The sequence below is a fragment of the Arachis ipaensis genome, chromosome B6, assembly GCF_059453495.1.
Source record: "Arachis ipaensis isolate K30076 ecotype BB chromosome B6, ASM5945349v1, whole genome shotgun sequence".
Lineage (NCBI taxonomy): Eukaryota > Viridiplantae > Streptophyta > Magnoliopsida > Fabales > Fabaceae > Arachis > Arachis ipaensis.
Window position 1 is genome coordinate 42,180,386 of NC_142441.1, and position 72,089 is coordinate 42,252,474.

Here is a 72,089-nt window from a genome sequence, read left to right on the forward strand (position 1 = left end):
ATGCATAAATTATATATATTCATTTATTCAATGATATGGTACCATTGAACTGATCACTTAAAAATGCAATAATACCTTAACTGAATCTTGTACTGCCCTTGGATATGGGGTTAAATCATCCTTGGCAGCAATGAGGAGGCATGAAATTCTATAGCTAGTGAGTTCTCCTTGTCTTGCAACCTACTCAAGCATATCTCTGGATTTCTTCCATGAATGTTCATTTGAGCTGGAAATCATAAAGAAAAGAGCAAAACATATGAAGAATAAATAAAGATGATATCCTCTGCATAATGCTGCATAGTGATGTCATAGTTACCATTTACTACACTGGTATGGCAGAAGAGATTGGTGGTAATGGCTCCCGGATGAAGAAAATTTGCAGTAATGTTAGCTCCATCTTCCTGACAACGAAGAAACAAGGAATATTATAGATTATTGCAGACAGTTAACATGGCAAAAGAATAGCACAATTGGAGTCACATTACAGAGAAAGAAAGGTTCTAAAATGAGAAGTAAAGAAAAAAATGAGAAAGAAAGCAAATAAAATGATTACAAAAATAGGCTCCAGAAAAGATGTAAAGTTTGAGGCATTTTAATAAAAAAAATTGAGCATGATTTTTGATAAACCATTATTTTATGATTTATATTGTGTTTAATTGAGTGATTTTATCAAGTCTTTACCTACTTATTCATATAGATTACATGAATTTTATAATTCCTTCCTAGTATTGTTTATGGTTAAAAACTTGCTTCCTAGAAATCTTTAATTAGTACATTTTAACTCTCCTTTATCCCATTCGATGTCGTGATCCGTGTGCTAAGTGTTTCAGGCTTCATAGGGCAGGAATGGCTCGAAGAATGGAGAGGAAGCTTGCAAAATTGGAAGGAACACAAGAAACCAAGGAGATGACTAGCGAACACTGACGCGACCGCATGGCTCACGCGATCGCGCGAAATGAAGAAATCGCAGCGACGCGAATGTGTGCCTGACGCAAATGCGTGGATTGGAGTCTGCATGAATGACGCGAACGCATGGACGATGAGAACGCGTGACAAGAAAAATCGCTGAATGACGCGAACGCGTAGACGACGCGTACGCGTGACCTGCGCGATCTGCAAAAATAACAGAATACGCTGGGGGCAATTTCGGGCCGCGTTTTGACCTAGTTTTTGGCCCAGAAACACAGACTAAAGCTAGAGAACATGCAGAGACTCAATACACATCCACATACATTCAGATAGATTAATATTAGGATTATTTTTTTAGTTTTAGATCTGAATCTAGATTAGCTTTACATTGATAGTTTATGCTTTCGCTTTGGATTTTGGATGCTGAGGAGTCATTACCTCCGTGAAGACATCACTTTAGTTTGTTTCCATATTCCTTTACTCTTATTAGTTGCTCATTGACCCTATTCAAATAAGTATGTTGCATTTTGGATTTATTAATATATGGAGTTACTTTTACTTTTAATTAATTTCAATTCTCTATTTTATTTTATTTAATTTATTATATCTTCTTATATTCTTATGAGCATTAAATCCATGTCAATAGAGTAAATTTCCTACTTGACATGGGGGGTTGATTAAGAGGAGACACTTGAGTTGGAATGCTCAAATGCTTAGTTAAATGGACGTTGTTGGCTAATTCTGTACCTACTAATGCTAGTTGGCTAATTCTGTACCTACTAACACTAGACCTTCCCAAGGGAGATGACTAGGATTTGCGGGTAAGAGTTAGCTCAATCACTTGACTTTCCTTTATTTAGTAAGGGTTAACTAAGTGAAAACAACAACCTCTTTACACTACACTTGAGAAGATTCCAACAAGGATAGAACTTCCAATTAATCATTCCCCCCAGTCAAGGCCTTTTAATATTAATAATAATTCTTAGTTTTATTGCTTTAATTTACAATAATTTTAATTACTCATTATCCAACTCAAATCTTCTGGAAAATTTCTGATTAATAAATTAGCACTCTTTCCTGAAACTCGTTGGGAGACGACCTGGGACTCATACTCCCAGTATTTTTAATTCTAAAATTTGTGACAACCCTTTTTAAATTGAGAAGGCGGATTTTAGCTGGTTGAGAACTGTACTTGCAATGCATCTCGTTTATTAATTTCTTAACTGGTCAATTTCCGCCACCATCAATTTTCATTATATATATATGAAGCAAGTAAAGCAACTTTTTGTACATACAAAGAAGATAAATGAGTAACAATGAGTCATAGCCTCAGAGCTCGTGATAAAAATAATAAAGTTAATATATGACCCTTTTAAAAAATACTACAGTGAACAGACAAAATCAATGTAATAAGAAGTAAACTGAATGGAAACTGAACAGGCACTGATGAAAAGCTCAACCAATTCAACACTACTCAAAATATTTTGAGAGAAACTAGAGATAACCGTAGCCAGCTAAAGTGTTGCATTGTTCTTGTTCTTATTATTATTATTATTATTATTATTATTATTATTATTATTATTATTATTATTATGACTTTGTTAACTGTTTTTACCAAACAACATAAATTACATCACCGTATACAAGAAGCAGAAAAGTTTGCACCTTGAGACATCTTGCGAGTTCATTAGCATGTAACATGTTGGCTAGCTTTGATTGCCCATATGCATGCCAGCTGTTGTAACTATACACAAAAAGGCAGAAACAATTAAATAAACATAATTATCAAGTTGATCAAACTATAGGAATCATGTACTCATGTTTGATTCCACAAACATTTAAAGTGAGCTATCATCTTCACCATACACAAGGAAGCAAGCATATCACATGCATCAAAATTCTATCAGCAGGTCCTGTTTTCAGCACCATTGGAATGGAAAATGTATATGGTGGATACTTCAATGATGATGTCTTCATTGGAAACTATATTTTCTATCTTTATGCCACCAATATTTAGTATTATATAAATTTACTATTTCATAAAAAGGTATTATTGCTGAATTGCATACGGCAATGAGATTAAGTCTCCTGCATAATACTTCTCAATAAATTCCTCTTTCAGAAAACATAGAAAGAGACAGATAAAAAATGACTTGATATAATTTTAATTCAGGTTCTATATTATCTTGATTCGTCATTAATTTTGTCAAAACAAATTCTTTCAGAATATGAAAAACAGTGAGCCTCTGAGGAGTGATTAACAATTCTTCCTTCTTTCTTACTTTCACACGATGTCTTCTTCATAGTATCTAACAAAAGATTTGTCAATAGAAAGTGACCTGTGGAATAAAAAACAATGGATTAGTTTCATCTTACGAAAATATTAGCATGCCGAAAAATTTATATTTTTGGGGGAAGGTTGAAGTGATGTCACCAACTCACAGAGACATCAATTGAATTTCATTTAGAAGACTTCCTAGGGCTTTCAAACAAAAAACAGAGCAGTTCCAATTTTTCATATACCTAAGTGATTTGTGGCAAATTGCAGCTCAATGTTGTCCTTCGATAGCATGAAGGGGCATGCCATAATTTCTGCATTGTTTCTTAAAATCACAAGGAAAACAATCCAAAAGACATTACTACTGCATATTCTTGAATGATCAGGATTAAGAGAGACCAAATGGAGAACATACTAAATACTAAATACATTCGAAGAAGAGAGGAAGACTAACTACTAAATACATTCGAAGAAGAGAGGATGTCCTTTTTTCTTACATGAGGATGTTCAAAGGAAGACCAGAGGAATTAAACTCTGATGCAAATTTCTTGACAGACTCGAATGAACTGAGATCCAACTCCATGGCATCAACTTTAGCAAAGGGAATCTCTTTAAGAATTGATTCTTTTACATCTTTAGCAGCAGCCAAGTTTCCGATCCCCATAACTACGTGGACACCGCGCAGAGCAAGAACACGTGTAGTTTCAGCCCCAATTCCACTGGTTGCTCCTGTTATCATATAATAACAGTAGCGTGATCCAAGAATATTATACTTATCACATCAAATTTGTGAAATTCAAGTTAAAAGCTTGCAAATAAAACCTCAAGTCCATGCATGTCTGACACAATAATGGAGGTTATTAAAGTCGATTTAGGAATTTGCAAGCTAACTCGATAAAATGATAAAGTTAGATATAACAGCATAGGGAGAGGGTACCTGTGAGAGGCCAGAGGCATTGATGCCTTGGGTACCTGTGACGATGGTAGTAAGCCCGGTCATATTACACATGAAAGGAACAGGAGAATTCGTTAGAACTCACCAAATCATGAAGCAGCTTCTGATTGCGCGAAGGAAGCTGACGGCGAGCCTCGAAGCAAGAAGACGACGAGCCCCAGGACCCGCTGCTGGTGACGAAGAGCGCAACGGAGGCGCGCGACTGTGTGCAAGACAATGACGAGACAGAGAGCAACAACGACGACCAGTCTCGAAGACAAGAAAAGGGACGACGACCTTGATTACGAGACCGAAGACGAGAGAGAGCTTGAGTGCGACGCCATAGTGAGACATATGAGAGAGATCGAGCTTGAGAAGGGGAAGAACGATGAAAGAATAATTTTGATTTTTTTTCTCAGATATGTTTTTGTTTTGTTCTTTAAATTATTTGAAAATATAAAATTAGGATTAGTTAAATTCTGAAATTTGATTAATTTAAAAGGATATTTTTGTCTAATCGAATAGAGTAAGGATGTTTAAGATTTTTTATAAAATTAAATAAACAAATATTTTTTATTTTTATTTAATTTAAAGGGTATTTTAGTAAAAGTGATGATATAATATATATTTAAAAAAAATTAAATGCTGATGTAAAAAATAAATTTCATATGACTTATTATTATTGATCCATATTTTAAATGTATGGATACGTATAAATTTATCATCGTATCGAAGTAATCACCAATATTTATTGGTAACGTTTTAGCATTAATGTTTTGGTAATATATAATAGCCAAAAATTAAGATTGTGTTATGAAGCAGACTTGTGATGTCAAATAAAATAATATTGGAGCCTGGTGGAGCCTGCCCTAGAAATCGACGATTCCAATTGGAAGCTAATATCTAAGTGGTCCTTTACGTGTGTTGTAGTTGTAGTTCATGCTTTTATTTTCAAGTTGTTGAGACAAAGCTATATGTGCAAGCAAAGAGAGAACGAAATTGAAGTTCATGCTATTTGAACATTCAAAAATATATAGACACGTGACACATGTGAGTTTGTACAATAATAGACATAGACAATTCAAAAATGAAAAGAGAAATCAAATACCCAAAATTTAGTGTGTTATAAAATAAGATTGCAAGGTTGCATATGTAAACCAATTTAATTTGTCACCTACGTACTATAAGTAGTGTTATATACAGATTGTACGATGTTGTAAGGATTTGAAGCCGAGAATTGGTTACCAAGATGTCACTACTAAGCACATAGTTAGTGCATGTGAAAAGTATATAATGTTTTCAACGTTGATGGCAATTGAATGACAATATGTATCAGTGGCATTTTAAAAATGTTATTTATATGCCAAAATAAACCATTATATATTTTGGTATAAATATATATATAATTTAATTTATTTTTAATCTGTGTTCCTGAGTGATAAACCTGACTTATTGTATAGCTTATTCTGTTTAGAGTTGAGTATGGGATGGATACAGTATACATCGACTTTAAGAAGAATAGCCAGCAGCCATGGACATCTGTAAAGGCACTCCGATATTTAAGTTTTTTTTTTTCCAAAGATAATAGGTTATATTTCATTAATTATTAAAAAATGAAATACAAAGATGTCCAAAAGCAGGACAGCATAATAAAAGGTGGGGATTTCCCAAAAACACTACACTGAAGGTATTCATCCAACGGTGCGTGGTCGAAAAACGAAGAAAAATCTTAAAGAAGAAAGAATGATAAATCCAATTGAATGCAACTAAGAGCTTGCCTCATGGAGATGACGACCTAAACTGGGAGTTCTTTGGATTTCACGGAGCAACTTGACAGAGCTTGCTAGAATGGCAGACGGCATAGAAGTAGAACCTTCAAAAATCAACTGGTTGCGAGCTTTCCAGCAGTTCCAGCAAATGATGGCAAGCAATTGAGGATTACGGTCAGCATTCTTCAACGGGTTAAGTATCTCTGTTGATGCAGTCCACCATGTCCAAAAGTCGTTAGAACTCTGAGGGGGAAGACAGTCACCAAGATAACTCTGAGACCATACGTCTTTAATTCTAGAGCAATCGATCAAACAATGAGTGAATGTTTCCGTTGCTTTATGATAGCAGGGGCATATTGGTGATATAGATGGGATGCGGTGATGAATCTGAGCAAGCACCGAAAGTCGGCCATGGAGAGCTTTCCAGATAAATAGCTTAATTTTGTGAGGCAAATTCAACTTTCATAGATCAATCCACGGCTTTTTCTGCTGCATATAATTAGGGCAAAGCTCCAGAGGCGGATGGTAAAATAAATAGCCAATTCTGTAACCTGAAGCTGTATCATATTGCTTGGATTTGTTCAATTCCCATTGCAATTTGTCCCTACTCTGCTGAATTTTAACTGACAAAATCCTGTTTGCAACGTCATGGGGAAATAATTCTTGAATGAGATTCTGATTCCAATTCCTATCTTCAGTAATTAGATCTTTAACTCTTGGAACCAACTCAGAAATAGCCTGTCTATTTGGCATGTCAGAAATCATTAAAGGATACGGAGGAGGCAGCCAAGGATCCTCAAAGGTTCGGATATTCTCACCAGTACCCACAGCCCAATTAAGACCTTTTTCAACAATCTTTCGGCCTTCCAGTATGCTCCTCCATCCCCAAGAAGGTAAGACTCCAATTTCTGCCGTTATAGCATTACCATTGCTAAAGTATTTACCTCTTAGGATTTTTGATAATAAGGAAGTAGGCTGTGTTACAAGTCGCCAAAACTGTTTGCCTAAAAGCGCCAGATTTTGGATTCTGAGATCTTTAAATCCAAGGCCTCCTTCTTTTCGTAGGCGAGTCATAGTGTCCCAGCTAATCCAAGCCATCCGCCTTTCAGAACCTTTTTGTCCCCACCAGAATTGAGAAAGTAGAGAGTGAATTTCTGAAATTAAACCATCAGGCAACTTGAAGCAAGACAATGTATAAATAGGAATAGCTTCTCCCACTGCCTTAAGCAATACGTGTCTACCACCTGACGAAAGAAGATTGCGCTTCCACCCTTGGATTCTTTTCCGAACCTTTTCTTTAATCATACTAAAAGAAGTCTTTTTCGATTTAGAGACTGTAGAAGGCAAACCAAGGTATTTATCCTGAGCCCCAATATGATTAATATTCATAGAGTTAGCCAGTAGTGTACGAGTAGTGGAGGGAGTATTGTGGCTAAAGAATACAACAGATTTATTAAGATTTACCCTCTGGCCACTGATGCTTTCATAAGAATTCAATAAATGCAAGATATTTGAACATGCTTCAGGATTAGCCTTACAGAATAAGATGAAATCATCAGCAAATAGGAGGTGGTTGACCTTGGGACATCGCCTATGTATCTGAAGACCCTGAATTAGTCTATTTTGTTCTGCCTTGTGTAGCAAGAAGGAGAGACCTTCTGCACAGAAAAGAAAAAGATAGGGGGATAGAGGATCTCCTTGTCGAATACCTCTATTTGGTTTGAAGAAACCATAAGGTTGTCCTTCCACAATAACAGAATAAGAAACAGTTGTCACTAATTCTCGAATCCACATGATCCACCGGGAGTCAAAACCAAACTTCTCTAATATAAACCAAAGAAAGTGCCATTCCACCCTATCATATGCCTTACTCATATCTAATTTTAGCGCCATTTCATTTTCGAGACCCCTTTTTTTGTTCTTCAAGTAATGCATACACTCGTGAGCAATTAGGATATTATCAAAGATTAATCTGCCTTTAATAAAAGCACTCTGCGTAGGGCTAATTAGTCTATTCATCATACCCTGAAGCCTATGTACAAATACTTTGGAGATAATCTTGTAAAAGACTGAGGATAGGCTTATTGGTCTTACCTGAGTCATATCTTTAGCATCAGAAATCTTGGGAATAAGACAGATCTGAGTGTGGTTAAAACCTTTCAAGATTCTGCCCCCAGAAAAGAAGCTCTTAACTGCTCGAAACACATCACCACTAAGTATGTTCCAAAAGCTTTGAAAAAATTTTGCTGTCATACCATCATCTCCTGGAGCACTTTGAGGATGAATGCTAAATGTTGCGCATTTCACTTCCTCCATAGTCACTGGTCTTTGAAGCCTACGGTTCATGTGAGCTGTAACCTTAGGTTCAAAATCAGTAAACAGAGGTTCAGGGTTCTCATGACAAGTGGAGGAAAAGATATCCTTGAAATAAGATTCAGCCACAGAAGCAATACCAGCATTTGAAGTAGCCACTTCACCATCACTGCTAGTTAGTTGCCAAATTCTATTCCTTCGGGTTCGATTTCTAAATTTCTGATGGAAGAAAGCTATATTCTGATCACCAGATTTGAGCCATTTGACTCTAGACTTATCTTTCCAATGAGATTCCTCATTTTGCAATGTTTTTTCAAGTTTGTCCTCTATTTCTGAAATGATGTCGCCTCCATGAATTCCTGCTAAACGAAGTTCCTCTAATTCTGACTGTAGTAAATCAATCTCCACCTTCGAATTAGATCTGTGTTCTTGCTGCCATCTGAAAATCTTATGCCGACAACGCTTTATTTTTGAGCTAGGATATACATGGCTGAACCATCAATCTGTTCATGCCAAACCTCTCTAACAATTTGCCTTATTTCATCATTGGAACACCATCTTTCTTGGAATTTGAATCGGCGTTTAGATATCTCAGTTCTCGGATTAGAGTCTAAGAGAAGAGAGGCGTGATCCGAGCCTGATTCTGACAGTCTAAGAATCGTTGCATTGGGATAGAGTTGCTGCCAATCAACTCCTACCAGGAATCGGTCCAGTCTTTCCTGTATCAATTCATCACCCCTCCGTCTATTTGACCAAGTGAATGGTCTTCCGACCATATTAATATCAATCATGGAATTATCATCAATAAAACTATTAAAGGTTTCAATAGAAGAAGGAGATTTAGCACCCCCACCTTCTTTCTCCAATTGATTAGAAATGGCATTAAAATCTCCCATTAACACAACCTTACCATCGAACTGTTGGGTGACTGAAGTTAATTCAGCAAATTGAGCCATTCTATGTTGATCATTTGAACTGAGATAAACACCTAGAACACCATAGGGATCATTAGAACCAGCTGTCAGAACTGATGCCGCAATGAAAAATCTACCATGCTGTAAAATCTGAACAGTGCAACCATCCCTCCATGCCATTGCCAAACCCCCTGATAATCCATCCGGATCCACAATAAACCATTCCTTGAAACCACAAGATCTTAGTTTTCCTTTAACTTGTCGAGATTGATTTTTTGTTTCACAGATAAAACCAATCTCGGGGGAGTAGGATTTGCATATCCCTTTAAGATTGTGGATTGTCAGGGGTCTCCCCAAACCCCGATAATTCTACGAGAGCAGTTTCATATTTCTTTGGGTGCCATTTGAAGGCTGATACCCTCCACCGTCATAGCAATTATATGAGGGTTCTGAATCTCTGATTTGTTGCTCATGGTGTAGAGAAAATCAGAATTGGTATTCAATGATTCCAAAGAGAAATAAGATATATGGAATGAGTGAATTAGAAAACGGAAATAAATTAAAAGAGTAATGAATTGGGAGAGAAAACGAAAATTAGGGAGCTAAGTGGAAAAGAAATTAAGAAAAGAAAGTAGAAGAAGATGGAAAAGAGTTTGACGAAGAAAAGGCAAAGAAAGGTGTAACCATGGAGGCGGCGCAGTGAAACCCTAGCAGAGCGTCGAGCGCTAGATGAGGAGTACGTACTCCCGCTATGCTAAGATACTCCGACATTTAAGTTAGTAACGATAAAAAATAGATATGATATTATTCAAAGTAAATAGTGTATCTTTTACGTATTTATGATGATTTTGTATTTATCGAGAATTACCTTTTCGGAGTAGTTGAGATATTTCCTAATATTTTGGTAACAACTCTCAATCTATTTATACTGTTACAGCATAAATTTTCTCTAACTAAAATAGGTCACGTTCTATTTATTTATTCAGATTTTAATTTATAGGTATAACTGTGTTAGGTTATAATTTTTTTGAGCCGAATTATAGATTTTATTGGCTGAGTTATAAAAAATGAATCAAAATTTGTTTAAGTAATAGGTGACTGTTATCGAGTAACACGGAATAAAATAGATTATAACGATTGAATTATTGATCTAACGACTTGATAATTTGATTTATTAAATTTCTAACATTCTTTTGACTTAATTTCGGAATTATAGAATTATAGTGATTATCTCAATCTTTATTTTATATTTCAATCATTTTGATAATTTTAAATGAATCGATATATATATATACAAAAATAGTATTGGTTGCAACCGGGAGTATTGTCATTTGGATTATCCAATTTACGCATGCACTGTACTTAAAGAGCATCACTTGAGAGAAAAAAAATAATTCAACTAAAAAAACAGAATTTTTTGGCTTTTTTTTTACATAAATTAAAAAAAATTAATTGCAACACATATATAAATTTAAAATAAAAAAAAAACTAAAAAAAGCACTTTGTTTAAAATTAAATTCAAATATAAAAATATTAGAATCAAATCTAAAAAAAAAAAAAGTCTTAAATCTTAAATCTCAAATTCTAAAACCATAAATTGTAAAATATTAAACCCCTAAATTCTAAATTCTAAAATTCTAAATTTTAAATCCTAAAATTATAAACCATAAAATTTTAAAATCTTAAATTTTAAATTCTAAACCTTAAAATTTTAAATTATAAATTCTAATAAATTCTAAAATTATAAAATTCTAAATCCTAAATTAATCTCTTAATAAGAAATTGACATAATTATCAAAGTAGGAAGAAAATTAAAAAAACCTAACAAATTGAGAAAGTGAAGAGGAAGTTACAAAAGCGATAAAAAAATCTTTATTATTAAATTTAAATTAGATTTAACTGGATATAATTTTCTTAAAGTAGGAAAATGTGTGGTTAAAAAATTATTAAAATTAAATTATTATTAGATACAAAGGTCGAATAAAGGCTAATACATTAAAGGATAAATAATTTTTCTAAAAAAAATTGAAAAAAAAAAAGCCGTAACATACAACTGAACTTGAAATAGTTATTATGAGAAGTTGAATGATGTGAGTGATGTATAGATAGTCAAATAGGGATTTGGAATAACAAGATAAAGAATTTGGAATTAATGATTAGTTTATATTTAAGTAATTCTCTTAAGCTTTTCTAAAATTTAATTTTTAAAAATTAATGAAAAGAGACAAAATTAACTCACATTATTGACACTAGCTAGATAGTGTACTAATGAACGCTCATGCAAGTTTGTGTTATATCTTGATCTATAACTAGTGAGAAGTTTGCGATGATCTATAACACCACAAATCACATGTTCTTACTTTACCTACTATTTCTTTTATCCTTACATTTTACATGAATCAACCACCTCATAAATATATGGCAGCTACTTCTATGAAGATGCCAAAAATATTTTTTTATGATGATTCTTGTTTAAAAAGTGTAACTTATTTATTTTGCAACACTTTAAATAAAGGTAACACTTTTACTTCAAATAAAATCAAGTCCTACAATCTATCATCCAATGATCAAAATGATATATTTTCACATGATGACAATCATTAAATCTTCATTGGAGTAGCCACCTAAATATATTACATATTATGCCTTTGCACTATAATAAAAATATAAAGATGAACAAAATAATTAAATCTTATCTTTAAATATAAATATTATTGAATTTATTTATTTAACTACTTAATATATTAAAATTGGGGTTTTACCCAATTTATGAAAGTGAGGTGTCAATTTCTTATAAATCCATTTTTCTACTAAAATGAATGCATTATTTTCTCTTCTAAGTTTATTTTATAAAAATATTTTTATTATAATTATACTATAATTAGTATTTAAGTAATAATGCATAATTATACTAATTTAGAAAAATATCTTTATTATAGTTATATAAAATTAATATTTAATACATTATTAAACTACTTATCAATTATCAATCAAAAATAATAATAATAATAATAATAATAATAATAATAATAATAATAATAATAATAATAATAATAATAATAATAATAATAATAATAATAATAATATGATAATGGCACCGGTTATTAATAACCAATTTATATTTTTCTAAATAAATTTATTTTAAAAAAATATTTTTATTATAATTATATTACAATATTACAATTAATATTTAATGAATAATGCATAATTATACTAATTTAAGAAAATATCTTTATTATCTATCTATTCTATTTATTCTATTATATAACAATCGGATTTTTTACTCAATAATGGATCTGATGTGGCATGTTCTTGAGGTGTTTTCTTATTTATTTCATTTAATTCGTTAAAGCAAATCAATTATAATTAATTAATTATATCAATTAATTAATTTGATTAGACATTCAAATCTCACCATTTATTATAATTTATATGAATTGATTAATTATAATTAATTATATCAATTAATTAATTATTTAATTTGATTGGAATAAATATCAAATTATTTAATAAATAATAAATATGATAACGAAATATATGAATTAATTTACTTAGTTTATTTTTTTCAATACCATCTATTTATACAAGATCAAATATTTTTTACTCATTCGCTCTCTTTTCTCTCTCTCTCCCTCCCTCCCTCTCTTCCTCTCTTTCTCTCTCTCATGTTTAAGGTACAATTTTTATAATTTATTTAATTTTTGTTTTTTTATCTTTATTTATACATTTCATTTTTTTTATTTTTGTTTATTTTAATTGCTTATTATTAGGTGCATACTTTTTTTTCTTTTAACTTCTTATTAATAAAAAAATGTGTCATCTTTACGTTGTTTTTAAATAATCTTACTATAATTTTGTTTTGTAATATTCTATTTTGTCATGTGTACTTCAATATATATATATATATATATATATATATATATTCTTTTTTTTATGATTCACAATTTGATTTATATGTTAATGCTTTTATTGATTCTCTTTTTTATTATTTTTGTGTGTGTCTCTTTGTTGCTCTTTATTTTATTTATATTTATTGATTTCTCTGTATTGATGCTTTTTTTATTTGAATTATCGTGACAATTTAAATTGTATGTTGTGATCCATGTGATATTCGTTAATTTGGTGTATCTTTTTAGATGGTTTATGTTATAATGTGTTTAAGGAGTTGATTTAAAATTATAATATGATATATAAATTTATAATATAATTTATAATATGCTAAATTTTGTTAAGGGTATTATTATTTTATTTAAAGATAATTTAATTTTTTGTAATATTTTTATAAAAGTTGATTAATAGGTTCTTCTTTAAAATATTTTTTTTTGAAAATTGTTTAATAAGATTATATTTTGATTTTTCTCTTTCATCTTTTGTATTAATTAATTATATTAATCTTCTATCGTAATACATTTTTTATCTATTCCACACATTATTTTTTCTATTTTCTTTTACTTTTTTTAATTGCTATTTTTACTTTATTTTTAATTATTTATTTTACTTTTACTTCTCATATATAGATTTATTATAATTCATCACATACTTTTATTTTGTTTAGTGTGTTTTTTTAGTCTGTGTTTAATATAATAATCTATAAATATCTATTTTATTATATAAAAATTAAATTTCTGCACTTAATGATAAAATTGTCGTGGCATGTTTCTGATGGTGTTTTTCGATTTATTTCTTTTAACTCATTAAATTCAATTTATTATAATTTCTATCAATCAATTAATTGTAATTCAAATTGAATGATTATTTTGTTACGAAATTATTATTTCCTAATCTATTCATTGGTAATACATATATTAATTATAATCGCAAATTTAAATTGAGTTATTTTACATTAAATGACTTATATAATGGCCATCTCATTTATTTTCATAAATGCTGAATTAAATAAGTCATTATTACTTTTGATTTAGAATTAATTGAGAATAAAACTAGAGATACTATTTTATTTGGCTTTAGGATTTAATGGGCGTCACACTCAAATATAAATAATGACTTTCGAATTTTGGTCTCCAACACATCAAAGCCACATCCGTAACTCTTTTTTCATAAAAGAAATTGCGATTCAACTTTATCAGAAATACAGAAGGTTTTCAAAGAACAGGAGAATGGTCTGAATTTGCATGAATTCTAAATATTCGAACTTACGATATTGTTTCACTTGATTGTCGTTACGAGAATGACTCTAATCTATATGTGTCTAAGGAATAGAATAGATTAAATATTATTTAAGTAATTTATTTCTAATATTGGTATTTGATTAAATTAGTTTTAGAGAAATTTAAATTGTTGACACAATTTATATATTACGACTATTCTTTTTGAATATATTATTTTTATATTTTTTAATATAATTTTTTTCTAATTTTTAAGTTTATTTTCTTTTTTGGATATATGTATCATCTTTTTTTTCTCATTTTATATTTTAGATTAGTAATGTAATTATTAAGAAAAATATATTTAAAAAAACAGAAATATTAAAACATCACTATTTAAAAAAAGAAAAGATACGTGAAAAAAAGAAAAACAAAAAATTAAAGCATCACTATTAGAAAAAACAATGGAGCCGAGATTGAGAAATATATATGAATATAAAAAATAAAAAATTATTGCACGATTGTTGAATAAAAAATAATCATATATATAAAACAAAATAATTATAATAAAAAAATAATTAATATATGTGATTTAAATATTTTTAATAACCGGTAACATGGAGTTTAATAAAATATAGTTTATATATTTTTTATTTATGTATATATATATAATTATTTATGTATATATTAAGAAAAACTTCCGTAATATATATATATATTTAACAAAATTAATATATACGTATACATAAATAAAAAAATTATTATAATTTTTAAAAATTATACATGAACTCTTTTTTTTTTCTTAAATAAATGTATTCTAATTATATTACAATTAGTTCATAAATAATGCATGATTATATTAATTTAAAAAAATATCTTCATTATAATTATATCAAATCAATATTTAATGCGTTATTAAACTACTTATCAATCATCGATATTTTTAATCATTTTAATTATATCAATCAGTATAGTTCTAATTCTCATTCAAGTGCAATAATTTTATTAGGAGATAATTAATGCACACATTAATAGTGACCCAATAAATTTGATAATAATAATAATAATAATAATAATAATAATAATAATAATAATAATAATAATAATAATAATAAAGGTCTACACGGTACATGCATTATATTTTAAAAAGGTAAAATATATTTAAAAAAAATTAGGGTATCAATAATCAATTGTGATTAATATCAATATCAATAATTAATTTTTATAATTATTTTTGTACTACTAAAAACTACATATAGTGTTTTTTATTGTAGAATAAAAAAGGTTGTGATTCATAACATTTTCGTAAATTTATCGTATAGATACAAAATTAATTAGATAACAAATTGAATTTTAATTAATATGTTTTATTTTCTGCTCATATTTTTTCATTAATTATTTTACTTTTTATATTTACAGTAAATATTGAATGTAAAAAAGAAAAAAATAATACTAAATGTTATCTATTTTATTTATTTAGAGTCATAATTAAATTTGATATAATTATAGCAAGTATCTAGAATTAATAATAACATAATACTATAATTTTAAGTTGTATAATATAATAAGAAAAATGTAGCAATTTATGTATGCTTCCTATATAGCAATAATATTATATATATTTATATATCTCCTCTTTTAGCTCTTTTCTAAAAATATTGGCATATAACTAATGTCGATAACATATATATTGAATAAGTATCTCTATTGAATTAATCATAAATTTTGTGTGTGTGTTACAATTATTTATCATCTAAAAATTCGTACTTCAGATACAGATCTAAGGGCTACTAACTACGATTCTATCAACAGTATTACTTATGGTAGATTATGTAATAAAAAAGTTTGAAAAATAAAGGAAAAAATTATAAGGTCATGGAAAGTCTCATCTAAATTCGACAAGAACAAGACGACTTACATAGAAATGATTCTCATAGATGATAAGGTAAGTTGATTATTTTCCATGATTCTTTCAAGTGATGCTAGGTCCATTTTATAAATATTTTTTGTTCATATTTTAAGTTTATTTGATAAGTAAATCCTTACACGAATCAAAGACAGTGTAATTTTATAAATTTATAAATACTAATAGCCTTTATATTTAATTTGTTTTATAGTGTGATAATAGCCAATATATTTATTGATGGATTTAACTATTATTATATTATTTATGATCACATTCAGTATATATATTTGATTTATTAAAAAAAATAAATTATTAAAATTAATTAATAACTATTTTAGAGTTAATCTAATTAACACTAGATTAAAAAAAAAAAATCAAACAATACATAATATATTATTTTTTTTATTAATCGAATTATTATAATTTAAATTTATTTAAAAAAAATAATTTAAAATTTTATCACGTGCAATTACAGTTGTTATTAACAAAAACCTAACCTGCCGAATGAATAAATCAGGGGCAAACCCTACCAGTATCCAGTTGGCCGGTTCTCTTAAAGTATTCACGCCTATGAATCAAATACCCACTGCTCCAAATCTCAAATCTTCTTCTACGGCAGCCACTTCATTCTCCACCATCCTTTGAGCTCGTCGCCGAACTGCTTTCCTCTGGTCTTGTGTCCGCCGCTTTTCTATCCACCAGCGCCACCGCGTGCAAAATCTGCTGCGGGCACCGCAACGAAAACCGCCTCCTTCAGAAACTTAGGTATGCGTTCTTGTTCTTCATCTTCTATTACTTATTCTTTCACTTTCTGGAATCTAAATGTGTCTCTTGTTTTATTTTATCCAAATACTAGTTATTTTTTTTCTCTTCCTCTGCAAATTGAATTTATTTATTTTAAACTACGGTATTTTGTATAGTGTTGAGTTCTTTTCTGGAATTTTAAAACTTTGGCAACAGAATTTCCCTAATGGAATGGACATTGATTTTGTGTTTCTTCCACTTTTCTCTGGCTTTTGATATATTGATTTCTGATTAATTGATTATTGAATATTGATGACTTGATCAGTTAAGTATATTGCTTAGTTCAATTTTAAAATTTCTTTGTTCGTCTATCTTTTTTATTAGATTAGTTCTGGTTATGCCTCTTTGTGAGATGAAAATACAGTGTGTGATTAAACTTTATTCAATGCAGTGGGAGTTTTTGTATAATTAACCCTTCTGCTTTATGAAAGCATGAAAATAAACATTCTGGAACCATATTTTGCTTATGATTTGCTTGTCAATTGAATTTAATTAAAGAAAAATGGAGCGATGAAGGCCTAAGTTTGCTTCACTAAACACAAGGTCGTAGTGTCTTGCATATGATTGTCTGGAGTTCTTGATTTATCTTTTGTTCATGTAAAGACTAAAGAGACTCCTTGCTATTGATGATTGCGTGTTAAACCATTACTAACCATATTCCTGTCTATGCTAATTTTGTTAAATACAGATCACACAGAATATTATTATTCATAATTGAAAAAGTTGAGAAGCAGATGAATTCACAATCTTTGGAATCACTTTGGAACCAGTTTGAATTACAAAATAATAACTTATAATCAAGTAACGTCGAGGAAGAAAATGAGTTTAACAAAATGAAAAAGGAAAAGAGAAAGGTTGAGATATATGATTACTAGATAAAGGTAGTCCAAAAATAAATTGTGATGACTAAAAGATAAATTTCATTATTTATATATGTATCATGTTGCTAAATGCTAAAAAGGGAATAGATAGTCATGATGGAGATATCTACTTGAGAGCATTAGATACTGAATAAAAGTCTAAGAAGCATGTTCCTTTCAAAAAGTCCCTTACCTTTTAACAGCGCAAAATCTAACAACAAAAGGAACTGTAGAAGCCAAATTTTAATGTTGTGAGTAGTACTCTGATTTTTCATTTGGTCATCTTGCAGTCTCTTGAATTTTTTCTCTCTCCCTTTCTAGGTTGCAGGTTCTTGAACATCCTCCAGGAGAATGGAGGGTTGTGTTGGGTAGTGAAGCGCCAAAATATCTCTCATTTTATAGTCAAATGCAATTCACTTACCACTACCTGTTTTTGCTTCAATGCATTAACTCTCAATTCTCAAAGGAGATGTAAAATGCTTTTAGGTAGAAATATTAAAGAAAAGTCTTTGTTCAAAGATAATTTGCAATGACTAACGGCACATACACACTTACTACTACTATAAATTCAAACCAACAAATGAATTAGAATAATTACAGGCACATGACCACATGGATTAGGCACATCATTGGCTAAAAGGTAGCATAAAAAGACGGCATGTAAATGGAGGGAAAATGATAGGGTGCGAATAATGTTTTGGTTAAAGGTTTTAATTCCCTAAATTGGGTTAGGGTGAAGTTTAAACGTACCTTATTCTACTTATTGCTAGCCCTATTTGAGGTTGTGTTTTTCATCGAAACTTAATAGATTTGTTTATGCCATATTCAGTTTTCTATGTTCTATTGTTCAATTCTTGTGCTAGATTCGATTGGGGTTTAGAACCAGTGGGCAATTACAACTTTTAACTTATTTTTAATTTTTCAACATTTTTTATTGTTTTTATAGCCTGGTGTAAATCCGGTTTTAATTTGACATGGCTTGATCAGGTCTATTGAATTAGAGTCTTGAAAATAAACCCGGTCAATATTTTGGTTCGGTCGTTTAGATCAAAGCAAACCCAGCTTCACTTTGGCGCATATAGGCCCTTGTTTTTACTTTTTATTCAACGCAAAGATGATGGTAACTTGGTTTGTGTGGTTGTGTGGGCAGCTTGGTTACACAGTAGGACAGCCACCGGGGTTGGGCATCTGGCGATTTAGACATACCTCTCACAGTCCAAAACCTCAGAATTCATCAAGTAGATCGATTTGCATTGTTGCCCTCCAAATCATGGCTTTAGGTTTTGCCATCGGAGTCTTTGGTGTTCTCATTCTTTTTCACGCCGCTTATTCAACCATCCAATGTATATATCCCTTCAAACACATCATTTCCTTTCTCTATTTTAACCTTCTTCAATGGAATCTAATTCTGGTTCTGATTTTGTTGTAGATAGGGGTTTGCTCAAGATCACCGAAGAAGAGTTTTCAGGGCCTCCCTTCAATGTAATAATTACTCTTTCATGTTTGAATCTTCTTGCAATGATGCATTTTTTATTATCCAATTTATGGTTTTTGGGATCGCAGGTGGTGACTGAGCTATCTCTGGGGCTAGTTCTTTGTATGTGGGCTGCGTTAACTGTGCCGGGGAAGTTTCTGTCCATACACCCAGATTCTGAGGAGAATAGGTAATTTAATTCATTCTTTTTAGTTTCATGTGAGTGCTAGATTCTAGTGAGTTTTAAGTAGTTTGTGCTTGATTTCATTTTGCTGTCATGATGATTTGCTAATTAATTATTATAAGATGGGCTGTTGAAGTGGTTCATATAGGTTTAATTTGTTTCCAACACAAAAGCTATGATATAATTAAAGTTCTGTCGGTTGCTGGCTATTTTCTGAGTTGAGGCTTTAGTTGGCAGAGAGCACCATGATAGTCAAGGAATGGAAATATAGAGAATAATATGGGGGATGTAAATAGAATAGGTCTAGTTGACGCCAGGGTTTAAAAGAGAGGTGAATATACCGGGGAAAATAAATCTGACTTTGGAGCAGCATTGCTGTGAGAATTTGGGTTGTTATAGTTGCAATTCAGCTAAGCTTGGTCTAACTTGATCAATTGATCTTATTCAGCTGCTTCATTTGTAGGTTATCTTTTTCTTCCACTGTACTTAATAGAGGGACAAAAGTATATTGTCATACATGAAATAATCATAGTAGGTTCTTTTGTTAAGGTGAATTGAGAAACATATAATTCCACCTTATGCATTTTCTGTGAGGAGTGAAATGCCAAACAGAAAGGGAAAAAAAATCAGATTCAACTTTTCCTGTTTTTTTACACAAATCAAATCCATAGTGTCCTACCATGCCGTGTGTAGCTGGTGGTCTAGAATGGAGGTTCTTGTTGTTTTATGTGTTCATTGCATTGCAATTTGCAAGGATCCATTAATTTGCAATGATCAGCAATGTGTTCATTCAGAATCTCTCAGTAGATGAAAGATGGTAGGCAGCTGGCTTTGATAAATATGCTCACTATCAACATTTCATCAAGAAGAGAAGAGACAAGGAAGATATCTCACTGTTTCTGCAAAGGAATTTTACATTTTCAAAAGTTTATTATTTCTTCCTTTGTTTATGTTGTGCTGCCCTCGTAGTTGAGGCACATGACTATAATATACAATTCTACATACTAGCTGCTGATCAATCTCACATGTTATGAATCATTTGAATCTCAATCAGAATTTGTCTCCTTTGGTGCAGGATTGTTTCTTTGCCTGCTAACCTTGACTTCATGATCTTCAACCACCGAGGCAAGGTCTTCCCCGTGGAAATGGATTTGAAGCTGAAACAATGATGACTTTAGGATATCCCTCTTTTGAGGATTAAAGATATTTTCCCTGGAACATGGATTTGAATTTGATAATATCATTGGTTTATCTATGTTTCTTTGCACCTTCTTTTTGTAGCTTATATATACTTCAGATTCCTGTACTGGCCGCGTAGCACTTACTGGTAATGTTGACATCATATTATCACTTAAATCATTATGAAGAAATAGCTTGCACTTTAACCTTCTTAGTTGTTGTGCACAAGTTTTCTAACCGGAGGAATATTTTTGAAAACGTAGCTCTTCAAGCACCATGTTATTCTTAGAATTTGGCACCATGTTATTTTGGTAGTTGGGAGAGTGGTTGACGTGGAAGCTAATGTTGATAAATGCCAAAATTTAGTGTCGTCTTTGCAAGTGGTTTCCGAAACACAAGACCTTACAGTTGCAATGACATGCTTGACATATATTTATTAACGAATAATAATTGCATAAGACATGTAAGATCAAGTCATAACTCATATACAGCAACATGCAATGGGCAAATTTCATAATGTGATTTAGTAGGTAACTTGTTGAAAGATCTTTATACCTACATTTAAAGCAACAATTTGATTTTTGAGATTGGTAGATGAATCAACTGGGAGCGGGAAACAGTTGGAATGTGGTGTAGTACGGCTCGGGTGGATCTTTTTATCAGAGATGTAATAAACATTAGGTCAAGTGGTCAGTGTGTTTCACATGGGGCCACTTATTATGTCTAACCGGGTCTCAACTTGTAAAACTGCTGTCCATAAATGCAAAAATCATAAATAAAATCTGGAAAAAAAAAAGTTAGATAGTGGACAACATTATGTTAAGTACCCAAATAATTCTTCTTAATTCTAACATATCATATATGTACTAATTTGTTCTAGCAATTTGCGATCCTTTTCCAATTTGGGATCAAATGTTCAATGTCACAAACTGTAATGTTTCTGCTTCAGCACAAAAGCACACATTATTAAACAAAGTCACAATTTGGTTTTAGAAAATTTTAAGAAATACCTCTCAGATAATAAACCACAGAGTATAATAAATTATATTCAAAAGCATGTGCTACATGCTGCAAAATTATTTGGGGAATTGAATGGGAAAATCGTGTTTGGGAGGGAGGCAAATGTGATAAGTAAAACAGAATAAGTTCCAAGAAACAACGACAGCAAAGTGTTCTTCCATAACATCTTCACTTGATCTTCATTCTTCAAGGCTGCGTTTGTTTTTAGAGACAGGACAGAACATGACACTGAAACGGAGACAATAGGACGGAGACACTAAAAATTATCTTTTGTGTATTGTGTTTGGATACGATGGATAAGACACTAATGTAATGTCTAATATTATGTTTGGATGCACATGGATAATACTAAAATATTATATGAAATGACTAAAATAGCCCTGTGATTCCAAATTTTCTACATCAATACAAATTAATTTAATAAAAAATGAGAGTACATAGGAGTACAGACGGAACTTGAAAAATAGTCAAATTTAAGGAGGCAAAAAATTTTAATCAAAAAATATATTAGTATTTATATTAAAATAAAATTTATAAATATAATTATTTTATTTTAAAATTTATTATTAATATGTAGGAATACATATGGTTAAGATTAACAAAAAAAATAAATTTGAGTTTGATTAATAAAAAAATTTGTTTAAGTTAATAAGCCAAATTAATTTTAAATAAAAAATTAATTTTAAAAAAATCCATTTTTACATGAAAAAACAATTAGTTTTTGCATATAAAAATCTATTTTTATTAAAAAAAAACTATTTTTTTTATCTAAAAACTGATTTTTCTTTATAAAAAATGGATTTTTCTTTAAATTATATAAAATCAATTACAATTTATAAATTATTTTTTAGCATTTTAAAAGATCAATTTTACTTTTGCTAATATTTATCTTTCAAAAATTTTAAGATTAATTATTTTTGTTATTATTTTTATTACAAATCAAATAATATAATATAAGGTTAAAATGGTATTGAAGTAAAACGATAAAAAGAAAAGAATTATCTACCCCCAATAAAAAATTCTACAGAAAGGAGAGAGTACCTGGAAAAGAAAGAGATAGAGGAAGAACAGAAAGAAAAAAAAGTATCTCTGAACAACGCAATATGAAAAATAAGAAGGGGTAATAGTGGAAAAAAAAGGAAAACAAAATTTATAAAATTGTCCGTGTCCACTCTTCCAAATCCCGTGTCCATCATTGTCCTTCGTGAAAGAGTGGACACAAAAGTATCAAAAACTGTCTCGGAGACAATATGTCCACTGTCCATGTCTCTGCTTCCAAACACTTTTTAAATAAGTGTTGTCCATGTCTCTGTGTCCTGCCCCCGAAAACAAACGCTACCCAAGTGTCTCATTGTTGTCCTTTTGGTGCTAAGAGTGAGAGACTCTTTCTATATCTGACAAGCAAAGGAGCTGACCATCTAGAAAGAGAAATAGATCTTTTCAATTTTTTTCCTTTCAATTTTTGTTGTAAAGTGTGATTTTTTACTATACACTCTTTAAGTGGTACTAAAAGAAAAATATATGAAAAAAGATATTAAACATATAAAATCACACTTGACAATATTAATTTAACAAAAAAAATTGAGAAGATCTATTCTCGAAATAAATGTTTATATTGTCTTTATATGAGTTTGGTTATTTATTTTGATACTAACATCTAAGGAAAATATATAGCATAAAATAAAAAACTTGGGATGGAAATTTTTTAGAAAAGTCATGAAGTTAATTAATTAATATTTAACATAAGTTAAATTGTGTGAATTATATTTTTTTAATTCCAAAATCACAAGTATATTTCTATTATAAATTTTTAGTTTATATAATGCAGATACTTTTGGCCTAAAATAACATTGACATTTTAGCATTTTAATATCCTGGTTAATTCATTTTCAGAAAATTCATAGAAGTCGCCTTCAATGAAAATTTAAATTTGAATGGAATAATGTTTCTGAATCAAAATCAACTTTTGAAACAAGTATGAAGCCCTTTGTGGCAATAAGATTTGCCAGTGAAACTCCAGCTCCTCATCACTTGTATGAAATTTTTGGATAGAGAATTAATTGACAATTTATCATCGCAAGTTTCATCACGATATTTTTACGAGAGGTTAGACCTTTTAATGAATTATTAGTTCCAGGATTGAATTAGATATTTTTTTATAAATAAATAAAATAAATATTTGGATTTGTGACACATCCAAGCCTTATTGCCATCTAAGTCCAACCAAGTAGGCCTAACACCAACAAAAACCATTCTCATTAAAAGAATATGTATATGCACCCGAAACCCTAAAAAACGTTACCTATCTTTTTGAGCTCTAATATGAAACACCATTCATATCTCCTACTCAAAACTGCAACAAAGAAATTTGAAATCTCTCTCAAAACCTCTAAAAAATATTTCAAATTCTCTGCAAAAACTACTGCGAAATTCAGTGGTACATTTGAGATCATCAATAAAAAACACAGAAAAATAGTAACAAAGATTCCTCAAGGTACTCACAAAAACTACTTGTTCATTATGTTCAGTTTTTCTTTCACATTCTCGCATTTCTACTAGTTTGGTTAGGGTTTAGTGGATCGAGGTTGTTCATTTAGTAGATTGAGTTTCTCTGATTCAATTTTTTCTTATTTTTCTTGTTTTGCTTGAATTTGTTGAACTTGTTCATGTGTGGTTGTTTAGTTAGTTTTTGTTAAAATCTGAACTAATTTCTATTCATTTGTGAATCAACTGAAGTTCACTTGTGGCTATTGTTAAGTATTGACCAAACTTTTTATTCCTCAAGAAATTTCGGTTCATTTCCTGTTTAATTTAAGTTCACTTGGCTTCGTTTCGCTTGAATTTGCTGAACTTGTTAATATGTGGTTGTTTAGTTAGTTTTTGTTCATTTCTGAACTAATTTTGGTTCATTTGTGAATAACCAAGATTCACTTGTGAGTGCTGTTAAGTGTAAGACCCCGTTAGCCTAAGCCTTACCTCTAGCCATAAAGCTAAGGATAACATAGTGCCACGATAGTTTTAAAGCTTATAATATAGTATATATTCAAGAATTTATATAACTAGAAGGCCGATGAAGGAGTAAAGCTCAAAGTCGCATAAAGCATAATTAGGAAAGGCGAAGCGTTCACACATGGTAACTAAATGCATAGGTACGAACAGAAGAAGACATAATACATATAAAACCCTATAGATAGCTCCAGGATACACAAGGTAATAAATAAATTAACAAGATATATATAGGTATGACATACAAAAAGAGGACTAGTCACAGCTTACGGAATTTAGGCCAGCTAGTCAAACTGAATACAACAGTGTTTTGAAGTTTTAAAACAACAGCAACCTATCTCTCAAAGTTTTTAAAAATAAAGCCTCTAAGGCAACAAGGTTATATAAATACAAAGGATGAGAGAGTGACTATATCAAAATAAAGCAGAATAAAACAAAGATGGAACCATACTCCGCTCTGTCACTATCTCGCAACTCACTGAGGTGGGTTACGACCTGCATCTGAAAAAGAACAACAACATATGGTATGATTACCGGAGGTTCTCAATATGGTAACAGTTACCAGTATATAAGATATAAGGTTCCGGGCCGCCAGAGGCAATCCTAGAACTTCACACCACAAATATTCAAGCTTAACAAAATAAATAAATAAACCATAACCATAAACAGGGTTATCTAAACTTAGGGGATTTCTAACTAATACTAAACACACCGCTATATCCCACATCCTTCGCCAACCTAACCTCCGTGCGATCCATCGCCACCGCCTACCGAGCCTCCTCGATTCCAGCAGAAAACACAAGTAATACAAACAAGTAAAGCACAAGTAATATACATATACAGCAAGTAAACAAATAACAAGTAGACATGTGATTCATTTAGGTATAACTGAAGTTAAGCAAGGCAAACAAGCATATAGAAGATGCATATGATGAATGCCTATCCTATTAGCTCGGGATATCACATTTCGGTCTATAAATGCCAACCCGACACATCCTCCCGGATGTAGCCTTTCTTGCCACGCCAGAGATATAGGCTCTGCACACTCATGTAGCAGAGAATCTGCCACGCCAGAGATATAGGCTCTGCACACTCATGCAGCAGGGAGTCTGCCACGCCAGAGATATAGGCTATGTATGCCAGAGATATAGGCTCTGCACACTCATGCAGCAGGAAAGGTTATGCGAGCGGGATACAACCCCAGCTCTCACATCTCAACGTAGGAGGGAGACTGCCTCAGCCCCTACGCCGGCACCGCTACCTTGACAAGCGGGAGACTGCCACAGCCCTTGCCCGAGGTACATAGTGACTTGCCAAACATAACAATTCAGTAACACAGCACAGCTCATTAACCAATATCAGTAATCCTCAAGTTCATCAATCTCAGATCAATCGCAACTCATTCTCAAGTTCCCAACTCCTCATAACCATCACCGGTTTCCAATTTCTCAAATTACTATCAACTATCGCCACCTCTTAAGTTCTCTGAATCATCACCAATATAATACTCCGCCCGCTCAACCACAACTTCAGAAATATAAGTCTCCGTCTTCTAAACTCATATAGAAATTCATCTATTTAAATCTCTAAATCATATTTAATAATATTAGGACCCAAGCACTAGATCGTATTCTTAAACGGCATTTGAAGGAAGTTTGGAAAGTTAGAGAACCCTTAAAAATGAAGAAAAATCATTTTTCAGCAAAACAGGGTCTATGCGTACGCATGCCTCATATATGCGTACGCATACTTAAAATTTTTCCCATCTCGCATATGCATACAAGTGTTCACGTACGCATAGGTGCCAAATAGAATGGCACGCTCACGTATGGAGAGGTTCTCGTACGCATACCCCTCCAGACTTGCAGAATTTTATAAAGTAGCAAAAATCAGTTTTAAACACCAAATTTAAACGTTCATAACGTTCTCTACAAAAATCTATTTTCATCAAACTTTATATCAATTTAAAGATCTTTAGATGAACTTTAATTTAAGATAATTTTCAATCAATTTTGAAAACTAAGGATCAAGTTATGATCCGTCAAACTTCACCAAAAACTGGTTTTTACAAAAAATTTGCTAGGTTCTCAAAACTTCCAAAATTCACAACAAAACCAAACCAAAACATACCCAATCCATCACAAAATACGGTACACACTACACTTTACCATTCCATTGTACTTTTATCACTTCTACACTTAATTCACTCAACCTTTCCTCCATAATTCAACACAAATCTATAATTCCAATTCAATATTCTCCTACCAATAATTTATACAATCTAATTCTTCATATACACCATTTATCACTCACAATACCATCACATCACTCCCATAGCATCACAATCATTATTATCACAATTATCACCATTCAACATCGTCATTCACCAACATCATCACAATCCTCAAAATCCTCATACATCACAATTATCAACAATTAATTTCAAACCTATCTTATGGTCCACTAGCCTAAGTGTCCAGAAACATTATATATTACAAAGAGGAAACCAAAATCATACATTGGCCGATTCCTACGCAACTCAAAACACCAAGCAAAGCTGTAACACCTTAATTAGCCTAAGCCTTACCACGCGTCGTAAAGCAAAGGTTAATCAAAGGTTACGACAGTTCTAAACTTATACATATCATTATATAGAAGAAATTAATAATATCTAGAAGCCCGAAGAAGAATATAGCTCAAAAACAGGATCTAAAAAGCGCAAGACATACTAGCAAAGCTACTAACTTAAAGCACAGAAACAGATGTAATATAACAAAATATAGTAGTATAATATCATAAGAATCTAGCCACGGCTCGCGGAGTTTAAGCCGGCTAGCCATATATAGACAATACATGAGACCAGATAGTAAAACAGCTTATACAAGTTTTGTTTTCTCAAATACAAGCCTCTGGGCCAAACAAAATACAAAAGTGAGAGACATATATATAATAAATCAAAAAGACTCCAAGAGATATCCAGATCCTCCGCTCCTGTCACCAATAAAATAACTCACCATGGTGGGTTGCGACCTGCATCTGAAAACAACAACAGAAATATGGTATGAGAACCGGAGGTTCTCAGTATGGTAACAGTGCCCAGTGATGTAGGATATAAGACCCCGGGACACCAAAGGCATTCTAATGCACCACTATTTTGTGGTATATTTTGTACTTAATTGAGTGAATTTTATCCATTAAACTCACACTTATTCATATAATTCGCATGTTTTACATTTTCTTTCCTAATTCTGTGCTATGATTGAAAACTTGTTTCCTACGCCTTTAAATTGTCTGTTTTTAATGTCTTTTTATACCATTCGATGTCGTGATCTGTGTGCTAAGTGTTTTCAGGCTTTATAGGGCAGGAATGGCTTAGAGGATGGAAAGGAAGCTTGCAAAAAATGGAAAGAACACAAGAAACGAAGGAGCTGACCAGCGAGAAACGACGCGCGCGTACCTGACGCGTACGCGTGACACGCGAAGAAGACCATCAACGCGTACGCGTGACATGCGCCACGTGCAGAAATTGCAAAAAACGCTAGGGGCGATTTTGGGCTGGTTTTGGACCCAGTTTTTGGCCCAGAAAACACAGATTAGAGGCTGCAGAGTGGGGGAATCATGGATTCATTCACACAACTTTCATTCACATAATTTTAGGTTTTAGATGTAGTTTCTAGAGAGAGAGAGAGGCTCTCTCCTCTCTCTAGGTTTTAGGATTCTTATGTTTAACTATTTTCAATTTTAGATTTCTACTTTACTTCTCTTCTACTCTTATTTATTTTAGCACTTTAGTTTATTTATTTCCTTTGTTGATTACTATATGTTGCCAATTTAGTTTATGAACTCTTATGTTAGATTTGATTTTCCATTTAATACAATTTGAGGTATTTCATATTTATTGCTTCTTCTATTATTTGTTAGTCATTGATGTTTGCAATTGGTAGTTTGGATCTAATATTCCTTGCTAGTTTTCTATGTTTTTATGTGATACCTTCCAAGTGTTTGATAAAATACTTGGTTGGATTTTAGTGTAGATTTCTTTCCTTTTGGCTTTGGTTGAGTAATTGGAGACTCTTGAGTTATCAAACTCCCATGTTGACTGATAATTGAAATTTGCTAGTTGATTTGGATCCCTCTAAAGCTAGTCTTTCCTTAGGAGTTGACTAGGACTTGAGGAATCAAATTGATTCATCCACTTGACTTTCCTTCATAGTTAGAGGATAACTAAGTGGAAGCAATGGACAATTGATGTCACAATTGATAAGGATAGCTAGGATAGGACTTCTAATTCTCATACCTTGCCAAGAGCTTTCTTAGCTATTAGTTTACTTTCTTGTCATTTACTTTCCTTGTTCCTTATTTCAAAAACCCCAAAAGATACAATCTCATAACCAATTATAAGTAATACACCTCCCTACAATTCCTTGAGAGACGACCCGAGGTTTAAATATTTCGGTTTAATTTTATTGGGTTTGTTACTTGTGACAACCAAATTTTTGTATGAAAGGATTGTTTGTTGGTTTAGAAACTATACTTGCAATGGGAATTTATTGTGAATTCTTTACTAGCAAAAATTCATTCATCAAAATGGCGCCGTTGCCGGGGAATTACAAACGTGTGCCATATTATTGGTTATTGTGAATATTGTGAATAATTTTGATTTTTTGTTTCTTTGTTAGTTGTTTCTAGTTTTAGGAGTTTATTCTCATTACTTTCTTATTAGTTTTTGTTTTTACTTTCTTTTGTTACTATGAATTCTCACCCCTTTGGCTATGATTTTGGTTCAAATTATGTTGTAGGGAATAGAAGCTATAATAAGAACATGCATCAAGGTTGGGACAATCAGAGATGGGAGGAGCCACAAGGATTTGATTAACCCTTTTGGCAACATCCTCCTCCAATGTGCCATGAGCAACAACCATTCTACGATGCATCCCAAGACCATGGTTATGGTGGACCTTTTCGTGACAACCAACCTCCACCAACGTACTATAAGAACCATTCCGAGGTGCGCGTCAAGACAATGGATATGGTGGATCTCCTTATAGTTACCAACTAGCTCCACCATATCAATCTAATGGATGTGGTAGTCCTTCTTGTACTTGTCAACAACCACCACCCATATGCCTATGAACCCTCTCCTCACCATAGCTTTGAACCACCATACTCACAAGTCCCCTACTACCAAACACCCTCATATGATTCTAACCCTTATCCACCATACCAACCACCTTATGAGCCATATGAACCATACATAAAACCATCCTAATTCCAACCCAATTACTCCCAAGAACCACCACCTCTATATACACCGTGTCCATATCCGTCAACCCAAGAGCCATATGATCCTAATCATGCGATCCGAGTGGGACAAGAATCAAAGGATCGTCTCAAGAAAACAATGGATCGATTTCAAGCAACCATTCATCAATTGGAGTGAGTGGTATGCCGAAGAGCACACGAAGCTCTTATGGGTAAAGAATCTCAACTTGAGATCAAGGAACTGAAGTGTGTTGTGCAACAAGTGGAAAAGATGGAGAGTGATGAACCACCATATCCTTATTATGATGAACCACCCTCTTATCATGAACCTTTCCTCCCAAGTAATGAGACCTCATATCCACCTCAATCTTCAATGCATGACACTCTTGGTGTTCTTCTTCAAGGGCAAAGAGAGATGAAAAGGGAAGTACTAGAATTCACGGCTGCTTTAACCGAGGTAGTAAATCGATTAGCTTCCTAACATTTGGACACTCAAAGTACTCCCAAGGCTACATGTGGAGAATCAATAGAAGATCCTAGCATGAAGGAGACACTAGAAACTCCAGTGGACAATGAGGAACGTGATTTTGTATTGGAAAAAGTGGAGGAAGTCGTAATAGTTGAAGAGGAAGAAGCGGTTGAAGACTTAGGAGACGCCGAACGTCCATGGAAATCTAGAGTTGTAGAGTATTCCTCCAAGAAGCTTGAAATTGATGTCAAAGAGGCTAGTGTACAACCTCCATGACATATACCTTATGAAGACTTGGATGGGATATATCAAGAACCAAGTTCCCTTGGTGATGAGGATCATGAATCAAGTCCTCCTAGTGATGAATCTACATCCGCAAATGAACTCCTTGAATATGAAGACTCTTCTCTGATTGAGTCTGAGAATGATGTGGAAATAGAAGTCCTTCGCAAGGGTTGGATGGAAGTTGAGTACACTCTATCAAGAACATTGGAGACTTCTCCACCTAGGTTTCCATCTACGCCTTCATTTGAGTGGGTATGGCTTGTATCTATTCGCCTTACCGTTCCACTTGAATATGGTATTCATGAAACAAATGGTCAACTTAGGAGACTTTGTGGCATTAAGCGTAAGAGAAGGATATTTAGTGGTTGGAGTTGCAAATCAAGGCTCATCAAGGTCGATACTTCAAGAGCTAGATGCAAAGGTGGGACTAGTAAACATTTGGTTGGATCTAAGAGAAAAGTTTGGTATTGCATAGAGAATTCAGACTGTCTGTCACCCGGTTGGAACAATGGTGATCCACTTCAAGACGGGTGTAGAAACGAGATTTGGGATCCGGGCATACAAGAGGATCAATTTTGGAAGCTCAAAGCTTGTGAAGAACTCCATCAAAGCTTGGGGAATTTACTTGGAATTGATAAAGCTTATTGGAAGTCCAAGCATTGGTGGCAGTTTCAAGATGAGTTCAAGTACAAGCCACCATGACAAGGAGTTCACCAAATATCCCACTTAAGGACTTTAACTAAAAGTGCTAGGTGGGAGACAACCCACCATGGTATGATTGTCACTTTTTATTATTAGTTTTATTTAATTTATTTTTATCAGTGTTCATTTATAAAATTCTGCATAATCACCTGCATTTTGCATAAAAAAAATTGCAGGGAGGTGTGTTACTTATAATTGGTTACGAGATTGTATCTTTTTGGGTTTTTGAAATAAGGAACAAGGAAAGTAAATGACAAGAAAGTAAACTAATAGCTAAGAAAGCTCTTGGCAAGGTATGAGAATTAGAAGTCCTATCCTAGCTATCCTTATCAATTGTGACATCAATTGTACATTGCTCCCACTTAGTTATCCTCTAACTATGAAGGAAAGTCAAGTGGATGAATCAATTTGATTCCTCAAGTCCTAGTCAACTCCTAAGGAAAGACTAGCTTTAGAGGGATCCAAATCAACTAGCAAATTTCAATTATCAGTCAACACGGGAGTTTGATAACTCAAGAGTTTCCAATTACTCAACCAAAGCCAAAAGGAAAGAAATCTACACTAAAATCCAACCAAGCATTTTATCAAACACTTGGAAGGCATCACATAAAAACATAGAAAACTAGCAAGGAATATTAGATCCAAACTACCAATTGAAAACATCAATGACTAACAAATAATAGAAGAAGCAATAAATATGAAATACCTCAAATTGCATTAAATGGAAAATCAAATATAACATGAGAATTCATAAACTAAATTGGCAACATAGAGTAATCAACAAAGGAAATAAATAAACTAAAGTGCTAAAATAAATAAGAGTGGAAGAGAAGTAAAGTAGAAATCTAAAATTGAAAATAGTTAAACCTAAGAATCCTAAAACCTAGAGAGAGGAGAGAGAGGCTCTCTCTCTAGAAACTACATCTAAAACCTAAAATTATGTGAATGAAAATTGTGTGAATGAATCCATGATTCCCCCACTCTGCAGCCTCTAATATGTATTTTCTGGGCCGAAAACTGGGTCCAAAACCAGCCCAAAATCGCCCCTAGCGTTTTCTGCAATTTCTGCACGTGGCGCATGTCACGCGTACGCGTCAGGTATGCGCACGCTGATAAACCACTATTTTATGGTTTATCTTGTGCTTAATTGAGTGGATTTTATCAACTCTTTGCCCACTTATTCATACTATTTGCATGGTTTTACATTCTCCTTCCTGATTTTGTGCTATGATTGAAAACATGCTTCTTTGGCCTTAAGTTCCCTATGTTTAAATCCTCTCTTATTACCATTAGATGCCTTGATATGTGTGTTAAATGATTTCAGAGATTACAGGACAAGAATGGCTCAGAGGATGGAAAGGAAGCATGCAAAATTGGAAGGAATACAAGAAGTTGGAGAAAAATTGCTAAGCTGTCCAGCCTGACCTCTTCGCACTCAAACGACTATAACTTTAGCTACAGAGGTCCAAATGACGCGGTTCCAGTTTCGTTGGAAAGCTAACGTCCGGGGCTTTGATTTGATATATAAGATGCCATAGTTTCCTTGAAGCTAGGTGAGGCAAATGCGTGCGCCACGCGGACGCATCGCAGTGGCGAAAAACCAGCGTAGCAGATTTCTTTTCCAGCGATTTCTGGGCTGTTTTTGACCCAGTTTGCGGCCTTGAAAACACAGATTAGAGGCTATAAAGTAGGGAAATGCATCCATACATGAACAAGCTTTCATATTCACAATTTTAGGATTAGATGTGGTTTTTAGAGAGAGAGGTTCTCTCCTCTCTCTTAGGATTAGGATTAGAATTAGGAGTTCAACTTTATTATTTCAACTTACAACTTCAATCACAGGTTCAATGTTCCTTTTATTTGTGAATATTCATGTTAGATTTGATTTATTTTATTAATGCAATTCGAGGTATTTTCAGATTTAATTTTGCTTAGCTTTATTTACATGAATGCTTTTAAATTAATTTAGAATCCCTTTTGGTCTTGGTTAAGGAATCAGTAACTCAGGAGTTATCAAACTCAACGTGATCGGTAATCGTTATCTTTGCTAATTGAATTGAACTTCAATAATCCCAATCTTTCCTTAGGGATTCACTAGGATTTGAAGATCAAACTAATTAGTCACTTGACCTTCCCTTGCTCTAGCAAAGGTTAACTGAGTGGAATTAAGATTCAATTTTCATCATCATTGATAAGGGTAACTAGGATAGGACTTCCGATTTCTCATACCTTGCCAAAAGTGTGTTTTTACAGTTATTTATTTATTTTACAGTCTTTTACTTATTTTAATTGCAATTTAAATTACTTGTTCCTCATCTTCACAACCCCAATTTACAATCTTCATAACCAATAATAAGAACATACTTCCCTGCAGTTTCTTGAGAAGACGACCCGAGGTTTAAATACTCGGTTATCAATTTATTTAGGGGTTTGTTACTTGTGACAACCAAAACGTTTGTGAGAAATGTTGATTGCTTGGTTTAGTAACTATAACTTCTAAACCATCAATCTTCCGTCTCTTTCAAAATGGCGCCGTTGCCGGGGAATTGTAAACGTGTGCCTTATTATTGGTTATTGTAAATATTTGCTTTTTGCTTGTTTATTTGTTTTTATTTTTTTTTCATAAATTAAGAGGTTATTGGTTTTTATTTAATTATTAAAAATTTTTCAAAAATTTTTTTTCTTAGTGTTCATCTTGATCTTCAAGTTGTTCTTCGTGTTCATCTTGACCTTCAAGTTGTTCTTAGTTGTTTTCTTCGTTTTGATCTAAAAATTTTTAAGTTTGTTGTCATTTTATTGTTTTTCTCATTCCTTATTAAATTAAAAAATTCAAAATAAAAAAAATCAAATTTCAAAATTCAAATTTAAAAATTTTCAAAATTCAATTTTAAAAATTTTTCAAATTTCAAATCTCAAAATTCAAAATTCAAATTTCAAAAATTTAAAATTCAAATTTCAAAATTCAAATTTCAAAACTTCAAATTTCAAATTTCAAAAATTTAATTTTCAAATTCAAAATTTAAATAACCTTTTAATTTAAAATTTGTTTTTATTTTTTGTTTTTAATTTTTATTTACTACCATGAATGCTCACCCTCTCGCTTTGAGTTTGGTTCTAAATCTATTGAAAGGAGTGGAAACTATAACAGGAATATGCATCAAGGTCTAAGCAATCAAAGATGGATGGAGCCAAGAGGATCTGATCAACCCTTTAGGCAACAACACCCTCCAAGATATCATGGGCAAGGACCACTCTACAATGCATACCAAGCTGATAGATATGGTGGACCCCCTTGTAATTACCAACAAGCCCCACCCTGTGCTTATGAACCACTTTCCCAATATACCTTTGAACCACCAAACTCACAAGCCCCTTTACACCATTTACCTCCATATGACCCTAGCCCTTATCCACCATACCAACCACCTTATGAGCCATATGAACCATACATAGAACCACCCCAATTCCAACCCAATTACTCCCAAGAATCACCACCTCCATATCCACCATATCCATATACATCAATCCAAGAGCTTTATGGTCCTAACTATGATACCCGAGCGAAACAAGAATCAACGAATTGTCTCACGGAAACATGTGCAAAACTTCATGCCACACTTCACCAATTAAATCAAGCAATAAATATACTACCTTCCCGATGTTCAGACATTCAAGGAACCACCATGGATTCATGTGGGCAATCTAATGAAGAACGTAGCATGAAGGAGATATTAGAAACTCCAGTGGATAGTACGGAGCATGACTTTGTACTGAAACAAGTGGAGGAAGCTGTAATTATTGAAAAGGAAGAAGTGGTTGCAGACTTAGGAGATGCTGAACCTCCATGGGAAAGTCAGGTTATAGAACCTCCTTCCAAGGCGATTGAAATTGATGCTGAGGAGGGTGTACAACCTCCAAGGCATATCATGATTAAGGACTTGGAAGAGGTCGATCAAGAGATGGAGATTAAAGAAGAAGAAGCACAGCCTCCCATGCCCTCGGTAAGCAATGAAGAAGAGATTGAATTGGAAGAAAGCTACCAAGAGGAAGAGGTTGAAATTGAAGAAGCTTGCAAAGAGGTGGAAATTGTTAAAGAGCACAAGGGAGTGGAGCTTGAAATCACCTTGCCAAAGTTATTGGAGACCCCTCCCCCTAAGTTGCCATCATCCTTCACAACATTCAAGTGGGTAAAATTCATATCCCTTAGCTTTCTAACCCCACTTGAATATGGGCTACTGGAGACGGATGGTCAACTTAGAGCTCTTTGTGGCATTAAGAGTAAGAGGAAGATGGCCAGTGGTAAGAATTGTCCTGCAAGGTTCATTATGGTTGGAAGCTTTAAATTTAAACGCAAAAGTTGGTATAAAGCTCAACTGAATGGGTCTAGGAAGCTGTTTGGGTGTCTCAGTGAGAATTCCGACTGTTCACCACCCAAGTGGAAAAATGATGATCAACAAGAAGATGGGTGCAAGGGCAAGGTCTGGGACCCCGGAATTCAATATAGAAATCAACACTCTTGGGGCCTTGTCACTTGCTTTAACTTACTTGAAGGCTTTCTGCGTCTAGTTTGGGATCCCGGAGGCCATTGGAATTACAAACATTGGTGGAGATTCCTGGATGAGTTCAAGCACAAGCCACCATAACAGGAAGCTCATCAAATGTCCAACTTAAGGACTTTAACTAAAAGTGCTAGGTGGGAGACAACCCACCATGGTATGATTGTTCCTCTTTCAATTTTTATTTAGTTTTATTTGTTTTCGAGTTTTATTTTATTTTATTGTATTGAACCTGGAGTTTTGCATAACATTCATATTAGCATTGCATTCTGCATTTTTCATGCATAAAAAAAAAGCACGCACGCGACGCGGCAGCATCGCTGACGCGTCCGCGTCACATGTGCGTTGTGAAGAAGAGAAATCGAACAGAGAGTCATGCGGTAGCGTGGCTGGAGGCGTGCCTTTAGCACAAATCATCCCACGCGTCCGCGTCACTCACATGGCCACGTGACCTGGAAATCGACGTAAGAAAGGGTGCACGACCGAAAGTTGTGCGAGTGTGGTGCTGGACTGGTGCTGATCGCACAAGCCTTACCACGCGGACGCATGGCTCACGCGTCCGCGTCATATCCCCATGATGGCCACTCACGCGATCGCATGACCCACGCGATCGCGTCACCCATATTTTGGCAAAATTAGATTTCAAACAGAGACTTGTGCGAGCGCGAGGCTGCCCTCGCGCCAGTAGCATAAAACATGTCACGCGACCGCGTGACCGACGCGACCGCGTCAATCCGAATAAGCGCAATTCGCGCGAACGCGTCACCCATGCGTCTGCGTCGCTTGCACCGCACAGCTTATCCAGATCAGCCAAATATCTTATCTTTTCTTCCCCAATCCTAATTTTTCTTCTCCTTTCTTACTTTCTTTTTCTTCATCTTTTTAACTTCTCATCTTCTTTCACTTTTATTTTATTTTATTTAATTTATTTGCATAATTTCATTCATTGTATTTTAATTTTGTGCATATTTTTATTTTTTTTCTTTTCTAAATTTATTATTTTTTTTTCGCTGGTGTTAAAAAAATTTTCTTATTTAACTGTTGCATTTTTTCTTGAATTTACTTTGGTGCTTAGTAACTTGTTTTACACTGTGGGATGATATTAATTATCTACCAATGCCAATCTTTTATGATACTTGCACTTCATTTGCATTTACATGAACTTATATTGATATTTTCATTACCCACACTCCTCCCCTTTGTTGCAATTTCTGCACCACTGATATGCCATGTGCTTCTATTGTTTTCTCACGAACATGTTGAAGCTTCCATGTAAATGAGACCCTTATCATCTGGCATTAATACCCATATTTTATTTATTTTCTATCTTTTGGGTTACTTTTCTTCTTTTTCTCTTCTTTCAGGCTGGCCACCGAAGACGGAAAAGGGAGAAACTTCTAAAAGGGGAGACAAACAAGTCCATCTACACAATCCTTGAAGAAAAGCATCAATTGGAACAACCCGTCCACCTGCACATCTCAGCATGCACCGAGGACGGTGCAATCTTTAAGTGTGGGGAGGTCGATACCGATCTCCATGGGATAGTTATTTTTTTCTCAACACCAATATTTTATTTAGTACATTTTTACATTTGCATGTTTGATTGCATGATTATTTGATTTTTTGCATATTTTATCACTTGGTTGAAGTAATATTTTCTTTTTCAAGAAACCTTTTAGAGCATTTCACTAATTTGAATAAAATTTAATGTTACACTTGTTTGAAGAAATATTATACTGGAACATGGTTTAGAGCTCGAACACATAAAACCTGTGAGATTTTGAGCCTATTTGAATTGGTTGCATTTTATCAACCAAAATTTTATTTTTGGTGTGTGTTGTTCTCTCTAAAATTGTGATCTTTGTCTTGCTTAATTCTATATTTCCATTATTTGATGTATGCATGCACTTATATGATTGAGGCCTTTGTTTCACTAAGCTTACATACCCATATGGCCTTACCCTTTCATTATCCTTTGCAAACCAATGTTGAACCTATTATACCCCTTTGTTCTTTACTTTAGCACATCATTAACTCTAAGCAAAAAATAATAATGTCCTTAATTTGAATCCTTGGTTAGCTTAGACTAGTAAGAGTGCTCATGAATTAAGTGTGGAGCAATTGGGATTGAAAATATTTGGTTTGAGAATTGAGTATGTTAGAATTTTCTGAAAATGTGAAAGAAATGTTTAGGACATGTTCATGCATTCAATAATTTAATCATATGCATTGAAAAAAATAAAAAAATTTTAATTATAATATAAAAAAAAAGAGAAGAAAAAAAAAAGAAGAAAAAGAGAAAAAGAAGAGAAAAAGAGCAAATAAGTAAAAGGGGACAAAATGCCCCAAAGTAAGTGGTGAAAGCAACGCATATGTACTATACTTAAAATTAGAATGCATGAATATGTGGAAAACATGGTTAATGGATAGTTAGATGTTGTATTATGATTACATGGATTGTTTAAGTTAGGTGGAAAGTTTAAGTTAATTAAGGATTCAGATTTTAGTTCACTTGGCCAAATACAATCCTACCTTGACCCTAACCCCATTACGACCCTTAAAAGACCTCTTGATATGTGTATCTGTGCATTAAATTTATGTTGATTGTTAGATGAAGAGCAAGCTTTAGAAAGCAAGGTTAGTAGAGAATTGATAGAATCGAACCTAAAACACATGAGTGATTAGAGTGTATACACTACCAGTGAGGGTTCGATGCTCAATTCCTTGTTCCCTGCTTTCATGAGCTATTTTCTTCTTGCAAGTCTATTTGTACTTCATTTTTATGATTTGAATTAGTGAAATCCAGCTCATATTTATTCTTGGAGAATTTATTTACTTTTAAACCAAGTAGGTAGAAACATTCTGCATATAGTTGCATTCATACAGATAGGTTGCATTTCATACATTCTACCATTCCTCTTCATCTTTATAGCTTCTCTTGAGCTTAGCATGAGGTCATGCTAATGTTTAAGTGTGGGGAGTTTGATAAACCACTATTTTATGGTTTGTCTTGTGCTTAATTGAGTGGATTTTACCAACTCTTTGCCCACTTATTCATACTATTTGCATGGTTTTACATTCTCCTTCCTGATTTTGTGCTATGATTGAAAACATGCTTCTTTGGCCTTAAGTTCCCTATGTTTAAATCCTCTCTTATTACCATTAGATGCCTTGATATGTGTGTTAAGTGATTTCAGAGATTACAGGGCAGGAATGGCTCAGAGGATGGAAAGGAAGCATTCAAAAGTGGAAGGAATACAAGAAGTTGGAGAAATTGCTAAGCTGTCCAGCCTAACCTCTTCGCACTCAAACGGCTATAACTTTAGCTATAGAGGTCCAAACGATGCGGTTCTAGTTGCATTGGAAAGCTAACGTCCGGGGCTTCGATTTGATATATAAGATGCCATAGTTTCCCTGACTCTAGGCGATGCAAACGCGTGCGCCATGCGGACGCATCGTAGTGGCGAAAAACCAGCGTGGCAGATTTCTTTTCAAGCAATTTCTGGGCTGTTTTCGACCCAGTTTGCGGCCCAGAAAACACAGATTAGAGGCTATAAAGTGGGGGAATGCATCCATACATGAACAAGCTTTCATATTCACAATTTTAGGATTAGATGTAGTTTTTAGAGAGAGAGGTTCTCTCCTCTTTCTTAGGATTAGGATTAGAATTAGGATTTCAACTTTATTATTTCAACTTACAACTTCAATCACAGGTTCAATGTTCCTTTTATTTATGAATATTCATGTTAGATTTGATTTCTTTTATTAATGCAATTTGAGGTATTTTCAGATTTAATTTTTCTTTGCTTTATTTACATGAATGCTTTTAAATTAATTTAGAATTCTCCCTTTTGGTCTTGGTTAAGGAATCAATAACTCAGGAGTTATCAAACTCAACGTGATCGGTAATCGTTATCTTTGATAATTGAATTGAACTTCAATAATCCCAATCTTTCCTTAGGGATTAACTAGGATTTGAAGATCAAACTAATTAGTCACTTGACCTTCCCTTGCTCTAGCAAAGGTTAACTGAGTGGAATTAAGATTCAATTTTCATCATCATTGATAAGGGTAACTAGGATAGGACTTCCGATTTCTCATACCTTGCCAAAAGTGTGTTTTTACAGTTATTTATTTATTTTACAGTCTTTTACTTATTTTAATTGCAATTTAAATTACTTGTTCCTCATCTTCACAACCCCAATTTACAATCTTCATAACCAATAATAAGAACATACTTCCCTGCAGTTCCTTGAGAAGGCGACCCGAGGTTTAAATACTCGGTTATCAATTTATTTAGGGGTTTGTTACTTGTGACAACCAAAACGTTTGTGAGAAATGTTGATTGCTTGGTTTAGTAACTATACTTGCAACGAGAGTTTACTATAACTTCTAAACCATCAATCTTCCGTCTCTTTCACACGTGTCGCCAAGCAAATTTGCTTTTCGCGCAGTTCCTCGCTGGTCAGCTCCTTAGTTTCTTGTGTTCCTTCCATTTTTTGCAAGCTTCCTTTCCATCCTCTAAGCCATTCCTGTCCTATAAAGCCTGAGAACACTTAACACACAGATACGACATCGAATGGTATAAAAGGACATTAAAAATACACAATTTAAAGGCGTAGGAAGCAAGTTTTCAATCATAGCACATAATTAGGAAGGAAAATGTAAAACATGCGAATTATATGAATAAGTGTGAGTTTAGTGGATAAAATCCACTCAATTAAGTACAAAATATACTACGAAAAAGTGGTGCATGACAATCCTAGACTCCATATCCATCACAAGAATTTAAGCTTAAAGCATTTTAAACCAAATAAGCATAATTATATAAAACCTTAACATAAATCAACCAGGTACTACATCTTAGGGGAGTTTCTAATCTAAAACAACACCGCTGTCCTACAGCCTTCACCAGCCTACCATTCATGCGATCCCATCGCCTCCGCCTTCCGAACCTCCTCAATCCCAGTAGAAAGCACAATTATATACAATGCAAGTAAAACACAAGTAGGAGCATAATAAGCAATTAATTCATGTAGCAATTAGGCATGTTATACAAATAGGCAAACAATCTCAAGTCGGCAAAGCATACAAACAGATAAAAAATGCACATGATGAATGCCTGTTCTACTGGCTGTGATATCACATTGTCGGTTTAACTGCCAACCCGACACATCTCCATAGAGATGTTGCCCACCCCCGAGATATAGTGCTCGGATCACTATCCAGGGTTTTGTGCCCGTACGCTCTGATGATCCGAAGGGATGTGAGCAGGATCTATTGCCACCAGCCTCATATCTAAGCACAAGCGGGATGAATCACCACCCTTACGCCGCCACTACCTCGACAGGCGGGATCTAATCTCGGCCCCTGTCAGACGCATAGCGTCTCATAATCTCAATGAAAAGTAGTGCAGTGGTTTTCAAAAACATTTTTAATACAAGATGGATCCATCACTTCATTCAGATCCCTCGACTCTTTTCATCCACTGTTCATTCATATTTCAGTTCCGAACTCAACAGTTCCTTAATCCTCATCTCATTCATCAACCATTCACCACATAATATTAAACCACCTTCAGTACGCCATAAACCTAGGCATCCGTTTTCTAAATGTTTTCAAATAATATCGTCTAAGACCCTTAAAATCCTTTCCCATTTTCAGGTATCCAAAAATATGCCCGAAAGTATTAAAAAGGTGTGATAAAAGCTTACAACCTTGTTGGGGAGGTAGAATAGTTGAAAACAAAGCAAAATTTGAGAAACAGGGCGTGTGAGTTCGCACAGGGGTGTGCGTGCGCACGCCCAGGAAAATTTTTAAAAGTGTGTACGCACAGGTACCAAAACTTTCAAAATCTGCTCACTCGTACAACCTGTGCCAGCGTCACTAACAGACTGGCCTCCCCAACGTGTGCGTGCGCACAAGTCTGTGCGTATGCACAGGTTGCAATTTCCCATTGGTGTGTGCGCGCACCAACTGTGCCAGCGCTGCAAACAAGTTGCCTGCCTTTGCATGTGTGGACGCACAGGTTTGTGCATGCACACAGGTCATAATTTTTGCAGAGTGTGCGTGCGCACAAGGCTGTGCGTACGCACATACCAGAAAACACAGAATTCTGTAACTTTGCAGAATTTCAGATTTTCAACACCAACTTTGAATAATCATAACTTCCTCTATAAAATTTCAAATTTCACAAACTTTATATTGATTTAAAGGGTTTTCAAAGATCTTTAATTCTAAATAAATTTCACCTAATTTTGAAAACCGAGGCAAAAGGTATGATCAGACAAAGTTCACCAAAAACTAACTTTTACCCAAAATCACAATTTCCACAATTCCTTTATAAAACACAACCAAGACCAAACCAAACCATTCCAAACTCCAATTCTCATCAAAATCAACACCCTATGACATATTACACCAAGATTACCACATATTTCTTCACTTTACCTCATCCTCAATTGCAACATTAATATATTACATATACTCAAACCTCACTAGCATTTTTCCAACTTCATTACCAATCAATCAACATCAATATCACATTTATCAACACAATTCACTCCTCCACTCCACAAATCATTCACCCTCATCACATCACTATCAATCATTAATATCAACTCAAAAATCATCATTTCATCAAACATCATCATACAATAACATCCAACAATTCATCAACCATTCAAATCCAATCCTATCATATGGTTCACTAGCCTAAGTGTCCATGAATATTATATACTACATAGAGAAAATCGAAACCATACCTTGGTCAATTTCCAATATGAACCAAATGAGCTTTCAACCAAAATCCAACCACCAATGTAACTCCAACAAGCACCAACAAGCTCCAAACTCACAATAATCAAGCTATATACATATAAATCACCACAAAATCAACTTAGGGCTCAACATAAATCAAAAGTTCACAAGAGTTCAAAGCCTCTTACCTTTCCCAACAGATTTGGATGTCAAAATCTAAAGCTAAGCAAGGATTAGAGTGAACCTAAATACCAAGAATCACAAAAACTCACTTAATCCCAAGCCCTAGATACCCAAAATTTTGAGGAGAAGAACTGAGAAGGATTCGAGTTTTCCTTACCAGTTTCTTGGGTGGGTTTTGTAGAGCTTGTCACAAGGAACGCATAACCGCTAACGGCACGCAAATCGGAGCACCGTAGCTCAAGATATTAGCTAGAGAAGAAGAGGATGAATAGTGCTCTTGGGGTTTCTCTTCTTCTTCTTCTTCTCTTCGGCAATGTGTGGGTGTGTTTGAGTATGTTATGAGTGATTGGGTACATTAATGAACCCTTATATATGTTGGGCTTGGGCCCAACTTGGGCCCGGTCCAACCCGTTAGTGTTTTTAGCCTATTTGGCCTAACTTCGGGCCAAACCTTAAAAATTAACGCCCGATTTTCCATTTCTAACATTTTTCTAAGGTTTTTTTTGACTATTTTCACTTTTTCGCGTGCGGTATCGGGCAGACTTGAACCGGTTGAACTGTCAGTTCGCGGTTTTTCATAGTTTTTCGTAGAAGGCACATTTTCTGACTCAGAAAAACCCATTGAGTCCAAAAATCACCTTTAAATCCTGAAATTCTCTCTCTAACTTTTTGGAATCTAATTTGGGCAATATAACCACTTAATTAACATGTTAGATTAATCGCGGTTCTTACATTCTCCCCACAAAATAAGAAATTTTGTCCTCAAAATTTGAATTACCTGACAAAAGCTCGGGATAATCCTTTCGCTTTTCAGACTCTAATTCCCAAGTGTGCTCTTCAACTCCTGTTTGCTTCCAAGCAACTTTAACCAATGAAACGTCCTTTCCTCGCAGCTTCTTCACACTAGTGTCGTCGATCCTCACTGGCGTCACTTGGAAGGTTAAGTTTTCCCTCAACTCAACTGACTCAGGCTCCAACACGTGAGCTGCATCGGGCGTGTACTTACGAAGTTGTGACACGTGGAATATGTCATGCAAGTTAAACAGATGAGGTGGCAAAGCTACTTGATACGTGGTGCACGAAATTGTGATCATCAATCGCGCCAACAACTTGGTACGCACAATTGTAATCTCAACTCTTTGTCACAACTCCGCACAACTAACCAGCAAGTGTACTGGGTCATCCAAGTAATAAACCTTACGTGAGTAAGGGTTGATCCCACGGAGATTGTCGGCTTGAAGCAAGCTATAGTGATCTTGTAAATCTCAGTCAGACGGATTCAAATGGTTATGGAGTTTAAGATAATTAAAATATGAATAAAACATAAAATAAGATAGAGATACTTATGTAATTCATTGGTGAGAATTTCAGATAAGCGTATGAAGATGCTTTGTTCCTCCTGAACTTCTGCTTTCCTATTGTCTTCATCCAATCATTCATACTCCCTTCCATGGCAAGCTTATGTTGGGTTTCACCGTTGTCAATGGCTACCTCCCGTCCTCTCAATGAAAATGGTCCAAATGCGCTGTCACCGTACAGCTAATCAGTTGTTGGTTCTCGATCATGTTGGAATAGGATCCATTGATCCTTTTACGTCTGTCACTATGCCCAACACTCGCGAGTTTGAAGCTCGTCACAGTCATCCCTTCCCAGATCCTACTCGAAATACCACAGACAAGGTTTAGACTTTTCGGATCTCAGGAATGGCCACCAATAGTTCTAGCCTATACCACGAAGACTCTGATCTCATGGAATGGAAGGCTCGGTTGTCAGGCGAGGGAACCATGCATCATGAACCAGGAGGCTAAGAGATACACACTCAATCGAAGGTAGAACGGAGGTGGTTGTCAGGCACACGTTCATAGGTGAGAATGATGATGAGTGTCACGGATCATCACATTCCTCAGGTTGAAGTGTGAGTGAATATCTTAGAGAAGAAATAGGCTTGAGTTAAATAGAAAAACAATAGTACTTTGCATTAATTCATGAGGAACAACAGAGCTCAACACCTTAATCTATGGTGTGTAGAAACTCCACCGTTGAAAATACAAAAGTGATAATGGTGATCATTGGCTTCGGCCCCAGAGAGGGAACCAGAAGAACCAAGATGATCCGAAGATGAAAATACAATAGCAAAAGGTCCTATTTATAGAGAACTAGTAGCCTAGGGTTTACAGAAATAAGTAATTAATGCAGAAATCTTCTTCCGGGCCCACTTGGTGTGTACTTGGACTGAGCATTGAAGCTTTCACGTGTAGAGACTTTTCTTGGAGTTAAACGCCAGCTTTTGTGCCAGTTTAGGCGTTTAACTCCAGCTTTTATGCCAGTTCTGGTGTTTTGACACCAGAATTTTGTGCTGACTTGGAACGCCGGTTTGGGCCATCAAATCTCAAAAAAAGTATAAACTATTATATATTTCTGGAAAGCCCAAGATGTCTACTTTTTAACGCAATTGAGAGCGCGCCGATTGGGCTTCTGTAGCTCCAGAAAATCCACTTTGAGTGCATAGAGGTCAGAATCCAACAGCATCTGTAGTCCTTTTTCAGCCTCTGAATCAGATTTTTGCTCAGGTCCCTCAATTTCAGCCAGAAAATACCTGAAATCACAGAAAAACACACAAACTCATAGTAAAGTCCAGAAATGTGATTTTTATTTAAAAAATAATAAAAACATAATAAAAACTAACTAAAATATACTAAAAACATACTAAAAACAATGCCGAAAAGCGTATAAATTATCCGCTCATCACAACACCAAACTTAAATTGTTGCTTGTCCCCAAGCAACTGAAAACAAAGTAGGATAAAAGGAAGAGAATATACAATAAATTCTGAAAACATCTATGAAGATCAGTCTTAATTAGATGAGCGGGGCTATTTGCTTTTTGCTTCTGAACAGTTTTGGCATCTCACTTTATCCTTTGAAGTTCAGAATGATTAGCTTCTATAGGAACTCAGAATTCAGATAGTGTTATTGATTCTCCTAGTTCAGTATGTTGATTCTTGAACACAGTTACTTTATGAGTCTTGGCTGTGACCCTAAGCATTTTATTTTCCAGTATTACCACCGGATACATAAATGCCACAGACACATAACTGGGTGAACCTTTTCAGATTGTGACTCAGCTTTGCTAGAGTCCCCAATTAGAGGTGTCCAGAGCTCTTAAGCACACTCTTTTTGCTTTGGACCATGACTTTAACCGCTCAGTCTCAAGTTTTCACTTGACACCTTCACGCCACAAGCACATGGTTAGGGACAGCTTGGTTTAGCCGCTTAGGCCAGGATTTTATTCCTGTAGGCCCTCCTATCCACTGATGCTCAAAGCCTTGGATCCTTTTTATTACCCTTGCCTTTTGGTTTAAAGGGCTATTGGCTTTTTCTGCTTGCTTTTTTTCTTTTTCTTTTCTTTTTTTTTTTGCATATATTTTTTTTTCTGCAAGCTTTTCACTGCTTTTTCTTGCTTCAAGAATCAATTTTATGATTTTTCAAATCATTAATAACATTTCTCCTTTTTCATCATTCTTTCAAGAGCCAACAATTTTAACATTCATGAACAACAAATTCAAAAATATGCACTGTTCAAGCATTCATTCAGAAAACAAAAAGTATTGCCACCATATCAAAATGATTAAACTATTTTAAAATTCAAAATTCACGTACTTTTTTTTATTTTTCAAAAAACATTTTTCTTTTAAGATAGGTGATGGATTCATAAGACATTCATAGCTTTAAGGCATAGACACTTAGACACTAGTGATCATGTAATAAAGATACAAACATAGATAAACATAAAGCATAAAAATTCGAAAAACAGAAAATAAAGAACAAGAAAATTAAAGAATGGGTCCACCTTAGTGATGGCAGCTTGTTCTTCCTTTTGAAGATCTTATGGAGTGCTTGAGCTCCTCAATGTCTCTTCCTTGCCTTTGTTGTTCCTCCTTCATGACTCTTTGGTCTTCTCTAATTTCATGGAGGAGGATAGAATGCTCTTGGTGCTCCACCCTTAGTTGTCCCATATTGGAACTTAATTCTCCTAGGGAGGTGTTGATTTGCTCCCAATAGTTTTGTGGAGGAAAATCCATCCCTTGAGGCATCTCAAGAATTTCATGATGAGGAATTTCCTCTTGCTCTTGTCCATGAGTGGGATCTCTTGTTTGCTCCATCCTTTTCTTAGTGATGGGCTTGTCCTCATCAATGAGGATATCTCCCTCTATGTCAATTCCAGCTGAATTGCAGAGGTGACAAATGAGATGAGGGAAGGCTAACGTTGCCAAAGTGGAGGACTTGTCAGCCACCTTGTAGAGTTCCAGGGATATAACCTCATGAACTTCTACTTCCTCTCTAATCATGATGCTATGGATCATGATAGCCCAGCCTATAGTAACTTCAGCCAAGTTGCTAGTGGGAATGATTGAGCGTTGGATGAACTCCAACCACCCCCTAGCGACGGGCTTGAGGTCATGCCTTCTTAGTTGAACCGGCTTCCCTTTTAAATTTCTCTTCCATTGAGTGCCCTCTTCACAAATGTCTATGAGGACTTGGTCCAACCTTTGATCAAAGTTGACCCTTCTAGTGTAGGGGCGTGCATCTCCTTGCATCATGGGCAAGTTGAATGCCATCCTTACATTTTCCGGACTGAAATCTAAGCATTTCCCCCAGACCATTGTAAGCCAATTCTTTGGATTTGGATTCATACTTTGATCATGGTTCTTAGTGATCCATGCGTTTGTATAGAATTCTTGAACCATTAAGATTCTGACTTGTTGAATGGGGTTGGTGAGAATTTCCCAACCTCTTCTTCGAATCTCGTGTCGGATCTCCGGCTATTCACCCTTTTTGAGCTTGAAAGGGACCTCGGGGATCACCTTCTTCTTGGCCACAACTTCATAGAAGTGGTCTTGATGCACCCTTGAGATGAATCTCTCCATCTCTCATGACTCGGAGGCGGAAGCTTTTGCCTTCCCTTTCCTCTTTCTAGAGGTTTTTCCGGCCTTAGGTGCCATAAATGGTTATGGAAAAACAAAAAGCTTTAGCTTTTACCACACCAAACTTAGAAGGTTTGCTCGTCCTCGAACAAAAGAAGAAAGAAAAGAGTAGAAGAAGAAAATAGAGGAGATGGAAGGGGTTTTGTGGTTAGGCCAAGGAGGAGAATTAGTGTGTATGATGTGTGAAAATGAAGGAGTGAAAATGGGTTTATATAGGAGTGGAGAGATTGGTAGTGTTCGGCCATGTATGGGTGGGTTTGGGAGGAAAAATGGTTTGAATTTGAATGGTGAGGTAGGTGCGGTTTTATGATGGATGGATGTGGATTGGTGAAGAGATTATGGAGAAGAGGGTAGGATTTGATAGGTGAGGGGTATTTGGGAAAGAGGTATTGAGGTGATTGGTGAAGGGTATTTGGGGAAGGGTGTAATGGGAAAGTGTGAAGAAGAGAGAGAGAGAGATGAGGTAGGTAGGGATCCTGTGGGGTCCACAGATCCTGAGGTGTCAATGATTTCTCATCCCTGCACCATGTTGGCATGTAAACGCCCCTTGCTTGCCAATCCTGGCGTTAAACGCCAGGTTGCTGCCCATTTCTGGCGTTAAATGCCCATTCTGCTACCCTTACTGGCGTTTAAACGCCAGCAAGCTTCTCCTCCAGGGTGTGCTATTTTTAATACTATTTTTCATTCTGTTTTTGCTTTTTCAGTTGTTTTTGTTACTTCACATGATCATCAACCTACAGAAAATATGAAATAACAATGGAAAATAAATGGATATGATTAAAATTGGGTTGCCTCCCAACAAGCGCTTCTTTAATGTTAATAGCTTGACAGTGGGCTCTCATGGAGCCTCACAGATACGCAGAGCATGATGATGACCTCCCAACGCCAAACTTAGAGTTTGAACGTGGGGGCTCTATTTGACTCTGCATTGAGAGAAGCTTTTCATGCTTCCTCTCCATGACTACAGAGGGATATCCTTAGCTTTAAACACAAGGGAGTCCTCATTCACTTGAAGGATCAATTCTCCTCTGTCAACATCAATCACAGCTTTTGTTGTGGCTAGGAAGGGTCTGCCAAGGATGATGGATTCATCCATACACTTCCCAGTATCTAGAATTATGAAATCAGCAGGGATGTAGTGGCCTTCAACCTTTACCAAGACATCCTTTACAAGTCTATAAGTCTGTTTCCTTGAATTGTCTGCCATCTCTAGTGAGATTCTTGCAGCTTGTACCTCAAGGATCCCTAGCTACTCTATTACAGAGAGAGACATGAGGTTTATGCTTGACCCTAGGTCACACAGAGCCTTCTAAAAGGTCATGGTGCCTATGGTACAAGGTATTGAGAACTTTCCAGGATCCTGTCTCTTTTGAGGTAATCTCTGTCTAGTCAAGTCATCCAGTTCTTTGGTGAGCAAGGGGGGTTCATCCTCCCAAGTCTCATTACCAAATAACTTGGCATATAGTTTCATGATTACTCCAAGGTACTTAGCAACTTGCTCTTCAGTAACATCTTCATCCTCTTCAGAGGAAGAATACTCATAAGAGCTCATGAATGGCAGAAGTAAATTCAATAGAATCTCTATGGTCTCTATATGAGCCTCAGATTCCCATGGTTCCTCATTAGGGAACTCCTTGGAGGTCAGTGGACGTCCATTGAGGTCTTCCTCAGTGGAACTAACTGCTTTTCCCTCCTCTATGCATTCGGCCATGTGGGATGTGTTTATGGCCTTGCATTCTCTTTTTGGGTTCTCTTCTGTATTGCTTAGGAGAGTACTAGGAGGGAGTTCAGTAACTTTCTTACTCAGCTGACTGATAAACCACTATTTTATGGTTTATTTTGTGCTCAATTGAGTGGATTTTATCAACTCTTTACCCACTTATTCATACTATTTGCATGAGTTTACATTCTCCTTCTTGATTTTGTGCTATGATTGAAAACATGCTTCTTTAACCTTATATTTGCTAATATTAATCCCCTCTTATTACCATTAGATACCTTGATATGTGTGTTAAGTGATTTCAGATATTACAGGGCAGGAATGGCTCAGAGGATGGAAAGGAAGCATGCAAAAGTGGAAGGAATACAAGAAGTTGGAGAAACTGCTAAGCTGTCCAGCTTGACCTCTTCGCACTCAAACGGCTATAACTTTAGCTACAGAGATCGAAATGACGCGGTTTCAGTTGCGTTGGAAAGCCAAGGTCCGGGGCTTCGATTTGATATATAATTTGCTATAGCTGCTAGAAGTTAGGCGATGCGAACGCGTGAATGACGCGCCCGCGTCGCATCTGCGAACTTCAATCCACGCGGACACGTGGACGACGCCTCCGCGTCACTTGCCCACGACCTGAACGTAACAAAAATCGCAATGGGTGATTTCTGGGCTGCTTTTGACCCAGTTTTCAGCCCAAAACACACAGATTAGAGGCTATAAAGTGGGGAATGCATCCATTCAAAAATAAGCTCATAATTCACAATTTTAGGAGTAGATGTAGTTTTTAGAGAGAGATGTTCTCTCCTCTCTCTTAGGATTTAGTTTTAGGATTTAGGATTATTTCTTCTTCATCTCAGGTTCAATGTTCCATTTATTTATTTTATCAATTTAGTTTATGAACTCTTTATGTTTAGATTGATTTTCTTTACTTAATGCAATTTGAGGTAATTCAGATTTATGATTGTTTTCTCTTCTATTTATGATATAAATAATTTGGATTTTTTCCTTTTGGCTTTGGTTGAGTCATTAGAGACACTTGAGTTATCAAACTCATTGTTGACTGAAAATTGGAATTCTTCGAAAATTAATTCGAGTTCCAATAACTCTAGCCTTTCCCAAGGAAAGACTAGAACCTGAGGAATCAAAATTAATTCATCCACTTAACTTACCTTCATAGTTAGAGGTTAACAAGGTGGGAGAAAAATCCAATTCTCATCACAATTGATAACGATAACCAGGATAAGACTTCTAATTTTCATACCTTGCCAAGAGATTTTATTATTGTTAATTTATTTTACTTGTCATTTAAATTACTTGTTCCTTACTCTCAAAACCCCCAATTTACAAAACTCATAACCAATAATAAGAACATACCTCCCTGAAATTCCTTGAGAAGACGACCCGATGTTTAAATACTCGGTTATCAATTTTAAAGGAGTTTGTTACTTGTGACGACCAAAACGTTTGTAAGAAAGGTTGATTGCTTGGTTTAGTAACTATACTTGCAACGAGAGTTTACTATAACTTCTAAACCATCAATCCTCAGTTCTTCAAAATGGCGCCGTTGCCGGGGAATTACAAACGTGTGCCTTATTATTGGTTATTGTAAATATTTACCTTTAAATTGATTTTTTCGAAAACAAAAAATTTCAGATTTTTATTTTAAAATTTTTTTATCTTATCCTATCTTATTTAAAAAAAAAAAAATCAATTTTCAATTTTCAATTTTAAAAGTTCAATTTTCAAAATTTAAAATTCAAATTTTAAAATTTCAAATTTCAAACTTCAAATTTCAAATTTAAAAATTCAAAAATTCAAATTTTAATTTTCAAATTCAAAAATTTGAATTTCAAATTTGCTTTTATTTTTGTTTTTAAATTTTTATTAACTAACTATGAGTTCTCACCCTTCTCGGTTTGAGTTTGGTTCCAATGTTGTTGCAAGGAATGGAAATTATAACAGGAACATGCATCAAGGTCAAAACAATCAGAGATAGATGGAGCCACGAGGATCTGATCAACCCTTCCGGCAACAACACCTTCCACAGTACCACAGACAAAGACCATTCCACGATGCATACCAAGACAGTAGTTATGGTGGACCTTTCCGTGACAACCAACATCCACCAAATTACTATAGTCAAGAGCCATTCCAGGGGGTATACCAAGATGATAGATATGATGGACCCCCATCATATGCCTATGAACCTCCTCAACACAACTTTGAACCACCACACTCACAAGCTAACTACCACTATTCACCTTCATATGATCCTAACCCACATCCACCATACCAACCACCTTATGAACCATATGAACCATATATAGAACCACCTCAATTCCAACTCAATTACTCCCAAGAATCATGATGACAAGTCATCTTAGCCTAGTTTCACTAGCCTTTTTCTTTTGTTTTCAACTGAATTATGCACTTTCTTGAGTCATAAGCAAGCCAATTGGTTAGATTTTCATGTTTCCTTTGATTTAATCAACCATGTATGAATTCATGCTATTTCATGAGGTTTTATGCTATAATTGTCACATATTATGAAAGAATGAATATCTCATGATTTTGAGCATAGCTTTGATGTGTTTGGTTGATTAATGATAGGTGAAGAAAGCTTGGAGAAAGGTTGAAGCAAGAAGGAATGGTTAGGAGGAAGAGAGGACAAAAAGTTTGAGCAAAAGTTTGCCTCAAACTTTAGCTCAAACTTTTGGAGTAATTGAAAATGAACCAGGAAGCAAAAAGCTGGACCAAAAGTTAGCCTCAAACTTTTTGGCTAACTTTTGGGCAAAAGCTGGAGCAAAAGTTAGCCCCTAACTTTTTGGCTAACTTTTGGCATGAAAAACATTCCCTGGATGCACAAAAAGTTTGCGCCAACGTTAGCCCCTAACTTTTTGGCTAACGTTGGCGCATGAAAAACACTCCCTGGACTAGCAAAAGTTTGCGCCAACGTTAGCCCCTAACTTTTTGGCTAACGTTGGCGCCATGAATATGCAAGGGGAGGCCAACGTTGGAGCAAAAGTTAGACCCCTAACTTTTGCCCCAACGTTGGTATCAGCAAGGAAGGGTGCTGATGTGAAAAGTTGGAGCAAAAGTTAGCCCCTAACTTTTACTCCAACTTTTACTCAAGCTTTCATGATTCCAACCCGGTTCAATTCAGTTCTTCTCCAAACTCCAAGAGCAGTCAACCAAGGCCTCTACCAACCCAATTCCATCAAAAGCAAAGGCCCAATTGAAGGCTTGAAGACCATTTGAAGAAAGTGTATAAATAGCATAGGATTTGAGTTTTCATAGAGCTTCCTTTTAGAATTTTTCAATACTTGCAGCAGGGAGCTTCCCTTTTTAGTTTTTCAGAATAGCTTTCTTTTGAGTTTTGCTTAGAGCTCACTTTTATTTTTCTTAGCATTGTTGTTTAATTGAAGAGAATTTGGGAGGAGAATTGATCTCTCTTCTTCCTTGTTCTTGCCCAACACTCTTTACTTTTCTTGTCTTGGATTTTGGGTGGAGAATTGAAGAAATTCTGTTTTAATCTCACCTTGGGATCTTGTTTAATTTTCTGCTTAATTGAATTTCAGTTTTGGTTACTTGCTTCTTCATCTACTTTCTTTGCAATTTACAATCTCCTTTGCAATTATTCTTGTTGGATCTAGGAAGGCATTGAGATCTAGACTTGGTTTTCTAGTCTCTTGGGTCCTGAGATCTGAATTCAAATTTTACATCCTCTATTTACTGCTTTTCATGCTCATTTTACTTTTTTGTTTTAGATCCGATTCAATCCAAGTCTTCTTCTATTTCTCTGTTCGTTGCAATTTACTTTTCCTTGTTTAATTTCTGCAAATCCAACTCCCCATTCCCTTTACAATTCAAGCTATTTACATTTCTTGCACTTTAAGATTTTGCAATTTACATTTCTTGCGTTCTAAGTTTCTGCCATTTAATTTCTTGTTCTTTAAGATTCAGCACTTTAATTCCTGTTCTCTTTAATTTCATGCCAATTACCTATTCCCTTTACTTTCTATGCAATTTAAATTCTGCAAATCACAAATCTCTCAACCAAATCTTGATTCGCTTGACTAAATCAACCACTAAGCTAAAATTGCTCAATCCTTCAATCCCTGTGGGATCGACCTCACTCCCGTGAGTTATTATTACTTGATGCGACCCGGTGCACTTGCCGGTTAGATTTGGGTGTTTTGGAGAAATTTGTTTCTTCAACAAAAAATATCCCATCAAGTTTTTGGCGCCGTTGCCGGGGATTGATTAGATTGACAATGATTAAGTGAAGTGGAGTTTAGATCAAGCACTTTTTCTTTAATTTTGACTAACCCACTAACTGTTCGAGACTTTGTCTCTACTAACTCTAACTGCACTCAAGTTACAGAGTGCTCTGTTTTAGTTTCTGGTTCTATTTGTGTTTCTGATTTTGTGATAGGAGGAGAGAACGATGAATCCACACCTTTTGATCCTGAAACATTTTGGAGGTTGAGGAAAGAGGCAAGAGATAGAGGGGAGAAATGCTAGGATTCAGAATGGGTCTAGAAAGTTGTTTGGCCGCTTTAGTGAGAATTCAGATTGCTTGCTACCCAGATAGAATCATGATGATCAACAAGAAGACGGGTGCAAAAGTAAGATTTGGGACCCCGGAATTCATTCTGGCAATCAACACTCTTGGGGCCTTGTCACTTGCTTTAACTTACTTGTAGGCTTTCTGCGCCTAGTTTGGGATCCTGGAGGCTACTGGAATTCCAAACATTGGTGGAGATTTTTGGATGAATACAAGCACAATCCACCATAACAGGGAGCTCATCAAATGTCCAACTTAAGGACTTTAACTAAAAGTGCTAGGTGGGAGACAACCCACCATGGTATAATCGTTCCTTTCTCAATTTTAATTTTATTTCGTTTTGTTTGTTTTTCATTTTATTTTATTCTATTTTTATTGAACCTGGAGTTTTGCATAACATTCATATTAGCATTGCATTCAGCATACTGCATTATTTAAAAAAAAACACGCACGCGACGCGGCAGCGTTGCTGACGCGTCTGCGTCACCAGTGCATTTTGGAAGAAAAGAATTGAACAGAGAGTCACGCGAGAGCGTGGCTGGAGGCGTGCCTTAGGCACAAATATGCCAACACGACCACGTCGCCGATGCGGCCACGTCATTTGCAAAATAGCTTCCCCACGCGTCCGCGTCACCCACGCGACCGCGTGAACCTGTAAATCGACGTAACAAGGGTGTATGGCCGAAAGTTGAGCTGGAATTAGGCTGGACCCGTGCTAGAGGCACCAGCCCTACCACGCGACGCGTCACCCACGCGTCCGCCCATATTGGAAATAAGGCCACCCGCGCGATTGCGTCAACCACGCGACCGCGTCACCCAAACATTTGGCAAAAAGAGTTTCGAACAGAGAGTTGCGCGAACGCGAGGCTGCACTCGCGCCAATCGCACAAATCAGGTCACGCGATCGCGTGACCCACGCGTCCGCGTCACCTGACCTTACCGCGCATCACGCGACCGCGTCACTCACGCGTCCGCGTCACATGCGGCGCACAGCTTACCCAGATCAGCCAAATATCTTATCTTTCTTTCCCCAATCCTAATTTCTTCCATCTTTTCTTCTTTCTTCTTTCTTTCTTACTTTATCTTTTTAACTTCTCATATTTTTTCACTTCCATTCTATTTTACCTAATTTATTTACATACTTTCATTCATTACATTTTAATTCTGTGCATATTTTTATTTTCTTTTCTAAATTCATTATTTTTCCTTTGGTGTTGAATTTTCTTATTTCACTGTTGCATCTTCTCTTGAATTGTTTTAGGTGCTTAGAGACTTGTTTTATTCTGGTTAGGTAATATTATTTAAAACAATGCCAATCTTTTATACCTGCATCAATTTTGCATTGACATGAATTTACATTACCTCTCCTTACCCACACTCTCCCTCATTGTTGCAAAATTTTGCACCACTAGTATGCCATGTGCTTCTATTGTTTTCTCACTTGCATGTTGTAGCTACCATGTAATTGAGACCCTCATTTTTGGCATTAACCAACCCATGTTTTATTTGTTTTTTATCTTTGCTTTGGGTTACTTTTCTTCTCTTTTTCTTTCAGGATGGCCACCAGGAAGAGAACCGGAAGACGTTTGCATAAGAGAGACACACAAGTTCCTATGCACATTCCTTAATGAGAAAAGCGTCAGTTGGAGCCACCCATCCACTTGTACATCTTAGCATGCACCGAGGACGGTGCAATCTTTAAGTGTGGGGAGGTCGATACCGATCTCCATGGGTTAGCTATTTTCTTCTTTCCAACACCATTGTTTTATTTTCTTTATTAGTTCATTATTGTATTACATAATAGATTGCATGTGTAGTTGATTTTGTGCATATTTTACCACTTGGTTGAAGTAATATTTTCTTTTTCAAAAAACCTTTTAGAGCATTTCACTAATTTAAATAAAATTTAATGTTAAACTTGTTTGAAGAAATATTATACTGGAACATGGTTTAGAGCTCGAACACACAAAACCTGTGAGATTGTTTGAGCCTATTTGAATTGGTTGCATTTTATCAACCAAAAATTCTGTTTTAGTGTGTATTTTTCTCTCTAAAATTGTGATCTTTGTCTTGCTTAATTCTATATTTCCATTATTTGATGTATGCATACACATACATGATTGAGGCTTTTGTTTCACTGAGCTTACATACCCATATGGCCTTACCCTTTCATTATTCTTTGCAAACCAATATTGAGCCTATTATACCCCTTTTGTTCTTTACTTTAGCACATCATTAACTCTAAGCGAAAAATAATAATGTCCTTAATTTGAATCCTTGGTTAGCTTAGACTAGTGAGAGTGCTTATGATTTAAGTGTGGAGAAATCGGCTTTCGAAACATTTGGTTTGAGAATTGAGTATGTTAGAATTTTCTGAAAATGTGAAAGAAATGTTTAGGACATGTTCATGCATTCAATAATTTAATCATATGCATTGAGAAAAATAAAAGAAAATAAAAATATAATTAAAAAAAAGAGAGAAAAGAGAAGAAAAAGAAGAAAAAGAAGAAAAAGAGAAAAAGAAGAGAAAAAGAGCAATTAAGTAAAAGGGGACAAAATGCCCCAAAGTAAGTGGTGAAAGTAATGCATATGTACTATACTTGAAATTAGAATGCATGAATATGTGGAAAACATGGTTAATGGACATTTAGGTTTTGTACTTTGATTACATGGATTGTCTAAAGTTAGGGGGAAAGTTTAAGTTAATTAAGGATTCAGATTTTAGTCCACTTGGCCAAATACAATCCTACCTTGACCCTAACCCCATTACAACCCTTAAAAGACTTCTTGATTTGTGTATTTGTGCATTAAATTTTTGTTGATTGGTAGAAGAAAAGCAAGCCTTAGAAAGCAAGGTTAGTAGAGAATTGAGAGAATCGAACCTTAAACACTTGAGTGATTAGAATGTATACACTACCAGTAAGGGTTCGATGCTCAATTCCTTATTCCCTGCTTTCATTAGCTATCTTCTTCTTGCAAGTCTATTTGTACTTCATTTTCATGATTTGAATTAGTGAAATCCAGTTCATATTTCTTCTTGAAGGATTTGTTTACTTTTAACTAAGTAGGTAGAAACATTTTGCATGTAGTTGCATTCATATAGATAGCTTGCATTTCATATTAATCTACCATCCCTCTTCATCTTTATAGCTTCTCTTGAGCTTAGCATGAGGACATGCTAATGTTTAAGTATGAGGAGGTTGATAAACCACTATTTTGTGGTTTATCTTGTGCTCAATTGAGTGGATTTTATCAACTCTTTACCCACTTATTCATACTATTTGCATGAGTTTACATTCTCCTTCCTGATTTTGTGTTATGATTGAAAATATGCTTCTTTGACCTTATATTTGCTAATATTAATCCTCTCTTATTAACATTAGATGCCTTGATATGTGTGTTAAGTGATTTCAGATATTACAAGGTAGGAATGGCTCAGAGGATGGAAAGGAAGCATGCAAAAGTGGAAGGAATACAAGAAGTTGGAGAAACTGCTAAGCTGTCTAGCCTGACCTCTTCGCACTCAAACGGCTATAACTTTAGCTAAAGAGGAACAAATGATGCGTTTCTAGTTGTGTTGGAAAGCTAACATCCGGGGCTTCGATTTGATATATAATTTGCCATAGCTGCCTCAAAGTTAGGTGACGCGAACGCGTGAATGACGCGTCCACGTCGCATCTGCGAACTTCAATCCGCGCGGACGCGTGGACGATGCCTCCGCGTCACTTGCCCGCGACCTGAACGTAACAGAAATTGTAGGGGGTGATTTTTGGACTGCTTTTAACCCAGTTTTCAGCCCAGAACACACATATTAGAGGCTATAAAGTGGGGGAATGCATCCATTCAAAAACAAGCTCATAATTCATAATTTTAGGAGTAGATGTAGTTTTTAGAGAGAGAGGTTCTCTCCTCTCTCTTAGGATTTAGTTTTAGGATTTAGGATTATTTCTTCTTCATCTCAGGTTCAATGTTCCTTTTATTTATTTTATGAATTTAGTTTATGAACTCTTTATGTTTAGATTGATTTTCTTTACTTAATGCAATTTGAGGTAATTCACCACTAGAAAATAGCGAATTACAGACAGATTTTTCTGACAGAATTTTTCTATCGAAAATACCGACGGATTTTTGACAGATTTTTCGTCGGTAAAAAACAAAAAAAATTTTCACAAAATTTACCGACAGAGACTAATATCCCTCGGTAATTTTGTCGATAAAATTAAAATTAAAATTTGAAACCATCGATGACAAAAAATCCCTCTGTAATCTAGATCTTCTAATAAATCCCTCGAAAATTTTAATTAGGTCCAGTCCTGATGAAACAGACCATATTCGATGATGAAACTTCATTCAACGCAAAATCATCATTCATCTTCTCGGATCCTTCGTTTAAGCTTGCTATCTCTCTCTCTCTCTGATTCGAGTTGAAAATAGGGCAAAACTGTGACTTCTCGGTCGCTTCTGCTTTGTCGGCACTCGCGTCGCACGAGCTCCCTCCGTCACTACTCGCTTGCACGAGCTCCTTCCACCGCCGCTCGCTCGCATGAGCTCCCTCCTCTGCTGCTTGCATTGCACGAGCTCCCTCTGCCGCCTATCAACTTATGTCTCCCTCTGCCGTTCACAGCCTCATCGAGTCATCGTGTTACCAGATCTGAAACCTACATGTACGTCTTTATCTATTTTAGATTCTGGAATTGCTATTGATCTATGTTTTTTTTGTTGAATTCAAATGTTCATACGTTATTGTTGCATCTAAAATTCGATCTCTTCCACTTTCGTTTTGTTCATATGTTGTTTGAATTTTTCATTTGAAGGAACTATAAATACCAGTTCATGAAATGCAATGTGCTAATTACATAGATTGAAATTACTCTGTGACTGATTAGAATGAGATTATCAACAATAATTTTGTGCCCTATCAATATCGTAAACCATCTCATAAATCTAAGTACTTTGACAAATATCAGTTGATAGTAATAAACTGTGTTCTTTGTTTCAGCTTGCTCTAGGTGCTATAAATTCAGAGGTTCTTCTTGGAAGGTATGAGCTTTAAATTATTTACATGATTTTCATATGCAGTATTGAAGGAATAAGCAAAATTTTCTGCATCTATTTGTTTGTTATCTATAGATTTATTAAAGAGCGAAAAGAAAAAGATCCAGATGTTGAGATTGCAGTTGCTTATTGAGTTCTACTTTCTATTAACCTTTTAGTCTACATTCATCTGTATGGTTGTATTGAAACTTATCAAATGCCTTTTCTAGTTATCATTCCCCTGACAAATGCATTGTTTGTGTACAAGGTCCTCATAAGATCCAAGGAATTGGTCCTGGCTTCATCCCTGGTGTTTTGGATGTCAGTCTACTTGATGAAGTTATCTAAGTAAGGCATCTATTTTTTAATTTAAATTTAAATAATATGTGTTTAGTTTGTGTGTGTGTGTTTGTGTTTTTATGTGTAATAATCTGATGCAACTTTTCCTTGGGAAGACCAAAGGACCTTAAATCATTACATAGACAGGGCCAGGAGTTCTGATAATTTGACCTAGTAATGTGATGTGACAGTCCTGTGTACTTTTTTTTCACTCAGGGATTGATGGTGACACATAATATTATTTGTTTTTGTGGATTTCTAGTGAAGAAGCTATTGAAACTGCGAAACTTCTAGCGTTGAAAGAGGGTCTGTTGGTAAGTTCCCCTGAAAGATATTTCAAAGGGGATCCCCCTCCAAATTTGTTTAGATGCTAGCCTTTTCTACTTGCATGATTTAAAGAGAATATTTTTTAATGTTATTCTGTGTTTTTGATGAACATGAATTGCAGATGGGGATATCATCTGGTGCTGCTGCAGCTGCTGTAATTAGGATTGCAAAGAGGCCTGAAAATGCTGGTAAACTCATTGTTGTAAGTTTGCACTCGTTCTATTCATCTTGTATTAAAATGCAGTTATTATAGCTGTCTTCTTAATTGGTTTCTTGAATCAACCTCCTAGTTTCCTCATTTTATTGAATAAGGATTATTAAGAATTGAAGCTTCCTGGGAGGATAGTGCTGAAATTCCTGAAGAATTGAAGCTTAGACTGGCATACAAATAATCAAGGAATAGTTTTTTATGGTAAATCTATTAGTTTCAAGAAAAACCACTCCAATATGCTTGAACTCGAAGATCGTCTCAAGAGCAGCTACGACTACGTTCAAGGTGCTTCTTACTTCCTCTTCTCGCTCCTCTTTCCATTTTTACTTTGCATTTTTTCCTTCCTTTGTTTTGTTGGATTGAGAATTTTCTATTTTTAGGAATTAGCTCCAGATTTTGAGGATGAAGAGGATGAGAAAGAAGAAGAAGGAGAGATTTTAGCTCCTGTGCCGGATTCTAGCTTCAACGAAGATGATTTGTATCCTTCTCCAATTTTTGGCTGCTGAACAATTTTTAACATAGAACTGAAAAAAATGAAAATAAAAAATTCTATAGATAAAATAGTGAAATTATGTTGATCTGCCACCCTGAATGATACCAAAATCAATTCACATATGATTGTGTTTTACATTTTTCATCCATTTGATTTATTTCTGTACTTTGTTTTCAGAAATTCTATATTAAAGCTATGAAAACTGAAAAGATTAGATGACGATATGATATTTTCTCCCGTTTAATTTTATTGGTGTTTGTCCCTTAATCTAATTCTCTTCAGATTTGATGAATCTATGAGTTTGAAATAACTTGGACTCTCAGATGCTTGTCTGGCCACGTTAGCATGTGGAGGTTTGAAATAACTTCAAAAAGAATTTGATTTATCTAAATCAACATGTGTGTTTACAATTCCAATAGAGGTACAATAGTTGTCAATCTTTGTTCTAAAGTACTACACATTTTGAGAACATCCCTTGAGGAAGTTAAGAGTGATCATGAACTCCAATTGGTCCCGCCCATTTTAATAGAATGTGTCCATTTGCATATGTTTGATGCTTACTGCTCTGTTCAGAACTTGTATGAGGATTAATTTTATAGTAGGCAATATGCTTTGTATGTGTCCATATGGTTCACTGTAATTTTCTAGTTTGTTGTTGTTCTTTTTTATTTGCACACACCAAAAAGAATAAGAAGAGAATGTTTGTTGCGGAAAAGAGCAAGGAATTGGCCACTTGCCAGGGTAAAAACAAAGACTTCAAGTTAACTGAGGCTCAAAAGGATAAGGCCATAGAAGAGGTATTTATGTTTTAGTCTCTGTGTATTTCAGTTGCTAGTTAGCGATTAATTACTAGAAGAAAATCCAGGAATGTGGTTATTATCCATCATTTGTTGTATGACTTTGCCGTGAATTATGTAATACATACTACACTAGCACCTGCCCTTGGCCGTCAACTGAATCCAATTAAAGGCATAAAAAAAAGCAGATAGAGGAAAAACAGACCAAAGGGTGTGTGAAGTTGAAAGGGTCTGTGTGAGTGTTTGTGAGCAGGAATAATCATATATATCAGAGAGTGAAGAAGAAGAAGAAGAAGATTGAAATTAAAGGGTTTATGAATAGAGAGTAGAAGGTTGTTGTTTTAGTTTTTCTTTCTGGAGTAGTGTGGGAATTGTTGAAAGTGCAGTGAAGAAAGAAAAAAGCCTGCAAGAGAATCCAAGAACCAAACATGGTAAAGCTTAGGAAGTGAGAATCTGCATAGAGATTCATTCACCTTTTTTTTTCTTCTCTTCTTTATTTTCTTTCTTTTTTAAACCCTTTATTTCCCCATTTCCTTTTCAATTTTCTCTCTATAGTTTGCGTACTCTAATATTCAGCTACATAGGGAGTTATATACTAAGAGAGAAAAACAAAAGAGAATAAGAAATGCGTGAGAGATAAGGAGAGAGAGTTTTGAAGAAAAATGGTGTCTTTTTTATTATTTTTTTAAATTATATTTTTTTATCCTAGTACAAATTTGCTTAGGTATTTGTTTAGGTTCACATTTGCATTGAACGTGTTCAAACAATAGATGCAATAAACACTATCATAGGGTCATAAGGTTTATTTCAGAGAAAAAAACCAGGTGCTTGATTTAGTCTTTGTTTGAGTTTGTGTTCAACCATTGTTCATTCCCCTTATTAATAATTACTAGTGTGGTGTAACTCTTCATTCTATTATAAACATGAACTGATCTTAGTAACATGTTTTATATTTTGGATGATTTAGAGGAATGGCAGTGGAGGATTCATCTTCTCCTTATGGAATTCGTCTTGTAATAGAAGACTACCCTTATGCTGTTGATGGACTAGAGATATGGTTTGCCATTAAGGAATGGGTTCAATATTATGTCTCATTGTGCTATCCAACAGACAATGATCTCAAAAAAGACCCTGAACTCCAAAATTGGTGAAAAGAAGCTGTTGAGGTAGGTCATGGTGATTTGAAAGATAAGCCATGGTGGCCAAAGATGCAGACAGTTGAAGAGTTAGTTGAATCATGCACAACCATAATATGGACGGCGTCGGCGCTCCATACAGCCGTTAATTTTGGACAGTATCCATATGGAGGGCTTATACTGAACCGTCCAACACTTAGCAGAAGATTGCTTCCTGAACAAGGCACTGCAGAGTATGAAGAGATGGTGAAGAGTCACCAAAAGGCTTATCTGAGAACAATTACACCGAAATTAGAGACTCTCATTGACCTTACAACCATAGAAATCTTATCAAAGCATGCTTCTGATGAGGTGTATCTTGGAGAGAGGGATAATCCACATTGGACATTTGATTCAAGAGCATTACAAGCATTTCATAGATTTGGGAACAAACTGAGTGAGATTGAGGAGAAGCTAACACAAAAGAACAAAGATGGGAGACTGAGTAATAGAATTGGGCCAGTTGAATTGCCATACACACTGCTTCATCCTACTAGCAATGAAGGGTTGACTTTTAGAGGAGTTCCAAACAGCATCTCTATCTAAATGCATGGAATAATATAATGAATAATAATGTGTGGTGTGTTTGTAACGTGCTCGATTATATTTGAATAATCTGTTTCTGGTTTCCAATAATTGTATTAAAACAGTTGCTTGTTTATACTCTTTTAGTTTGATAATATGATAAATTTGTTTATTTTTTGAAATATTATAAATATTTAAATATAAATTAGATAAAAATTTATATTTATTAAATTTATATTTATTTTGTATGAAAACAGGTTTATTTTGTAGTTAAAAATCTAAAAAAAATTATACTTTATCTTACAGACAGATTTACAGACGGATTTTCTGTCTATATTTAGAGTTTGGAGTGGTTTTCCAAGGCTCTAATTACCGATGGAAAATCCGTCGGAAAATCTGTCTGTAATTACAGACGAAAAATTTGTCGGAAAATCTGTCTGTAATTACAGACAGAAAATCCGTCAAAAAATCCATCTGTAATTACCGACGGAAAATCCGTCGAAAAGTTCGACGCCTAAGGGAAATGGATGGAGAATTTACAGAGGGAAAATCCGTCGGTAACTGGTAAAAATCCATCGGTAATTTTTCGACGGAAAAAAATTCGTCGGTAAATAATTTCCGACGAGGCTTTTACAGAGGGACAAAATCTGTCGGTAATGTCGTCGGTAACCAAAAATCCGTCTGTAATATAGACCAAATCTGTCTGTAAATCTGTCTGTATTAAACAATTTTCTAGTTGTGATTCAGATTTATGATTGTTCTCTCTTCTATTTATGATATAAATAATTTGGATTTTTCTCTTTTGGCTTTGGTTGAGTCATTAGAGACACTTGAGTTATCAAACTCATTGTTGACTAAAAATTGGAATTCTTCAAGAATTAATTCGAGTTCCAATAACTCTAGCCTTTCCCAAGGAAAGACTAGGACCTGAGGAATCAAAATTAATTCATCCACTTAACTTACCTTCATAGTTAGAGGTTAACAAAGTGGGAGAAAAATCCAATTCTCATCACAATTGATAAGGATAACCAGGATAGGACTTCTAATTTTCATACCTTGCCAAGAGATTTTATTATTGTTAATTTATTTTACTTGTCATTTAAATTACTTGTTCCTTACTCTCAAAACCCCCAATTTACAAAACTCATAACCAATAATAAGAACATACCTCCCTGCAATTTCTTGAGAAGACGACCCGAGGTTTAAATACTCGGTTATCAATTTTAAAGGGGTTTGTTACTTGTGACAACCAAAATGTTTGTAAGAAAGGTTGATTGCTTGGTTTAGTAACTATACTTGCAACGGGAGTTTACTATAACTTCAAAACCATCAATCCTCAGTTCTTCACTGACCCACTTGTGCCTCCAAATTTCTAATGGAGGACCTTGTTTCAGTCATTAAACTTTAAGTGGTATTAATTAAATCAGAGACTATGGTTGCTAAGTCAGAGTGGCTCTGCTTAGAATTCTCTGTCTGTTGCTGAGAAGATGATGGAAAAGGCTTGCTATTGCTAAACCTATTTCTTTCACCATTACTGTTGTTGAAGCCTTGTTGAGGCCTCTGTTGGTCCTTCCATGAGAGATTTGGATGATTTCTCCATGAAGGATTATAGGTGTTTCCATAGGGTTCTCCCATGTAATTCACCACTTTCATTGCTGGATTCTCAGGATCATAAGCTTCTTCTTCAGATGAAGCTTCTTTAGTACTGCCTGTTGCTGCTTGCATTCCAGACAGACTCTGAGAAATCATGTTGACTTGCTGAGTCAATATTTTGTTCTAAGCCAATATGGCATTCAGAGTATCAATCTCAAGAACTCCTTTCTTCTGATTTGTCCCATTATTCACAGGGTTCCTTTCAGAAGTGTACATGAATTGGTTATTTGCAACCATCTCAATGAGTTCCTGAGCTTCTACAGGCGTCTTCTTCAGAGATCCTCCAGCAGAGCTGTCCAATGACATGTTGGACAGTTCAGACAGACCATCATAGAAGATAACTATGATGCTCTATTCAGAAAGCATGTCAGAAGGACACCTTCTGATCAATTGCTTGTATCTTTCCCAAGTTTCATAGAGGGATTCACCTTCCTTCTGTCTGAAGGTCTGGACCTCCACTCTTAGCTTACTCAATTTTTGAGGTGGAAAAAATTTGGCCAGAAAAGCATTGACCAGCTTTTCCCAAGAGTTCAGGCTTTCCTTAGGTTGTGAATCCAACCATATTCTAGCTCTGTCTCTTACAGCAAAGGGAAAAAGCATAAGCCTGTAGACCTCAGGGTCAACCCTATTGGTCTTGACAGTGTCACAGATTTGCAAGAATTCAGCCAAGAACTGATGAGGATCTTCCAATGGAAGTCTGTGAAACTTGCAATTCTGTTGCATTAGAGAAACTAATTGAGGCTTAAGCTCAAAGTTGTTTGCTCCAATGGCAGGGATTGAGATGCTTCTCCCATAGAAGTCGGGAGTAGGTGCAGTAAAGTCACCAAGCACCTTCCTTGAATTGTTGGCATTGTTGTTATTTTCAGCTGCCATGGCTTCTTCTTGTTTGAAAATTTCTGTTAGGTCCTTTACAGAGAGTTGTGCTTTAGTTTCTCTTAGCTTTCTCTTCAAGGTCCTTTCAGGTTCAGGATCAGCTTCAACAAGAATGCCTTTGTCCTTGCTCCTGCTCATATGAAAGATAAGAGAACAAGAAAGTATGAAATCATCTATGTCACAGTATAGAGATTCCTTGAGGTGTCAGAGGAAAAGATGAATGGAAGAAGGAGGTAGAGAGGAGAGAATTCGAACTTATCAAGAGAGAGTCCGAATTGCTGATAGTGGAGGAGTGTTAGTCCTTAAATGGAAGGATGTGAGAAGAGGGGAAGAATTTTCGAAAACAAATTAAAAAAGATTTTAAAATAATTAAAAGAAATTTTGAAAAATTGATTGATGATTTTCAAAAATTAGAATTGAGAAATTAGTTAAGTGATTTTTGAAAAAGATTTTGAAATTAGAAATCAAAAAGATATGATTGAAAATTATTTTGAAAGAGATGTGATTGCGAAGATATGATTGAGAAGATATGATTGAGAATCAAATTAAAAAAAAAAAGTTTTAAAATTAAAGTTGATTACTTGACTAACAAGAAATTAAAAGATATGATTCTAGAATTTAAAATTTGATCCTTTCTTAATAGGCAAGTAACAACTTGAAAATTTTGAATTAAATCATTAATTGTAGCAAGGATTTTTTGAAAATAGTAAAAAAAAAATAGAAAATGGAAAGAAATTGATTTTGAAAAGATATGATAGAAAAGATATCATTTGAAAAATATTTGATTTTGAAAAATTATGAAAATTTGAAAGAGATTTGAATTAAAAACAAAATCTTCCCTCTTGTGCCATCCTGGCGTTAAACGCCCAGAATGGTATCCATTTTGGCATTTAACGCCCAAAATACTACCTTTTTGGGCGTTTAACACCCAGCCAGGTACCCTGGCTGGCGTTTAAACGCCAGTTTTCCTTCCTCACTGGGCGTTTTGAACGCCCAGTTTTTTCTGTGTAATTCCTCTGCTGCATGTTCTGAATCTTCAATTCTCTGTATTATTGACTTGAAAAGACATAGTTTTGAAATTTTTTTGAATTTTTAATGATGAAAAATAATCAAACTGCAACTAATCATGGAAAACTAAGATTAAACAAGCAATGTATGCAAGACACCAAACTTAAAAATTTTCATATTAGAGACACTAACAAATTGAGAATGCATATGAAAAATAACAAAACACACAAGACAAAAGAATTTAAAGATCAGAGCAAGGAAATCATCAAGAATAACTTGAAGATCAATGAAGAACATAATGCATGTAATTTTCGAAAATTAGAAGAATGAAGACATGCAATTGACACCAAACTTAAAATGAGACACTAGACTCAAACAAAAAAACATAAAATATTTTTGATTTTAAGATTTTATAAAATTTTTTGTGATTTTTTAAAAATTATATGGAAAAGAAAATAAAGAGATTTAAAATTTTTAATAAGAATTCCAGGAATCATGCAATGTTAGTCTAAAACTCCGGTCTAGGAATTAGACATGGCTTACTAGCCAGCCAAGCTTTCAGTGAAAGCTTCGGTCCAAAACACTAGACATGGCCAATGGCCAGCCAAGCTTTAGCAGATCATTACGTTAAACAGCAAGATTGATAGAAATCAACAAGCCCTTGTGATGATAAGTTGAAACCTCGGTCCAAAAGATTAGACATGGCTTCACAGCCAGCCAGACTTCAACAAATCATCATGAAACTCTACAATTCATTCTTAAAAACTCTGAAGAACAAAATAGAAATACATATATATTTTTTTGAAAATTTTCAAAAAATAAAAAGTAAAAAGCTTAAACATAAAATAAAATTACCTAATCTGAGCAACAAGATGAACCGTCAGTTGTCCAAACTCGAACAATCCCCGGCAATGGCGCCAAAAACTTGGTGCACGAAATTGTGATCATCAATGGTGCCAACAACTTGGTACACACAATTGTAATCTCAACTCTTTGTCATAACTCTGCATAACTAACCAGCAAGTGTACTGGGTCGTCCAAGTAATAAACCTTACGTGAGTAAGGGTCGATCCCACGGAGATTGTCGGCTTGAAGCAAGCTATGGTCATCTTGTAAATCTCAGTCAGGCGGATTCAAATGGTTATGGAGTTTAAGATAATTAAAATATGAATAAAACATAAAATAAGATAGAGATACTTATGTAATTCATTGGTGAGAATTTCAGATAAGCGTATGAAGATGCTTTGTTCCTCTTGAACTTCTGCTTTCCTATTGTCTTCATCCAATCATTCATACTCCCTTCCATGGCAAGCTTATGTTGAGTTTTACCGTTGTCAATGGCTACCTCCCATCCTCTCAGTGAAAATGGTCTAAATGCGCTGTCATCGCACGGCTAATCAGCTGTTGGTTCTCGATCATGTTGGAATAGGATCCATTGATCCTTTTGCGTCTGTCACTACGCCCAACACTCGCGAGTTTGAAGCTCGTCACAGTCATCCCTTCTCAGATCCTACTCGGAATACCACAGACAAGGTTTAGACTTTCCGGATCTCAGGAATGGCCGCCAATAGTTCTAGCTTATACCACGAAGACTCTGATCTCATGGAATGGAAGGCTCGGTTGTCAGGCGAGGCAACCATGCATCATGAACCAGGAGGCTAAGAGATACACACTCAATCGAAGGTAGAACAGAGGTGGTTGTCAGGCACGCGTTCATAGGTGAGAATGATGATGAGTGTCATGGATCATCACATTCATCAGGTTGAAGTGCGAGTGAATATCTTAGAGAAGAAATAGGCTTGAGTTGAATAGAAAAATAATAGTGCTTTGCATTAATTCATGAGGAACAGCAGAGCTCCACACCTTAATCTATGGAGTGTAGAAACTCCACCATTGAAAATACAAAAGTGATAATGGTGATCATTGGCTTCGGCCCCAGAGAGGGAACCAGAAGAACCAAGATGATTCGAAGATGAAAATACAATAGCAAAAGGTCCTATTTATAGAGAACTAGTAGCCTAGGGTTTAAAGAAATAAGTAATTAATGTAGAAATCTTCTTCCGAGCCCACTTGGTGTGTGCTTGGGCTGAGCATTGAAGCTTTCACGTGTAGAGACTTTTCTTGGAGTTAAACGCCAGCTTTTGTGCCAGTTTGGGCGTTTAACTCCAGCTTTTATGCCAGTTCTGGCGTTTTGATGCCAGAATTTTGTACTGACTTGGAATGCCAGTTTGGGCCATCAAATCTCGGACAAAGTATGGACTATTATATATTTCTAGAAATCCCAGGATGTCTACTTTCCAACGCAATTAAGAGCGCGCTGATTGGGCTTCTATAGCTCCAGAAAATCCACTTTGAGTGCATAGAGGTCAGAATCCAACAACATCTGTAGTCCTTTTTCAGCCTCTGAATCAGATTTTTGCTCAGGTCCCTCAATTTCAGCCAGAAAATACCTGAAATCATAGAAAAATACACAAACTCATAGTAAAGTCCAGAAATTTGATTTTTATTTAAAAAATAATAAAAACATAATAAAAACTAACTAAAATATACTAAAAATATACTAAAAACAATGCCGAAAAGCGTATAAATTATCTGCTCATCAATACGCCACCGGCCCGAATCGCCTTAGAATCTCAAATGCTCCAATGTATCTTGGATCCAAGTTCTTGGTTTTGATTGCTCTCCCAATCCCGGTTGTCGGTGTCACCCGAAGAAATACATGTTCTCCCACTTCAAACTCTAACGGTTTCCTTCTCTGGTCCGCGTAGCTCTTCTGTCGACTCTGAGCAGTTAGAATCCTTGCACGAATCTTCTTAATGTTCTCAGTAGTCTCTGCTATTACCTCTGGACCCAAAACAATTGCTTCACCAGATTCATACCAACAAAGTGGAGATTGGCACTTCCGTCCATATAAGGCTTCATACGGAGCCATCCCAATGCTCGCATGAAAGCTGTTGTTATACGCAAACTCCACCAATGGCATGTAATGATCCCAACTTCCAAGTTGATCCAATACACATGCTCTTAGCATGTCTTCCAACGTCTGAATAGTCCTTCCCGACTGTCCATCGGTTTGCGGATGATATACAGTACTGAGACATAGCTTCGTACCGAAAGCTCTTTGGAAAGCTCCCCAAAACCCTGAAGTGAATCGGGGATCTCGGTCTGACACTATGCTCGACGGCACACCATACAACCCTAGTATCTCCTTGATATACAATCTTGCTAGACCTTCCAGAGAGCAGTTTACTCGAATAGGTAGAAAATGAGTAGACTTGGTTAAGCGATCCATGATCACCCAAATTGCATCAAATTCCGACCTAGTCCTCGGTAAACCGGTCACAAAATCCATTGCGATTCCTTTCCACTTCCACTGAGGAATTTCAAGTGGTTGTAGCATCCCCGACGGTCTCTGATGTTCTATCTTCACCTTCTGACACGTCAAGCACTTTGATACATGTTTTGCCACTTCCTTCTTCATACTGGGCCACCAGAACATAGTCTTCAGATCGTGGTACATCTTAGTACTTCCAAGGTGAATAGAAAATCCGCTCTTGTGTGCTTCTCTCAATATATCTTGCCGCAACGTCCCAACATCTGGCACAATGACCCCACCCTTGAATCTCCACAATCCATCTTGATCCCATGACACTCTCCATTGCTTCCCTTGTTCGATAGCTGGCAACACCTTTGGTAACACGTTATCGTTTTGATGAGCCTTTAGGAGTTCAGATTTAAAGTCACTTGAGATTTGTAATTGATTTAAGCAAGCTCTTCCGGCATCTTCACCAATATCCAACTTAAGATCCACAAACTTCTCCACTAGCTCCTCTTCTTTGATTCTCATCTAAGATATTGTTAAGGACTTCCGACACAAAGTATCCGCCACCACATTTGCTTTTCCAAGGTGATAACTCAGCTCAAAATCAAAATCTTTCAGCAACTCCATCCACCTCCTCTAATGCATATTTAGCTCTTTCTGATCAAAGATGTACTTAAGACTCTTATGACCAGAAAAGATGCTAAACCTCACTCCATACAAGTGGTGTCTCCAAATCTTCAATGCAAACATAATCGTCGCTAATTCCAAGTCATGAGTGGGGTAATTCACCTCATGCAGTCTCAGCTGACGCGATGCGTAAGCCACCACATTCCGATGTTGCATTAACACACAACCCAAATTTTTCAGTGACACATCACAATATACTTCAAACGGTTCATGCAGTTCCGGTAAGATTAGAACAGGTGTTGAAGTTAATCTCTGCTTCAAGGTCTGAAAAATCTCTTCACACTCTGACATCCAAAAAAAGGCACTTCTTCTCTTGTCAACTTGGTCATCGGTAGTGCAATCCAGGAAAATCCTTCGATAAATCTCCGGTAATATCCAGCTAACCCCAAGAAACTCCTAACTTCCATTACCGTCATCGGTCTTTCCCATTGCATCACCACTTCTACCTTAGAAGGATCTATCGCTATACCTCACTTTCTCACCACATGACCTAGAAATTTCCCTTCCTCCTTCCAGAACTCACACTTCGACAACTTAGCATACAATTTCCACTCTTTCAAAATTTGCAGCACAATCCTCAAATGCTCCTCACGTTCCTTTTCCGTTTTGGAGTAAACTAAGATGTCGTCTATGAAGACTACCACGAACTTGTCCAGAAAGGGACAAAAGACTCTGTTCATGTAATCCATGAAAATAGCAGGTGCATTTGTTAACCCAAAGGACATCACCGTAAACTCGTAGTGTCCATAATGCGTCCTAAACACAGTCTTAGGAATATCATCCTCCTTCACCCTTATCTGATGGTAACCAACCGGATCTCAAGTCAATCTTGGAAAACACTCCAGCTCCTTGCAGTTGATCCATCAAGTCATCTATTCTTGGCAGCGGGTACTTATTCTTCACAGTTACTTTGTTCAGTTGTTGGTAATCCACACACAGTCGCATTCCTCCATCCTTCTTCTTTACCAATAAAACCGGTGCTTCCCACGGTGACACACTCGGTCGAATGAACCTCTTGTTTAGAAGCTCTTCCAACTGAGTTTTTAACTCGGCCAGCTCTATCGGAGCCATCCTATAAGGAGCAACTGACACTGGTCCGACTCCTGGCACCAATTCAATCGCAAACTCAATTTCCCGTTGAGGTGGGAATTCAGGGATATCTTCCGGAAATACCTCTGAAAAATCCTTAACTACCGGAATCTGATCTAAATCTTGGGTATCGCCCGAAGCGTTAGCAGCTAACAAGATGTAACCCTGACACTCTTCCCCACTACAGTGCACTATTACAGAGTTCAGGTAATATCCCGCGGCTGTCAATGCTCCACTCTCTCCTTTCGGCATAAATCAAATTGTCCCTTCAAAGCAATCCAACAAAATCCGATTCTTCGATAACCAATCAAATCCCAAAATCATCTCCAACCCAACCATTGGTAAACAGATCAAATCATGTACAAAATCCCTACCCTCAAGCTTAAAACTTACTTGTCTACAACCTGACCTAGTCATAAC

General features: G+C 35.2%; 3 protein-coding genes across 12 annotated transcripts in view; 2 read left to right on the forward strand and 1 right to left on the reverse strand.

Annotated features, from left to right (window-relative positions):
- The window catches only part of LOC107646774 (uncharacterized), a 7,727-nt gene extending 3,540 nt beyond the window's left edge, over nucleotides 1-4,187 (reverse strand). The window contains exons 1-7 of the mRNA XM_016350932.2: nucleotides 4,160-4,187; nucleotides 3,685-3,916; nucleotides 3,433-3,512; nucleotides 3,098-3,248; nucleotides 2,575-2,656; nucleotides 255-401; nucleotides 76-180 (exon numbers count right to left, since the gene is read on the reverse strand). Of these exons, the coding sequence (XP_016206418.2) occupies nucleotides 76-180; nucleotides 255-401; nucleotides 2,575-2,656; nucleotides 3,098-3,248; nucleotides 3,433-3,512; nucleotides 3,685-3,916; nucleotides 4,160-4,187 (825 nt within the window). The remainder of the gene's footprint in view (nucleotides 1-75; nucleotides 181-254; nucleotides 402-2,574; nucleotides 2,657-3,097; nucleotides 3,249-3,432; nucleotides 3,513-3,684; nucleotides 3,917-4,159) is intronic.
- A 12,444-nt stretch (nucleotides 4,188-16,631) lies between these two features.
- LOC107648609 (membrane magnesium transporter) lies at nucleotides 16,632-20,806 on the forward strand. 3 transcript variants are annotated; one of them, XM_088491666.1, is made up of 6 exons: nucleotides 16,644-16,893; nucleotides 18,114-18,278; nucleotides 18,943-19,135; nucleotides 19,222-19,274; nucleotides 19,356-19,456; nucleotides 20,526-20,806. In XM_088491666.1, exons 3-6 carry the CDS (start codon nucleotides 19,063-19,065, stop codon nucleotides 20,617-20,619), a joined length of 321 nt encoding a protein of 106 aa, XP_088347792.1. In that variant the 5' UTR covers nucleotides 16,644-16,893; nucleotides 18,114-18,278; nucleotides 18,943-19,062; the 3' UTR covers nucleotides 20,620-20,806. The 3 variants fall into 3 exon arrangements, with proteins under 3 accessions (XP_016207899.1, XP_088347792.1, XP_088347793.1); XM_088491667.1 differs by having other exon boundaries at nucleotides 16,671-16,893; nucleotides 18,114-18,160; XM_016352413.3 differs by lacking the exon at nucleotides 18,114-18,278 and having other exon boundaries at nucleotides 16,632-16,893.
- Nucleotides 20,807-58,445: 37,639 nt separating this feature from the next.
- LOC110263301 (seed linoleate 9S-lipoxygenase-2-like) lies at nucleotides 58,446-63,221 on the forward strand. Of its 8 annotated transcripts, none has more exons than XM_088491758.1 (9): nucleotides 58,446-58,800; nucleotides 59,136-59,176; nucleotides 59,439-59,518; nucleotides 59,772-59,823; nucleotides 59,958-60,038; nucleotides 60,127-60,332; nucleotides 60,428-60,525; nucleotides 60,823-61,337; nucleotides 62,305-63,221. In XM_088491758.1, the coding sequence occupies exons 1-6, from the start codon at nucleotides 58,680-58,682 to the stop codon at nucleotides 60,145-60,147; spliced, it is 396 nt and encodes a 131-aa protein (XP_088347884.1). In that variant the 5' UTR covers nucleotides 58,446-58,679; the 3' UTR covers nucleotides 60,148-60,332; nucleotides 60,428-60,525; nucleotides 60,823-61,337; nucleotides 62,305-63,221. The 8 variants fall into 8 exon arrangements, with proteins under 8 accessions (XP_088347884.1, XP_088347885.1, XP_088347886.1 ...); XM_088491759.1 differs by having other exon boundaries at nucleotides 60,149-60,332; XM_088491760.1 differs by having other exon boundaries at nucleotides 60,159-60,332.
- The last annotated feature ends 8,868 nt before the right edge of the window (nucleotides 63,222-72,089 follow it).

Coding starts and splice junctions, on each gene's coding strand:
- LOC107648609 (XM_016352413.3), top strand. CDS start 19,063: ATGGCTTTAGGTTTTGCCATCGGAGTCTTTGGTGTTCTCATTCTTTTT. Junction 19,136..19,221: donor CGCTTATTCAACCATCCAAT/GTATATATCCCT, acceptor ATTTTGTTGTAG/ATAGGGGTTTGCTCAAGATC. Junction 19,275..19,355: donor TTTCAGGGCCTCCCTTCAAT/GTAATAATTACT, acceptor TTGGGATCGCAG/GTGGTGACTGAGCTATCTCT.
- LOC110263301 (XM_088491754.1), top strand. CDS start 62,546: ATGCAGACAGTTGAAGAGTTAGTTGAATCATGCACAACCATAATATGG.